The sequence below is a fragment of the Tachypleus tridentatus genome, chromosome 1, assembly GCF_004210375.1.
Source record: "Tachypleus tridentatus isolate NWPU-2018 chromosome 1, ASM421037v1, whole genome shotgun sequence".
NCBI lineage: Eukaryota > Metazoa > Arthropoda > Merostomata > Xiphosura > Limulidae > Tachypleus > Tachypleus tridentatus.
Window position 1 is genome coordinate 175,944,992 of NC_134825.1, and position 72,089 is coordinate 176,017,080.

Consider the following 72,089-nt stretch of genomic DNA (forward strand, 5'->3'; position numbering starts at 1 on the left):
TCATCTCTTTCTTTTCGAGCTGATTTTCTCGATGACTGTAATCATCCCTTTACATTGTTGGAACTCAAACTGGCCCTTCATCAATTTGGCAGTATGTCGGTCAGACATGATAATGTACACTATGAAATGCTGTGCCATGTATCTCCTGCTTTTCTTGCTATTCTTCTGAATATATATTTGTAAAACTTTATTAAAAAAAAGATCTGTGGTGGAAAATACCTGGCTTTAATTTTTTGATCAGTCTGTTTCAGATGTAGAAATTAATTTTTTATTTTTTGTTATGAAGTATTACAAATGTTATATATGTAAAGTTTATATTATTAATATCCAAATAGCTGTATTAAAATACATATCAGTATGTATCATTATGTTCTTTCTATGTGCATTGATCATATTCTAATTAGTATTGTAATATATAACACTGCCAAGTACAATTGACAAAATAGTAGCTGCTGTTACTTGTAATGTTTGTACTGACAGAATTAATTATTTTTTGTTATATTAGAACACAGTTGTCAAAGTTAAACCTGATCCAAGTGATGATTCAACAAAGGATAACATTATTTCCAAGTTCAGTGAGAGTGATGATGAAACTGATTGTTCACAACATGATGTTATGAGTTTGAAAAGTGAACCAAAAGAGGAGTTTCAACAAATTAACTGTCAGTTAGAAGGTTTATCAAGTAAGTATAAACATTAATAATGATGTTCATTAGCCATATAACATAGCATAACATTTTGGGACAATATGGAACTTATTGGTCCATCTGACTGTTCCATCCTTTAAACTAAATTAAAATAAATAAATGAGAAAACAAAATCTTAAAGTCAGTTCTTATCATTTATATACTTATAACACTTTTTCTTAAATTCACTTAAATTTACTGCCTCAATGAAATCCAATGACAATCCACACCCAGATGTTCCCCAATATTTGCTCTCTTGATTATTTTATTAAATGAAGTTAACAGTAAATCTAAAATAGCTTTGTTTCTATTAGGTTTCTTGACTAATTAATAAAAAACCATCTTAAACAGTTTCCAGAAACCTTTCTCTCACATGTATCTCAGATTCAAAGATGTTAACCTGAAGATGATCTAGGAATGTCGAAACACTGTTCTCTGCTTATCAGCAAAAGTGTTAAAAACCCACACCATCCATTCTGAGATACATTTTTATTTCAAATGGGTTTCTCGTCATGAAGAATTACTTTCTCCATCATGGTTTGACTCTAGCATTTCACAATCAGTATGTCTGAAATTAAAATCACCCATAATTATGACTTTATTGACAGCTGAAATCTGAATGTCATTGTAATGTTTCTCACTAATTTCATCAGTATCATTTGGTGATCTCTAAAGGTTCTCACTGAAAGCTTTTTTCCTTTAAATCCATCAGTAGAAACCCAAATGGATCCAATATTCTTACTGTTATCTGTAATATCCTCAATTTCAACAGAATGTAACTCACGTTTTATATATAAAGCCACTCCTTCCCCTTTTGATACTTGATCTCTATTAAATAGTGTCCAATTCTATATTAAAAAACTTCTCTCATCAAAATCATATATGTTTAACCATGTTTATTTCCATTACATCAAAATCATATATGTTTAACCATGTTTCAGTTATTTCCATTACATCAAAATCATATATGTTTAACCATGTTTCAGTTATTTCCATTACATCAGAATCTTTTCTTCCCACCAGTGCTCTGAAGTCATCTATTTTATTTCTTATACTTCTAACATTACAACAATAACAAATAAACGTCTGTCCTTATAACTACTTCTACATTCATTTCTTATGTTAAATATTTCTCTGCCTCATATCCTTTTTGTATTTAGTTTATTCTGGCCTTCACCACTGTCTGTTCCTAGTTTTAAAATTTCCTTATAGTTGAGTTAATAAACATAGCAAACAAGTCAGCCCCTGTCTTATTTAAATGTAAACCATCCATTCCAAAAAATCTCCCTTCTTCCATTTAACGGAAATTAAAAGTCCATGAAAACCAATCTGCTGATCTTTACATACCAGCTTAAGCCAAGCATTTATCCCTAGTGATCAACTTACAACTTCATCCCTGACAATATTCTTATGGTCATTTTTTTAAGTGCTTTTATCAACCCCTTCCACTTATTAACTCCTTTGACCTACTTTTCCTGACATCATTAGCCCCTACATGTATCCTAAGAACTCTGATAGTCCCCTTTATTATATCTCCTGTCAGTGATATTTTCAACCTGTACACCTGGATAACATAATCTTTACCCTCAGACTATTCCATCCACTCTGATAGTCCCCTTTATTATATCTCCTGTTAGTGATATTTTCAACCTGTACACCTGGATAACCTAATCTTTACCCTCAGACTATTCCATCCACTCTGATAGTCCCCTTTATTATATCTCCTGTCAGTGATATTTTCAACCTGTACACCTGGATAACATAATCTTTACCCTCAGACTATTCCATCCACATGTAATCACCTGTGGCATCCTTATCATCTACATCCTTCTATAACCCTTTTGTTTTCCTTCCCTCCAGTAGTTTCTCATCTGCAGAAGCCATGAGCTGAAATTTGTTATTTAACACAATAGACTCATTGAAGTTAAATTTACTACTTTTAGCCCTAATGGCTCTCTTTTTAACTACCTGAAAGTCATTGTTAACTGATGTATCCCTTACACATAAAATCTTAAGCTACAACTAAAATCCTGCTGCCAGTTATTACAGTCGAGACTTTTCTTTATCTAGTGTACATAAAAATTACACATTTTCATTACTGACTTTCTTAAAATTACATACCAATTCACAAATAAAATCCATTCATTGCAGCCAGTAGACTTAACAAACTGTGTATATTTACACTTATAGCCTGAAAATAATTACCATAATACCAGAAACCTGTTGTTGACACCACTATTGTTAAGCCTAATGTTTAAGAACCAGTTTTTTTTTATCACAACTAGTACTTTGTCTTTACACAAACATAGTAAAGTTTGCCTTTAATTATATAGAACGTAGAAAAATAACTCTATTAGAAGTGACAGTGTAAGTAATATTAATAAAAAATATATATTTAGCCTGATTTATATTATACTTGTATCTGTAGGTTCAATTTAAAATAATGAATCTAAGCTTAAATAAGTGGGTTAAACCTTAGCCCTTGAACAGTGAGAAAGTTGTAGGTAGCGGTATCAATTGATGTGGTTGCTGTTCAAGGGTTAAAACAATGAGAAACAGTAAACTAGTTTTAAGATTGTTCTTATTTAATAAAACTATGTATTTATACTATTTTATGATTTTCCATTATGTTGAAATATGTTTAGTCCTAAAATACTGTTATACAGGGTGGTCCATAAGTCTCTACCCATCCATATATCTTATGTATCCAGTGTATCTGTGTGTTGTCCCTCATTCTTGCTGCATAATACTTGTCACAATACGCTCTTCAAGTGTAAATGGGCTTACATTGGCTATATTTCTCTGAAAAAAAAGGAAACAAATTTATAATACATGTGTAATTGAATATAACATAATAACATATGGATGGGTAGGGACTTACGGGCCACCCTGTATGTACTAAGCCTATTTTACCTTTGTAGTAAAATTTACACCACTAAACTCTAAGCTAAACTTTTGACTGTATTACTTTTGTTTTCCAGCCTTACTTTATTTATTGTGTTATTTAATTGAAATTACTATAAATTATACTAATAATATTATATAACTTTAAGAGCTTAACTTTTCAACATCCTGCCTCTTCGGTTGGGTCTTTTACCTCAATGTTGGTAGATATGCTAGTTGAAAATTACTGATGTTGAATAATACAAATAATTTACAGTTTTTGTAGAATAATTTTTATGACACAAAAGTTGTCTTTAGGTTTTAATTGGGGTGATATTACATTTGTTTGACAATACCCCTGGGAGTACAGTCACCATAAAACCTAAATTTTCAACCATGACATCAAAACATAGAACTGAGGAGTATTCCACATGTCACTGAATACAAAACGTGCTAAAATAAAAGCTAAGGATTATATGTGGATACGTCTTGCTGTGCAGCAAAGTGAGGCAGGCTCGTTTAAATTTTATATCTTATTGACTTTAGTATTATCATTACATATTTATCTTTTGTTTTTGATTTGGTTCTGGTTCAGTAATTACCTTTATTTCCATTTTTTTATATTTTGTCTTACATTGTTATAAAGCCATTCTTTTTCCTGTTTTTGTCGTCTTTGTTACATGTCTTTGTTTATTTTACATTCTCTTGATGACTTCCTGTATGACAAGTTTCTTTTCATTATGCTATTCAAATTTTATTTCTGTGAACACTGTCTGCATGATATCTGGAATGAAGTTTATACAGTCATATTTAAATTTGTTTTTACAAAAATATTTAATTTATGCACTTGTAAATGAAAAACATAATTCTGCAGAAGAAGGATTACTGTTTTCCATCTCTCATTTTAAACTAGTCAAGGAAGAGCAATATGAATTAACAGATGAATCTGAGGTAATTAATAGATTAAAACTTTTTGTATAAACTACTTATAGGTACTTTTAAGAGAACATTTATTCAGTACTGAAGTTGTATAATTTCTTCACCCTTTGTCAATAGCTGGGTGAAAGTGTACGTGTCGCAGCCTTTTACAGAGTTACATTTAAAATTTGGTTAAATTTGTTATCAGTGTACTTTAGCAAACTTGGAATAAAAATGTAGTTTTCTTTATTCATGCCACAACTTTCTTCTCCCCCATATTGGAACCACATGGTTACAACTTGTCTCTCATGTAATTTATCATGTATTACTTCTCCATGGTGCATGTGACTTCCTCTGTGTGATTTTACCAAACTATCGTGTGACTTCCTCTGTGTGATTTTACCAAACTATCGTGTGACTTCCTCTGTGTGATTTTACCAAACTATCGTGTGACTTCCTCTGTGTGATTTTACCAAACTATCACTTTTCATTTGGCAGCTCTTGTTCTTGGACGTTCCTTCATTTTACATCGTGCTTTAATATACTCAGGAAGTGGCTTTCATTTAAATTACTTCTGAGTTTATTCTGGCTGTTTCTTCACTTTAGTTTAATCCCAGTTTATTACAATCACATTATTATTTATAATTTCAAATTTGGTTGACTCTTCTGATGTTCATGTTACCACTTCAGGGGTCACACCTGCAGTTAGTGCCAAGTCATGTCTGGGGTGCGGGTGACCTGGCAGGAGATTTATTATTGTTTATTTGCAGAGAGTTTGAACATTATTTAGGCCAACCTTTTATTTTCAGAACTTGCCTCACTTCCTTCCAAACTTGCTGAACCTGTTCAAGCTGAAGAGGACTTAGATTTCCCCATGTCCACTTCCTGAATTTGCTTTTCCTTCCAATGTTTCTTTTGAGTATTCAGTTAGGCCAACTTTGGGCTTTATGGATTTTGTTCCTCAGATATGTGATGTTTTATCCCTTGCCTCTATTTTTTATGTACCACATTCTTCTTGATTGTATGACCTAATTTTTTGTCCCTATTTGTTTTTCCCTTTTCCCCAGCATATATGCTGACCAATTTGCCTCACAATTAAGTAAAGGGGTTAGCCTGACTTGCCCTCCACAGGTTTTGGATCAGTTTGCTCTTGTATATCATCATGTGGACTATATTTTTCTAGGCCAACAATTGTTAGGTTCTGTTTTACCTTTTTGAGGAGGGAGGGGAGCAGTCCCTGAATCCTGTTACACTGACCCATACCCAGTTTTCTTGTACCTTTACAGTTCTTTTACATTATTTCTCTACCATCTCTTTCTTGTCTGAGGCTCTTTACTAAAGTTCTGATGGGTTTTCTGGCAACATCCTCTCTTCCACATTGACTCGTTTATTGTCTCCAGCACTGGCCTTGCATACATGGTTCCTCTGTTGCTAGGATCTTCTAGTTTGGAATGCAGCTTTAATGTGCATCCATTTACTGGTATATTATCTTTGTAATTTACATATGGCTCCACTGTAATACTGATTGATAAGCCTAAGTACATGAGTCAAAAACTAATCAGATAGCCATTATAAAATTGCAGTTGAAATATGTCATTAATCATACATTGATTTCAATATATGAATTATTTTCTGCCCATCAACAGTTGAAAATAATCCATTATACTGTAGCACACTCTTGTGGTCACATGTAAAACTGAGATTTTCATGTCAAAAATAAACTATTATGATTATTTGAATTTGTAAGAAAATTTTGTCAAAGCCAGTTTAATGAAAAGAAGCAAAAAAAGTAGGTAAACCTTGATTTTGTTTGTAGTTCTAAAGATTATTGATACTGTTAGGAATTTAGAAGCATGCAAAATCACATTTTCCATGTAAGCTAGCAAACTGCTTGCCTCCCAATCTTTAAGAACGTTTTCTCAAACAAATTTTATTAGCAGGTATCATCACATCATTATCCCTTCTTCTAGTTTTGTTTTGCTTCAGATATGAGTGTTTGTATGTATGTATATGTGCCATTCTGTGTTTGCAATGTTCCCTTTGTTAGTAATGTTCATATTGGTTCTGTAGTTTAGTCTTAAGGAGAACTGTTACCTGTGTTTTGAATGTTTGTAGCATTGTCCACCCTAAGAAAAAAAAACGTTTACTTTTCTTATTGGTAGGTTTTACATTCAAATCCCAGTTAAGTCAGAATTTTCTCTTAACTTTCCTTTACTGATAAATGATAAATAAATACTTAGTAGGAAATATTCAACTTCCAAAAGTGGTTAACCCTACATTAGTTTAAACCTATTTTTAATGTTTACATTGGTTGTAATTTTATAACTGTTTTCTATGTTCTGAAAGTTTATAGCATTGTCAAGCTTACAGAAAGAAAATAAATTTGCTTACATTTTTTGTTAGTAGGTTTTAAAACAAAATTTACTTGTTAGGAACTAGAAATTTACATAATATTTACTTTGGTGTGAACATCTTTTACAAACTGGTAAAGATACCATTCATAAGACCTTAGTATTACACAACACAATGGATGTAATGAATTATGTTTCATTTCTCAGAGAACCTTTAGAATAGTTTATGAAATATATTTACATATCAAATTCCATTTGAGTGAGGATTTCTTTAATCATAACTGATGATGTTAAGAGAAAGCTTTTTGAATATTTGAAAAAACAAACAACCTAAAACACATAATAATTAAAATTAGTGAGTTAAATTATTTACTAAAGCTGTCAAGTTGGCTAGGTAGTTACAATGATTGATTCTCTTGTAGAAGTCTTGATTCCCAGTTAAATTACAATTTTCTCTTAATTTCCTTTTATTGCTAAAGTGATTTTCAGCCAGCTGTTTGAATATCTGAAAAAAAATCCAAAGACTGTTATACATTACATCAGAAAGTTGAGATATTGGGTGAAGAGTTTGGTTAAAAAATGACATGCTTATTGAATCAAACCACAAAAAGTCACTCAACTTTTGATTTCCATTGAACACTTTTAATATATTCTGTGGTATAAATTCTGAAATAAAATTCTGATTAAAACTAGAAAAAAGTTCAGAATTTCTTTCATACAAGGTGCTAGATGTGTTAAAAAAAACAAAAGGTAACTGACAACTGTAACTTATATCAAGTGATATTACCTGTTAATATGCAGATTAAATGCATTCTCTTTGTGAATAATTGAGGTAATTTACATAAAAAAGTCAACACAATTACTTTTTGAGTAAATGTTTACATAGTGAAATTGAACAAATATTTTAACAAAAAATGAAATCCATATAGTTGATTTTGTTAATTTATTTTTTCTTTGATTAAAAAGGTTTGTTTTATCATTTTTTCATGACGTTATTGTATTCAATATAATATATTACTTATAAAAAAACAGAAACAGTGAAACATTTCAAGAAAGAAAAAATCAATGGATGGCACGACAAAAGTCAAGACAGCTTAGCAAAAATTAGGATACCTGAAGCAGAGGAAGTAACATTGAAATGGTCAATAGAAACTCCTGGAGAAACATCATAAAGTACAAAAATTGATGTTAAAGACCTGTACAAACTGTACATGGATCATAAAATGTATCATTTGATATCTTGAGGAAGGGTTTAGTAGAACAGTGCAGTTGTAGTTCATATTTATATTCTAATTTATAATTCTTTTTATCAGTTTTAGTGTATTTTAGAGTTTGTTAAGAGGTTACTATAATTTATTAAGTTAATATACAGAATATTACTTAATTACTATGTTATTTAAATCAAGTACATTTTTTTATAATAGATCCAAATACATGCATGAAAATTAATGTGGAAAGACATACCCAATTCCAAGCAATGTGAAGGTGTTCAATTACTTGTTGTCAAGAATAAATGATCTAAAAACATGAATTTTCCCCAGTAGAGGTAAACCTTACAGAAATGTTATGTCAGGCAAAGAATTGGAAAGAAACCATACAGATGTATAGTGTGTGGTAAAGAATTTCGAAACAAGAGTAATCTGAAAACTCACCATGGAATAGAAAGAAATAGTACAATTGTGAAGTGTGTGGTAAAGAATTTCAAACTAATGGTTATCTTAAAACTTGTCTTAGAATACAAGCTGGGGAGAAACCATACAGTTGTCTAGTATGTAGTAGAAACTTTGCAAGAAATGATGAACTAAAAATTCATCAAAGGACACACACTGGGGAGAAATCACACAGTTGGTGTGGTGTGTGGCAAAAAATTCAAAAGCAATGGTGAATTTAAAGTACATCACAGGATACACACTGGAGAGAAATCATACAGATGTGTAAAGTGTGGCAAAGAATTTGGAAGAAACAGTTATCTCAAAACTCATGAAACAGGATACACACTGGGGAGAAATCATACAGTTGTGTAGTGTGTAACAAAAAATTTGTAAGAAATAGTGACTTGAGAAAACATGGGAAAACTCATAATGGAGAGAAACCTTACCGATGTGTAGTTTGTGGCAAAGAATTTCTATGTCATTATGACCTTAAAATTCATAAATATGTACACTCTTGGAGGAAAACTGTAAATGCCTGAAATCAAGCATGGTGACAAATGGGTGAGGATCTCTTGATACCTTTTTCTTTTGTTGCCATGAAAAATAGTGCATACAATTATGTCTTCCTTCTTTTAAATGGTTTTCATATTGAAGATAGATAAACAAAGTTCTATATCAAATAGTTCCTTCTCCTTTATGAGCAGTGGTGAAGTTTTAGTGAAGATGGTTTTATTATAATTTGCTGTTTAAGCTATAATCTAATGAAAATATCCTTGTTTATTTATATTTTTCAACAAATGTTCAAAGAGAAAAATTCTGATAACAGAGATAAAAGTTTTCAGATTTGTAGCAGGTAAATGAAATACGTGACATATATACATTAATGTAGTATGTAAAAAGGATTTGGAATACACAATGAGGACATAGTTTACAGATGCACACAGACGTAACACTGTTGTACAACACCAATCTTTGAGTTAAAAACAAGAGTTACAGGTTGATGAGGAGATAATTGTAAATTTGTTATAGGCTGTGTAAATAATATTAAAAAACAAGTCTGTATAGATAGGAGTTACATGATGCTGTACTCAGTATCAGAATTTTCACAAGTAATTTCTAGAAATGTATTTAATATAGCATTTTTTACTTAGTTCTAAGTTTAACTCATTCTGGCATTTTTATCTTTGCATTAATAATAATAACACTTGTTCTAAAATTAAGAAAAAATAAAAATAAAGACAAAAATGTTGACAATAAAAAGTCAAGAATATATTGATTTTTTTTTAAAAACATCTAACACTTGTAAGATTTTAAAAATATGGGATCAAAGTTAACATTTGATACTAACCATAACTAACACAAAATAAGCTGAAGAACAGAGCAGTTTTTATTTATTAATATATGGTGTGAACATCTAACATTTTCCATAACTTTGCTTTTTTTGTTCAGTTCATAGGCCCAAAGTTATCATATTATAAAAAAATGCATTATATTAAATTCTAAATGAATTCTGTTAAATCAGTTTAATTACGACAGGTTAAAAATAAAAATATGTATTTGTAAATATTTTTGATGCTGTAATGAGTTATGGTACACATTAATGTTCAATACTGATAAAGTGTAGAAAAAATAAAACTACTGTTTGTTTATCTGTGTAATCCAGTCAGTTTCCTAATTTACAGAAATATTCCTTACAAAGAAAGTGTAGAAAAATACAACTACTGTTTGTTTTTGAATCTTATATGTGTGATCTAATCAACTTGCTAATCTGCAGACATTCCTCTCAAGTAAGTTCTTTATTAATTTCTCAAACAGACAGTTCTTGTACAAAATGTTTAACTAAAATTATCAAAAGGAGACATCAACTTTTTTTTACTTGCACAATAATTTATTTGTAAATTTTAAAAATATTAGTTTATAAAAACTTGTACTATATCTGGTTTGTGTGTATGTGTGTTTTTCCTAGAATCTGTTAAAACAAAATTTCAGTTTATTTTCATAATAAGTTAATATATATAATATTACTTAATGTATTGTTTGAATACAAATACATGTTTTGATTAGACGTAAAGACCTATATGGCATGGCCAGGTGGTTAGGGCACTCAACTTGTTATCTGAGGATTGTGGGTTTGAATCTCCATCACACAAAACGTGCTCACCCTTTCAGCCTTGGGGGGGTGTTATTATGTTATGGTTAATTGCACTATTCATTGGTAAAAGAGTGTGGTGAATGGTAATGTATAGCTGCCTTCCCTTGATTCCTACCCTACCCTGCTAAATTAGGTCACCTGGTGCAGGTAGCTCTTGTGTAGCTTCCTACCCTGCTAAATTAGGTCACCTGATGCAGGTAGCTCTTGTGTAGCTTCCTACCCTGCTAAATTAGGTCACCTGGTGCAGGTAGCTCTTGTGTAGCTTCCTACCCTGCTAAATTAGGTCACCTGATGCAGGTAGCTCTTGTGTAGCTTCCTACCCTGCTAAATTAGGTCACCTGATGCAGGTAGCTCTTGTGTAGCTTCCTATGAAGGTATTTAATCTAACAAAATTGAAAATAAAGCTACAAAACGAAATTCTAGGCATAAGAAACATGGAATAAAGGACAAGCCAGAGATTATACTGGATTATCTAAAGATTTAATTACACATTATCAGGTTTATTTTAGACAAATCACTGGGCTAAAGATGATAAAATACAATACCACATGTTCTTTTGGTGTTGTTTTGGAAACTAAATGCTGGAAAAAAATATAAGCAAATAGCAGGTAAAATAATTTTGAAGATAACAGCATCAGGATTCCACAGAAACATAACCAAAACCATTTATCATTCTTTGGTATAGAAGAAATGTATAATTCCTCATGGAAGTTTACAGAATTATTGTGGAATCTAATGAAGAAATGTTATGTAGGTAACATTACTGTATTTTCCAGTCTTAGAAATATCAAAACTTACTAAGTATCTAAAGTATACAATGATTGATATATTTTGAACACAAGTTGTCAATAACCCAAACTGAAAATGTTCTTTGAAAAGCATTGTCACATCCTTGTGATTTTATGACATGGATACTATCAGGACAGAGGAGAGTTAGGTCTTGATTTGGTATACAAAAACATTCTCCTCATTCCTACTAATGTTAATACCATTGGATATAATGCTCCCAGAATACAATTCATGCAACAAAGGCTATAATGTTGAGATTATTGGTGAGGCTAATGCAATATCGTTTGAATTTTAACAAAACTTTTACACAGTTTTGATTATTCTTTTCATAATGGGCTTATCTTCACATAGAAAGATTCCCCAGTACCCTTTTAATGACATTCAGTGAAGACTGTCACTTACCTACATTATCCATTACATACCAACTGACTTTCATTTTACTTTTGCTACAACTCCTCCAATCAATGACAATTCAGTGTTCTCATTTCCTAAAACTATGTACATTTTGCAGTGGACAAAGTGATTGTGAGCCAAACTGTAAAAGAATGAAAGACTTGTTTATCAATTGCTCATCCCCCAAACCGTAGAAAAAAGTGCCGAAAGCACCAATTATGGAACCAAGAAATATATCCCAGAAACTAAACCTAAGTCGACAATCTCTCAAATCCCACTGAAACTGACCAGACCATCAAATAAAGCTTCAGTGTCCTAACTGATGACCTAAGAACATTCAAAATATCTAAAGTTTCAAGCATGATAACATTATTAACAACATTTTGGTCCACAGCATCATCAAGAAACCAACACTCGGTACATCTTGTTGTTACAGAAAAAATTGTGTTAACACCACAACAAATATGTATGGTCATGATGGAAATTTCCAAAACCACGATTGTTCAAATGCATTACGGAAACGCCTGACACATCGTGTGATCGATCTGTAAAAGGTTTGGCATGCTATACAATGGTCAAACAGGATGCCAATATTGTTTATATGGCAGACAATAAACCTAATTTACACTGCATTTCTGATTTTTTTATACTTGGATGCAAATTTGTTCCCTTTACTGCAAAAGAAAGAAAATGATTGAAAAATATTTTTATATTTAAACACGGAACTCTTAACCCCATTAGTATGAATGAGTAGTTTTCTTTCTATTAACTTTTCCCTTTTTGGCACGGCGTAGCCAGGTGGTTAGGGCACTAGACTCGCAATCTGTGGGTCGCAGCTTTGAATCCCCGTCACAACAAATATGCCCTTTCAGTCGTGGGGTGTCTTAATGTTATGGTCAATAACACTATTCGTTGGCAAAAGAGTAACCCAAGATTTGGTGATGACTAGATGCCTTCCCTCTAATCTTACACTGCTAAATTAGGGATGGCTAGGCAGGTAGCCCTTGTGTATCTTTGTGCAAAATTCAATAAACAAAGAATCCTCACCTTACACTTACAAGAAGCTTGTCAGTTTTATTTGATATTTTTTTATTTCTTTTTCAATAGCCTGATCACTTACGTTCCCATATGTCTTTATATTTATTTCTGTCGTTTTTTTTACATAATTCTATATCCTATTTCCTCACATTAATTGATATATCTCACCGAGTGATATTATTTGATGCAAGGGTTCATATCCTCTTTGTTTGTATAGTTTTATTTCATGCATTACTTTCAAGCTTTTAACCCACAAGGTTTTTGTTTTCTTATAACATTATTCTTATATAAAAAGTTGTCTCCTTGCTGTAAACGTGATGAAAGACTGTTGCTTTTGTATTCATTACTAGATTTATTTTCATTTGTCAAGTGCATCTCCTTGTTAGTTCTCTTCTACATTCTTTAATTTCCTTGGCCACACAACATATTTGTTAACAAAAGGTTAATACGTCATAGATACATTTTGGTAAAATCTGACAATGCCCTTCAAACATCACTGGAGCAAGTCATTTTATATCATACTATGGCTAATAGATATCTGGTTTAATAAAGGTCATCATTTATCGTGGAATCCCCTCCTCTTTAAATTTTGGTCCTCTCCAGTGAACAACTAGATAACAGTCATTGAATGCACTGTTGCAATTGGCAGTGACTTCCTCGGTACAACTGTTCCAGGTTAATGACTGGAACACCTGAATTTTTATTCAGCCATCTAAATATTTAAAAGAAGTTCAACCAGAGAATCAAATGCCCTCTTGTACTTCTGATTTGGTACATTATCTCTATTCATATGTAGAGCCATTCTCTATGTGTATATTTTTTCACATACCATAAGTCTTGAATTCCCATGTACCCCAGATCAATGTTGTTCAACTAAGTCTCCCATGCAGACCAGAATTAACCATTAAGCAAAATAAGCACGTGCTTAGGGCACGAAGGGAAGGGAGAAACCACAGTTCTTCCCCTAGCTATCATGCCCTTAACTCTTTCATTGGCACATTTCAACATTAGTCGATTTTTTTTGCAATTGTCCTTATCTGCTGTGTGCGACTTTACTCTGCATTGTTAAAAAAAACGTTTTGTTTGGCTCGGTGAGTGACTTAAGTTTCGAGAAACTACAAAACTATGTACTGAAGTGAGAAGTCATTGATTTACTAAAGATTACTGTAAAGAGCAGTACAAAATGTTGATAAGACTTCAGGTAAAACATGATCATATGTTATGATGTCTGACCTTAAAGATGAAATATTTTTCTCAATCATTCCCTCTGTTGTGGCTATTTATAAGAAATTATAGTCAGTGGAACTGTTTTGTTTTACTGCTTTATTCAGTCACATATACAGAAAAATAAAAATATACCACATAAACACAAGTCAAATGAAATAGTGACAGATGTGTACACAGACGTGGCTGCTTGAGCTCGTCAGTATGATCCATTTTTAGCAGGGTACATTTCGAAATATTGAAATTCTGGAAAAGGAAATCCTTCTTACTTGTCCAAAACCACCTGTGAAGAACTCATTGAACCAATGGTATAGAAGGTCCATGTGCTCATTGTTGATGAAGTAAATTATTCTGGTTATTTTAACTTGTCAGTTGACTCAGTGCTGGATCTATCACATATAGATCAGTTAAGTATTGTACTTTGATATTTTAAAGATGAGAAGCCTACTGAACGATTTTTAACCTTTCTGTAACTGAAAAGCCATACCGGTGACAAAATGGCAAACTAGGTATTGCAGTACTTATGTGCAGTTTGCAAACTTTAATTTTTGAAAATGTAGGAGTCAGTCTTACGGCAATGCTGCTAACATGTCTGGGCATTATAAGGGGATGTAGCAATCTGGGCATTATGAGGGGATGCAGCAAATGATTTTAGGAGTAAATAAGTTTGTCATATATGTGCCCTGTGCAGCCCATTCACTACATCTGGTAGGCCAAAGTGCTGTTAACTGCTGTCAAGTGGCAGTTTTTCTCTAGTATGCAATTGCTCTATATGTTTTCTTTCAGCCTCAATGAGCTGGTGGAAAATTCTTAAAGCTCGTCTTGGAAATAAAAGTGTGTTAAAATCCTTCTTTGATACCAGACAAGAGGCACACGCTATTGCAACAACAGCAATTTTGAAGTCTTTCTTTAATATTTTGGAAGCTTTAGAATGTCTAGTTGAAGACTAGTCACAAAAGGGAAACACTAAAAGAGAAGCAGACAATATTACAAATAAGATGAAAGAGCTAGAATTGATTTTTATGTTGATCATGTGGACAAGATTTTGCAAAAGTTTCATAAAGCAAGTCAAGTTCTGCAAAATGAGGATGTGAACTTAAAAATGTGCAGATCTGTATAGGTCATTAGCTGACCAACTATGCACTTTAAGGAATGACTTTGAAAGATTTGAAGCAGTTGCAAACGAAATACTACCAGATGTTGATTACAATGCAGCTCAAACTTGCAAACGTATCAGAAAGAAGATATTTAATGATGGAATCATGCATGAACTCAGTCAATATTCGACCCTTTTCTTACTCATATTCTCACTCTAATGTCATCTCTCCCATAACTGTTTCTTATTCTGCACCCTCCTATCCTTACTTGTTCCAACTACTAGGGGTTTAAAATTTAGCCACATATCTCAAAATGAGGTTCATTGTCAGCAACAGTTTCAGTGACTTTCAGCTAGCTTTTGATTAGATGGGGGTATGTTTGACTAATTTGATTCTCCTGTGTGGCTATTCATTACTCGTTCTTGGGTGATCCATGTTTGGTCAGAATAAAATTTCATACTTTTCCTTCCCCACCTTTGTTTCCTCTACCAATTTCCTTTCTATTAACTCAAGATCTATCTACCTGTCTTAAGTCTATTCAAGGTTGTGCTGACTCTTCTTTCCCAGAGAGCTACCACACCCATCAGGTGGCTTTCTCTAGGCTTTTGTTCCAAGTTTTTGTCCTGAGGCCAATCTATCCTGTCTCAACCAATGTTTGATTCTCTCCCAATTTTCCATGGGGTCTTTTATCATACTCAAGTTTTTTTTCTCCAGAACTATAGGTAACCAAGGTAGACATCTTAAATACCTATCTATATATATATATATATTCATATTTCTCATCAATTTGCAGTTTGTCCTCTATATGATTATGTGTCAGTTTTGCAATTAGCCTTTTAGGCGTACCTCAACAGTGTATGCATTTTACTGGATTATCACAACTTTTGCTCAGCTTCTGTATGCTCTAATGTTGTGTTTACACCTCTACATGGACAAGTGGCTCCTGTTAACTCATTTTGGACTAGAGGCCTTCTCAACATGCACATTTGTTGTTGACAGTAGCTGTTAGTGTTGGTTGGATTCTTGGCTTTGTAAAGTTTACTTTTACCTACCCATTATCGTATCTACTTGGATGTATTTTTCCACACACTCTCATTTGGGCCCCCCATTCTCCACTTCTCTGATTAACAGTTTTCAGTTCTCTATGCATTTTCTTCTTGTCCTTCAGCAAGAGGATTCTGTGCAATGGCCTCATATTGTAATGTCTTATCATATCAATATTTTGGATATTCTGGCATCACAAGGTGCTTTGGTTCATTTTTTCCACTGCTCCATTCTAATGATTCCACCATTGTGACTTGTTTCAGTCACTATAGGGGTACCTGTTCCTTTTGATGTCAAACACTGGATCTCCTTTACTGGGTCCTTATGCTACAGATAAATATTTTTGTGTATGTTATATTCGGAGTGCTTTTCACCTTGTAGTGGATCATTTTTCAAGTCCTGACCAGGTCTGTCCCACAGAGTGATTTTTCAACACTCGGGTTTTCAGGTGGCTGTGCAATCTATGAAGGACTTTTCATCTGGATTCTTTTGCCACTTTACTCCAACACCAAGTTAGCTCATTTTTGGTCTCTAGTTTATCATCTTGAAATCCTGGCAGTGAATTTTCCCAGTCAAAACAGGATGAGCAAGTTCCATTTACATTCCTTCCAGATTTGTTTACTTCCTTATTGTGTGGTGATTTTTTTACCCAAAACTTTGGCAGCTCTTGAGGGTCATTCTTTCTTCTCACCGTTTTCTCTTTCATCTGTTTACTACCTTTATTCCTAGTCTGCTTCAGACAGATTACTATGTCCAGTAAGTATTTTTTATCTATTTCAGTGGTTCTTGTTTCCACCTTTCATCTGTGTGTGACATTTTTTCTTCTACCCTTATAATTTGGGATCATCAACTACTTTGACATATTTCTCTCTCTATTTTTCTTCCCAAATTATAACTATACTAGTCAATGAAATAGTTGCCCATCACTGCCATCTCTTTGACTGAATAAATCTGGAGTGGTCTAATTTTCAATATAATTTTTATGGTAATCCACTGCACTCTCCCCCATGTTGGCATTCCTTTGGACTCTTCACTGCATTTTATCCCCTTGTTCTCGTAGTGAACTATGGGTGTCCTCAAAATTTTCCAGTTATGAGCTGCTGTGGTGGTGAACCTTGGAGAGTTTCTTATGAATGTGTTTGCTTCCATTAACTATAGAACAGGACAGTGGTGTTCCACCTCCATGTAGTGAGTTCCAGAGGTTGATGTTACGTGCACCTTCTGTGTAGTTCTGGTCAGAAGATGAGGAATTGTACTCACTTTATGGCTTCTTAGATGTAATTTTTAGTTTTTGTTGAACTCTTTACAACATACTACATAATGTAATATTATCTCACCAGAAGATGGTCTGATGTTAAACTGACTGTGTAAATCACCATCACAAACACTACACTTGTAATGGTGTTTCCCCTGTGCAAGTCAAACATTCAGATTGTTAGTTGCCATAGTTTCCAATCTATATTACATTTTTTGCATATTTTATTCTAACTAAAGTTTCTACAATCATACAATACATATTACAAGCATTATTTCTAATTGTTAACCTGTGATTCTCCTTTTGTAATGTCTCAATATAATATACTTCATTACAGAAAACTTACCTACACCATGGAAAATTATATTACTTTTTAAAAGGTTAAATCCCTACCACAATGTTTTTTTAATTTTGCACGAGCTGTTCCTAATTTAGCAGTGCAAAACTAGAGAAAATGCAGCTAGTCTTCACCACTCGCTGCCAATTCTTGGAATATTCTTTTACCAACAAATAGTAGGACTGACCACCATTTTATAGTGCCCCCATGCCTGAAAGAGTGAGCATGTTTGGTGCGATTGGGATTCGAACCCCGACCGTCAGATTACAAGTTGAGCACACTAGCCACGACAGGTCCACCTTACCACAGTCGTTATGATTGTATGATTTCTAATCTACCTATGTCTGGTTTAAATATCAATTGTTTATGTCATACAACAAAATTTTAGGGTTTATCTCCAGTATATAACTGTATAGCTACTTCCCCCTTTGATGTATTTTAAACAGCTTTCTTCCTAAACCTCTACCACATGTAACAAACTTATATATATATATATTTTAATATATATATTCAAATTTTATGTGGCAAACCATAAATAGACGTGCCACCTAACAAAAGACATATGATGCTCTAGCAAGCCTGAAATGGATAAACCACCCAGTGATGAACAAATGAAAGGTTGTGTCCTGTCTACTGTGGTATGGGAATAGGGAAATAAACATTCAAGATGTTTATCTTGGTTATTCATAAACTAGGAGAAAAGGCCCACTTGAAAGTGAGAAATTATTCCACAGTAAAATGAAATAGCATTAAGAAGTGATTAAGGTGTGACAGATCAATCACAAGCAGTCAGTTGCTAGTTTCCTTGGAGAAAACAAACAGCCTGAAAAAAAACCCAAAGAAGAGTAAGCCACAGATTCAATGGTAATCTAAGAGAGAAGATAATGTACTACCTCAGACAGATCCTGACGTAACAGAAGATAATGTACTACCTCAGACAGATCCTGAGGTAACAGAAAGGAAATGGATGACAAATCCCTTGGATAAAACCTGAAGGACCCACAGATTGCTGGCAAAGTCTTCCCCTGGATGAAAAAACAAACTGAGGCAAACAAGCCCCTGCAAGATTGGAGCCTATAGGGTAATCACTGATATAGTTAGTGGCATAACACTAAGCATCAAATAAAACAATAAAAATATCCCATAGTGGAAGGGATAGGTAAAGTTTTAAAATTGAAATAAGGGATGGTTGAAGCTTTTTACAAAACAAGTGATCAATCAGAAAGGGAGAAATTGACTGTTGTCTCACAGATTACACTCGAGATTCCAAAGTTGCTGGAAGATCTCCAAACACCAAGAGATTCCAAAAATGGGCCAGGTGTAAGGAGATGGTAAATGAACATGAAACAAAACCATATTTCTCCACAAAAGAGCCAGTGTTCACAAATATACCAACAAGGATGTCATTACACAAATACAGCCTCAGAAAAAATATAAGAGTCCTAGTGAACTGTTTCAGAGACAAGGCATATGGAAGACAAGTACCATAAAATAAACATGAGGGTAAATCAAAGACAATAAAATTGGGCAGAGGAAAGCAGAATAAGAGAATTAAGATATACCCAGAACCACCAAATTGGGTAAAATGAATCCTAGTTACTGAGGATTAAGGAATGGGAAATTGGTCTGATGGTTAGTTAAAGCCCACAAAGGGTGAGGCATATCCACACCATTATGTAACTGAGGTACAAAATAACCACCATGAACCCCAATATCAGGCAATGGCAGAAACAAAATACTCAAGGGAAGGAGTATCACCTAACAATGAAGGTAGAAAAATACAGGAAATCAAAAGGGATAAATCAGAACAGACAAAGAAGCCACATTAGACCTAACGGAATACACTGTAAGAACTTAAGACGAAAACAGCAAATTCAGGTAGAAGAAAAAACTGTCAAATGCTTCATCATCCTGAACAGGTTCAACTAGATTAATTGTATACAAATTTCACGAGAGCCATCCATGCAAACAGTCCCTAATTCAGCAGCATGAGACGAGAGAGAAGGTTGTTCAGAAGTTGGACAACATAAAGAGAAAAAGGTTGGCTTGAAAAAGACCAGTATCTTGATGAATAATTACAGATAATTTCAAAGTCCAGAAGCCCAAGTAAATGTGCTAGTAGTGAATACAACTTCCCACGTGCTAACTTGCACTTCAGAATTTATAATGCAACTGAAAACCAATCTCTGTTGGTGAAGAAAGAAAAGCATTGAAAAATGTTTAAGTTCCATAACTGGCAGAAAATTAAATACTGCAATTAAATGAGGTACAAATAACAACCGTAAAATAAGTAGGAAACTGAAAAACAGATATGAAAATACAAAATTTGAAGAGAGCACTAAATAAAATCTGAACATTGTACTGCCAAACAAGTAAGAATTAATTAAAATAAAGAGTAGAGGGAGTTGCATCACGTGTATGTGTTGGGGACAAGTTTATTAGTGAAGGTTTGTTGCATGATAACAAGTAAGAATTAATTAAAATAAAGAGTAGAGGGAGTTGCATCACGTGTATGTGTTGGGGACAAGTTTATTAGTGAAGGTTTGTTGCATGATAATTTGCATAAGGGGTATGTGGAAGTCTAAGCTTGTGTCATGCATAAAAAATTGCGAATAGAGGGCAGCACTGAACAATAATAGTTATGTATACAAGAGAGGTAAGGTACCTTGTCAGAATTGTTTTTTTTATTATTATTTTCACTTGTGTTTCACAAAACAGGGCACTACTTTTTTATTTCAGAAATTTGTAGTTTTCTGCCACTTGTATAGACTTTTATTATTTTAATATGATAATTATATACCCGCTACTTATATGCCCATCATAAGACTATAAATGCAGATTAATTTTCCTGTGGAATATTAACTCTAATTAAATGTTTTAAGAATGTAGTTTAGGGTTTGAGATTAAATGTGGAAATATAGTTTAAACAATTGCATGGCTGTTCCTATCAGATCCACAAACAACCAATAAAAAGCAAACAAATTATCATTCTGTTGTAAAAATTAATGTGGAGCTAGACTAAAATTAGCATAATTTTTATACATCATAAAAATAGGCAGTTGAACCCACGAGTAGTTGTTCTTGATTAGAATTTTGACTTGTATATATTATGTTCAAATGTACTTCTTAATAAAGTTTTAAACCAGGCAAAAATCAAAACAAATTTTTATAAAAATTGTGAATAAATTTTAAAAATCTCTTCCCTAACTTAAAAAACATCAATAATGTGTTGTGGCCATATCTATCAGACTGTAAGCTTTGCTTTCACAAAGACAGACAACGATATGAACCTTGATTTATCTAAAATAATATTCACATTTTCTTAATATTTAAAGAACTTGCTCTGAATATGATAATAAATATATTTATATAAATATAATAAAAACATCATTCCAACTTGACTGGGATTGTAACATGATTTCCACATGATAATTGAGTACAATAACCACTATAACGTCTAGTCTTTGTATTTAAATCTTAAGAAATAATCCAAAACCCTAAATGAAACTGTCATGGTATTCTGATTTATCCTAATTTTGTAACAGTATGATGACTTAATATCTTACAAAAAATAAAAATCCAGATTTCACTGGGATTTGAACAAAAGAAGTGTGCTTCAGACTAGCCATTGAGTTGCTTTGAATATTACCAACAAAAGAAGTGTTATGAACAAAGAGTGGCTTTTAAATATAGATTCCTCTCACACAACAAAGCATTTTTACATCTTCTTTGGTCATTATTTGTTGCAAGTTCTTTACCACACATTACACAAGTGTAAAGTTTCTTTACAATGTATCATCATATCTTCTTGGTCATTACTTATTCCAAATTATTTACCACACACTAAATATACCTCTACAGTTTCCACTCTGTATGTGTTAACATGTTTTCTTTGGCTATTTTTTCCAAATTCATTAATATACATAAATCTACAGTTTGTTCCCACTGTGTACTCTACTGGATTTTAATGTTATCGTTACTTCAAAACTCTTTACCACAAACTAGGCAGCAGTGTGGCTTTAACCAGTGTGTATTCCTTTGTGAATTTTTAGATGATATCTACTTTGAAACGGTGTGCCACACACTATACATCTGTATGGTTTCTCACCAGTATGTGTCCATCTATGTGCTTTAAGTTGGTTACTTCTTGCATACTTTTTGCCACAATCTGCACAATTGTATGGTTTCTCCCCAGTGTGTATCCTTTTATGTGCTTTAAGTTTGTCATTACTTCCAAATTTCTTACCACATTCTACACAACTGTATGGTTTCTCTCCGGTGTGTATCCTTTGGTGAACCCTTAGATAATTATTTCTTGCAAATGTTTTCCCACACACTAAACAATTATATGGTTTCTCTCCAGTATGTGTCCTTTGATGAGTTTTAAGTTGACTACTTCTTCCATATTCTTTACCACACTCTAAACAACTGTAAGGTTTCTCTCCAGTGTGTACTCTTTCATGTCTTTTAAGTTCATTATTACTCCTAAATTCTTTACTACACTCTAAACAATTGTACGGTTTCTCTCCAGTGTGAACCTTCTCATGTCCATTAAGTTGACTTTTATTCCTAAATTTTTTATCACAAACTACACAAGTATATGGTTTTTCCCCAGTATGTACACTTTCATGTTTCTTTAACTGATTATTGCTTCGAAATCCTTTATTACACGATACACAAGTGTAAGGTTTTTCTCCAGTGTGTATCCTCACATGGTCTTGTAAACATGTACTTGATACAAATTTTTTTCCACACTCTACACAAGTGTAAGGTTTCTCCCCAGTGTGTATCCTTTCATGTCTTTTAAGTTCATTATTACTTCCAAATAATTTACCACACACTAAACAACTGTACGGTTTCTCTCCAGTGTGCACCTTCTCATGTGTGCTAAGCTGACTTTTACTCCTAAATTTTTTATCACAAACTAAACAAGCATACGGTTTTTCCCCTGTATGTACCTTCTCATGTTGTTTTAATTGACTATTGCTTCGAAATCCTTTATTACACAGCACACAACTATATGGTTTCTCTCCAGTGTGTATCCTCACATGTATTTGTAAGCAGGTATTTGTTAAAAATTTCTTTCCACATACAACACAATTATATGGTTTGTCACCAGAGTGTGCCCTCTTATGTCTTTTAAACTGACTGCTACTTCGAAATCTTTTACTACACATTACACAACTGTAAGGTTTCTCTCCAGTGTGTATTCTCAGATGCATTTTTAAGTGACTCTTTGTTAAAAAGTGTTTTCCACACGCTAAACAACTGTATGGTTTCTCTCCAGTGTGTACCTTCTCATGTTCATTAAGCTGACTTTACTTCTAAATGTTTTATTACACAATGTACAACTGTATGGTTTTTCTCCAGTGTGTATCCTCTGATGTATTTTCAAGTTACCTTGTGTTACAAATTGTTTACCACAAACTAAACACTCATATGGTTTCTCTCCAGTATGCACCTTCCCATGTCCATTAAATGCACTCTTACATCTATACTTTTTTATCACAAACTAAACAAGTGTATGGTTTTTCCTCAGTGTGTACTCTCTCATGTTGTTTTAACTGGCTATTGCTTCGAAATCCTTTATTACACGCTACACAGCTGTATGGTTTCTCTCCAGTGTGTATCCTCAGATGTATTTTTAAATTACCCTGTGTTACAAATTGTTTGCCACAAACTAAACACTCATATGGTTTCTCTCCAGTATGCACCTTCTCATGTCCATTAAGTGCACTCTTACATCTAAATTTTATCACAAACTACACAAGTGTAACGGTTTCTCCTCAGTGTGTACTCTCTCATGTTGTTTTAACTGACTATTGCTTGAAATCCTTTATTACACACCACACAGTTGTAAGGTTTCTCTCCAGTGTGTATCCTCAGATGTATTTTTAAGTTGGCCTGTGTTACAAATTGTTTGCCACAAACTAAACACTCATATGGTTTTTCTCCAGTATGCACCTTATTATGTCCATTAAGTGCACTCTTACATCTAAATTTTTTATCACAAACTACACAAGTGTATGGTTTCTCCTCAGTATGTACTCTCTCATGTTTTTTTAACTGACTGTTGCTTCGAAATCCTTTATTACATACTACACAGCTGTATGGTTTCTCTCCACTGTGTATCCTCAGATGTATTTCTAAGTTGCTCTGTGTTACAAACTGTTTTCCACACACCACACAATTGTGTTCTTTCTTTCCAGTATATGTTTCCATGTGATGATTTCTTTCCACTTCTTTGTCACACTCAATACTACAGTACAATTCAACTTCATTAAGGGAAACATTATGCCTTTTTTGGTTATTTACAACTGACTGCTTTCCACAATAGTTGTTCAAGAAGGTCTTTGTATCTAGAATTAAAAGATAAATTTAAAGAAACAAATGAATTACTAACAATATTATATATATATAGCAATTTAGTAACTAATAATTTTAATTAAAGATTAACTAACAGTTAGCTTTAGAGAAATATCCAAATCATCTTTGAAAAGTTATACATACATCACAAACCAAACCAAATCTAGAAATAATGGTACAGTTACGTCATAATCCTTGTAAAAATGTCTATTCAATATTACAAAATGACCTGGATAACACATTATTAAACAATCAATGGCTACAATACTTAAAGACAACTTTTGTCAAAAATTCTTACAGTGGCAGAAACATGAAAATGGTTGTTAGTATAACAGAGGGAGCAAAACACATGTAGAATAAGTACCGATAAGGTGAAACGTACATTCTTATTAATAATGAAGAGAAACTTGTGGTTGAGTGACCAATTCTATAACACACACAAAGAGAACATTCAAAACACTGTAGAGTGAAGAACAAACACTATAATAAGAAGTATTAGCATTTCATAAAATAAAGAGAAATATTAAATTTCTTGTAGAGAATGTAGGTATTCAGTGTTTATTGGCACAAAGCTACAAGGCTATCTGTGTGACAGACAAGATGTGGTACAGTATAGGTATAGGGCAGTTAAGGTAAAAAGTAAATTATGTAAAATTAGGAACTGCCAGGAAGACTGAAGCAAGAAGTACACCCTTGCTGTCAATCACCTGAAGGGCCTTTCTAGTCCTGGGTTCAAGTCAAAATAAAAATTGAAATGTGTAAAAGAAATTATGCTAAAACACTATATAGTCTGATAAAAAACCTTAAATTAAGAGTGAAAGACCAATGGCTCTTAAAGATGAAACAAAAATGAGTGAGATGGGCAGTGCCACCTATAACATGGGCCAAATTCAACGGCATACCCACCTTATACATATCTTTAAAATGGTGTCGTCGTTCCAGGTCGTAACGACGGTATGATAATAAAATGTGGATGATTGTCATCTGAGTGCCACATAGACCACACATTGGTGCAGCAGTTCCAGATAAAAGGAAGTGGTGGGTTGAAAACTGTGACCAATGTTAGCCTTGCCAAAACAACCTCCTCTCTTTGATCCTTACAGAAGCAAGAGAGCCAAAGACCTAGAGGTTTGATTTGAAAAAGCTTGTTATTGTGTTGCTCATTCCAGGTTGCCTGCCATCTGGTGTACAGTCTGGATTTGATAACTGGACCATAGTCCATGTAAGGAATGGGTACTGGGATGATAGATCCAGAACAGACAGACTTTGCTCCTCTGTCAGCCAGCTCATTACCACAAATACCAACATGACCTGGTATCAAAAAGAATTGGATGGAGACAGATGAGAGAGAAAGATGGGCCAGTTTGTTTTCAATATTGATGAGAAGAGGGTGGTGACTATCAGGGAATAATTCCAGGGCCAATAGACAGCTGAGTGAGTCCGTATATATTGTACAATTTGTATATTGCATTATTTCAATATGATTTAAGGCAAGAGAGATGACATACAATTCTGCAGTGAAAACAGAAAATGTAGGGAGGAGTCTGTGTGCCACAATCGAACTGTCACAAACCATGGCTGAGCCCACTGAGTCACCCAATTTGGAACCATCTATATATATAGGAATGGATGGAACATATGAAAGATGTTCAGCAAAGAAAGAATGATATTTCCAAGTGCGTGTATCTGCTTTCCTCAGATGACTCAAAGATAGGTTACAACTGGGGACAGTTATTTGTCATGGTGGAATAGGCTGATTTGAAGAAACTGCAATGTTATTCAAGGATAAATCCAAATCTTCTAATTGTGCCTGGATATGGAGATTAAAAGGAACAATGGCAGATCTTCTGTTATTAAAAAGTGTGGTCCATTGTGGTTAGAAAACACAACTCCATCTAGGATGCTTTGGTAAGGATTGAAGTTTAGAAGCATACAAATGGTGAATATACAGAGGGGGGTTCATGAGATTCCACATACAGACTTTGCATGGGAGAAGTATGAAAGGCTCTGGTGATGGACAGGATCCAACATTTTCAGTACTGTGGTTCTGGAAGAACCATAAACCACAGACCCATAGTCAAGTTTGGATCGGACGAGGGTAAGATAAATTTTGAGCATGGAGTATCAATCTGCTCCCCCAAGAAGTAGAAGAGAGGACATGGAGAATGTTAAAAATTTTAGACATTTGATATGAAGTTGCTTGATGTGTGATATAAAATTTAATTTACAATCAAATATAAGACCTAAGAACTTTGCCTCAGGGATGACAGGAAGTACAACATCATCAAGATGAAGTTCTGGATCTGGGTGGATTCTCTGTTTGTGACAGAAATGTATACAAATGGTTTTAGAGAGTGAAAGTTTAAAACCATTTGCCATGGTCCACTTCACTATCAAATTGATTGCAGTTCGATAAACCTCATGTTTGATGACTGACATGAGATGTGAAAGTCATCAACAAAAAGACCGTTTGCAACTGTAGGGGGTAGCTGTTCACTGATGGCATTGAACTTTATAATGAAAAGTGTGACACTCAGAATACAGCCCTGAGGGACTCCAAATTCCTGTGGGAAAAAATGAGAATGTGTTGAGCCCACACGGACTTGGAATCGCCACTTCATTAAGAATTGCTGGATAAAAAAGGGTAAGTTTCCTCGCAATCCATACGAGTGAAGATCTCATAAGATGCCATATCTCCATGTTGTATTGCAAGTTTTTCTAAATAAAAAAAAAAGTAACAAGATGTTGTCACCTTAAAAAGGCTTCTCTGATTGATGTTTCAAGGTGAATTAAGTGGTCTATGGTCGAGCGTTGTCTTCAGAACCCACACTGAGTAGGTGAGAGGAGGTTGTTTGATTCAAGAAACCAAACAAGGTGGTCATTGATTATCCTCTCTAAGATCTTACTGAGACAACTTGTCAAAGCAATGGGACGGTAATTCAAGGGAATTGTTGGATCAGTCCCAGGTTTCAGAATAGGGAGTATGATAGCCAAGCATCAGGATAGACATTTTTCTGCCATATCCAATTAAAGACAGTTAGGAGAATACTCAGGGAGTTCTGGGAAAAGTGGCATAACATCTCATAGTGTATATTATCAGGTCCAACTGATGTATTGCCAGACCAATGAGTAGCAAGTTTGAGTTCCATCAGTGTAAGGGAGTGATTGTAGTCATAGGAATGGTCAGATGAAAAGGAAAGAGGCAGATGCTCTGCCTGTGTTTTAATGGCTAAAAAGGAAAGGGATAAGTTTGAAGAGCTAGATACTCGAGAGAAGAAGTCCCCAAGAGTATTGGCAATACTCTGTGCATCTGCAACTTCATGGCCATCAGATATTAAGATAGAGAGGGGGGCGGAAATTTATCTTCCACTCACCCTCCGGATCTTATCCCATATAACTTTTGTGCTGGTGGTTGAAGAAATGCTGGAGGTGTAATCCAAGATTCCTTCTGGCTTTGATAGCTAACTTGCCGAGCATGTGCACGGGCTTGCTGATATGCAATGCGGTTTGAGAGCGTGGGGCATCTTTGAAATTTATCACAAGCACACTTCCGAGTTTTCCGTGTTATAGAACAGGCAGCATTCCACCAAGGACAGAACATGTTGAGGTTTTAGGGATGCATCGAGAAGCAGCTTGTATAATACTGTTGGTTATTGCTGCTATACAATCATATATGGATGATTTACATAAGATGACAGGATCCAATTCCAAGAGAGTAGTGAAAGAAGGCAGTTGGCCTGGACCAACTTCCACCAAGGTACATGGGTCGAGTAGAACTAATCATGGCCAATCTCTCGTAAGATGATGGGAAAATGATCACTACCTTGTGGATTAATGTCAACCTCCCAGGAAAAGTGAGTGAGTAGCGAAGGGGAACAGACAGAAAGATCTATAGCTGTAAATGACTGACTAGGTGCATGAAAATATGTCTAAGAGCCAGTATTGAATAGAGCAAAGTTGTGGTTCAGGAGCATATGCTCTATGGCACACCATCTCATATCAATATGGGAGCCATCCCAGTGGGGATTACGCCCATTGAAATCTCCCCAGATTAAAATGGGGGTAGGCAGTTGCTCAATGAGGGTATCAAGGTCTGATTGATTATAATGCATTTCAGGTGTAAGGTATAGAGAGCAAATAGTGATGGTACAACCCAAGGAGACACAGATGGCTACAGCCTCCAAGGGTGTGGTCAATGATAGGGACCAGGTGGGCACATGTTGATCAACCAGCAATGCAACTTCCCCAAGTCCCCATCCTACACACAGCCTGTCATTCCGGTATAATGAACAGTGTTGAATAGTAACTGTATTTGTAAGCTGTAGAAATGTTTCCTGCAAACTAAAGACATATATATGGGATGATAAAAGGCAATCAGATCTTTGATGTCAGTCACATTTGATTGTAAACCTCAACAATTCCACTGAATTAGTGTGGCCATGTGCAATTATTTCAGAGAAAATGGTAGAGAGTCCTTCTGCTTATGACCTCATTTTATTTTCTTTATTGGATGCGGGTCTATCACCCTCTATGGATCCTGCTCTAGCTCGAATGGTCGGGTCTGAATTTATCAGTACACGTACTAATGATTGAGGGCACGGACGAATGGTTTATTTAATTTTGGGGTATCAAGATAGGGAGACCCCACGGAAACATCTTTACTTGAAGAATGTTAAGTTGGGAAATGACTGGAAGGTGTGGTCAGGACAGAGATGGAAGGAGACACTGGTTTGTGAACTGTGTTGATTTTGGAAAGTGTTTCATTAAGATTTGCTGGTGAAGATTGTGTTGGGGATAGGGTAAGGGACTCCCATTATAATAATAGAACAGGTTACAGCAGCACAAGTTCTGGTCGGAATAGGTGATGATAATTTTCGAGCCTCTGTGTAAGTGAGATTGTTATGATAATTTTCAAGCCTCTGTGTAAGTGAGATTGCTATGATAATTTTCAAGCCTCTGTGTAAGTGAGATTGTTATGATAATTTTCAAGCCTCTGTGTAAGTGAGATTGCTATGATAATTTTCAAGCCTCTGTGTAAGTGAGATTGTTATGATAATTTTCAAGCCTCTGTGTAAGTGAGATTGTTATGATAATTTTCAAGCCTCTGTGTAAGTGAGATTGTTATGATAATTTCCAAGCCTCTGTGTAAGTGAGATTGTTACGATAATTTTCGACCCTCTGTGTAAGTGAGATTGTTATGATAATTTTCAAGCCTCTGTGTAAGTGAGATTGTTAACGATAATTTTTAGACCCTCTGTGTAAGTGAGATTGTTACGATAATTTTCGACCCTCTGTGTAAGTGAGATTGTTACGATAATTTTCGACCCTCTGTGTAAGTGAGATTGTTATGATAATTTTCAAGCCTCTGTGTAAGTGAGATTGTTATGATAATTTTCAAGCCTCTGTGTAAGTGAGATTGTTATGATAATTTTCAAGCCTCTGTGTAAGTGAGATTGTTATGATAATTTTCAAGCCTCTGTGTAAGTGAGATTGTTATGATAATTTTCAAGCCTCTGTGTAAGTGAGATTGTTATGATAATTTTCAAGCCTCTGTGTAAGTGAGATTGTTATGATAATTTTCGACCCTCTGTGTAAGTGAGATTGTTATGATAATTTTCGACCCTCTGTGTAAGTGAGATTGTTATGATAATTTTCGACCCTCTGTGTAAGTGAGATTGTTATGATAATTTTCGACCCTCTGTGTAAGTGAGATTGTTATGATAATTTTCAAGCCTCTGTGTAAGTGAGATTGTTATGATAATTTTCAAGCCTCTGTGTAAGTGAGATTGTTATGATAATTTTCAAGCCTCTGTGTAAGTGAGATTGTTATGATAATTTTCAAGCCTCTGTGTAAGTGAGATTGTTAACTGTCTTGAGTCGTTGTATTTCTTTTTCTTCTACCCATTTAGGGCAAGAGGTAAAATAAGAAGGATGTGTACCATTACAGTTTACACAATGTGGTTCGAGTTGGCATTCGGTGGCATTATGGTCTTTACCACCACAACGGGCACAGGTAAAGGAACCATGGCAAGATTGTTTTGAATGATCAAATCGTTGACAATGGAAACATTGTACAGGATTTGGAATATAAGCTTGCACCTTAAAATTCAGATATCCTGCTTTTATTGTGGTGGGAGGATGTGGTACAGTAAATGTGAGCATTAGAACATTTGTTAGTTCCAGAATTCTATCTTTTCGAGTGAAGATTCGGCGTACTGCTGTGACACCTTGGCTGGTGAAACCTGCGAGGATCTCCGATTCGGGGACAGTCCTTAAATCTCTTTCAACTGTGACTCCTCTGGAAGTATTCAAAGTGGAATGAGGAGTAACTTCAATGGCTATGTCCCCCAAGGCCTTTGATGTCAGGAGGAGTTTGGAATGCTGTGATGAAGATGTTTCCACTAAGATGTCTCCCGAACATGGCTTTTTTACTGATTTAGAGGAGTCAGTAAGCCCTTCTGAATAAAAAATGGGGACATCTGCCCCAGAGGTTTGTTACTTAAGGGATGCAAAATTAAAAATCGCAGGACAGATTCAAGTGGTGAGATAGGCTGTACAGATTCACCAATGCGTGATCATTTTCCAGCAGTTGGGTTTTTCTTGATGGTTTCAAGTTCAGTTATTTTTTTGTTTTAGGAGTATCCATAATAAATACAAAATTTTTCGGTGCCAACTTACCCCACCCACCATGGAGCCCTACAAGGGGATACACTACAGTGCCTTAAGGGCACTGCAGCAATGCCAGGGTTTCGTGAGCACTATACCCGAACACCAGTGTCAGACACAATGTCCACAACCCTTCTGTTGATGTCCTATGCTGGTACTCAGTTGACCCTGGCCCAAATGGACTAGCCGATTGATCCTGGGGGGCCAACCCCAAGACTGCCCATTTACAGGAATTCAAGGCCAAAGTGGTATGTTGGAGTTAGATCCCTCAACCACCAAGATTCTCTCCTCCCCTTCATGGGTTACCACACACAGCAAACATGCAGGTGGATGTTTAGATCCTAGAGGAGGTAAACTGTAAGAACAGAACCTTCTCTAGGAGGTCCCTTGCCACGTACAGGAATCCACATCGAAAGGCTTTTAGAGAATATTACAATATATTTCCTTCTCTGTTAATATGTATACAAATTGAAATTTCTTTAGTTTTGACCTGGAAAGTTCATTCACCAAACAGAAACTTTGCTTGCTGCTGGTTAGAACAACAATGCCACTCACTAGTTGGCAAATTATTGTATTTTCTTACAGGAAGAAGGGCTTGTAACACCTGGAATAGAAAGCTGTCACTTCAGTTGGCAAACAGGTTCAACACTTGACCACTCAGAAATGGAGCATGAATGTACAGAGTTCACATTATTGTACTTTCTGGTATTGCATGTCAGGTCATCTTATGACAGATAAATTAAAAGTTTTGAAATCTGAACTCTCACTTTTGCACAAGATTTTATCCTTACTTTTAACACTGAATACATAATGAGAATTTGACAAGTTTTGACTTTTTATTGTATTTCAGGTTTAAATTTAAAAATTACAGAAAAGGTGAAATGGTTTGCGAAATTTTTGAAGCTAAGTACTTATTAGGTTATATAAAATTAAATTAGGTTAGATAATGAAAAAACAGTCATTCACAAGGAGTACTTGTGAACAACACCTGAAATACGTAATTAAACAGTATCATGAACTGCACATTCACTAAGTCACTTGGTGCATTCCAAAATGCACATGCACAAAATTTCAATCTCATATTTTGTAAGCTGAATTTAAATAGCTAAAACTGCTTATTACTCATTGTGATAAGACAAATACTTTAAATGATGTAAACAGTATTATCCATAACTTAATGAATACTTGAATGGTATCTGTTAAAATGAAGTTGGCCTGAATTATACACTACTCAGGATCTGTCCTGTCACATGCCCTATGATAAATTATGATAATTTATTTACTCTCACACATTGAAACAAATGTGATCTTTTGCTAACTTTATTTCAGTTCAAGTTGTATGTAGTCTTACACACTGTTTGTGCTTTTTGTTTTGGACATGTTTGCATACATGTTTCAAGCACCCATTTACTGGTGATGAGTATTCTAGATGGCATTGAAAACAAATATAGTTTATGTAGCTCCTCAGGAAAAAAAATATATGCCTAATTAAAATGTAAATTTGACTTTTGTAATGTTTGATTTAAAACTGGCAAAATGACTACTTTTATAAAACTTACACTGACAGTTTTGTTCATCAATTTTGATTGGTTGATTGATTTAGTGTTTTACAACACAAAGCTGCTAGACTATCTTCACCAAACATCCGGTAAAAAGTTAAAAGGAAATTAAAGTAAAACAAAACAAAATTTAAAAAACACATAAATAGCATTAAACCAATGTTTACATCAAGTCTACAATGAGAAAAACCACAGTAATGTCACACAGTGAAACATACCACAGAGAATCAAGTCACCTTCTCTGTTGTAGCCAAAGAATTACAAAGGAGAACACAATAATCAAAACCTTCTTCTAAAGAAAGATATGAGATGAACATTTTCTAAAACAAAGAGATGCCAGATTTTTAAAATGAGTATCCAAGCTAATAAAGTGCATGTTTACAAAAATCTCAATGGCAGTATTAAAGTAGTTGGTTGGTTGGTTGATTCATTCAGTGTTTTGTGGTACAAAGCAGTTAGGCTATCTGTGCCAAACATCTGGTAAAAAGGTAAAAGTACAGTAAATGTAGTAAGATTCATAAAAGGAAATGAAGGTGAAATAAAAAAAGAGTTTAAAAACATTAATAACATAAAACCAATGTTAATATCTAGTCTACAACGTTATGAGAGAAACTACAGTAAGGGAAGTTGTAAAGGACTTACTGTAGGATATTGGTAATTATCATAACCTGCCAGGAAGACTAACAGGTAAGTACAAGAACCACCGTCAGTCACCTGAAGTTGGCCTTTCCAGGCCTGGTTCCAAGTTATGTGTCATTATGGTCATTTTCAAAAAGGAAAGTAATAAAGAGGTTTTAAAAGACATGTAGCAAAATTATAATAATAACTCGCCAGGACGACTAACAGGTAGTTCAAACAGCAGCGTTAATCACCTGAAGTTGGCCTTTCCAGTCCTGGTGTCGAGTTATTTAATGTTAAGGCCATTTTTAATTTCAAATCGAACAAGATGAACTGTGATTTTTAAAAGGGAGCCACATTAAAAAGGTGTAATGCATAAATTAAAAAACTTAAATGACATTAAAAAGATTAATGGCCTTTAAAAAACTAAAAACTTTATCAAGGTGGACAGTGTCACCATCACCAATAACACTGTCTAATGTCATGGACAAAACATGGTGCAGTTGTTGAGAATTGTAACGACGACAAGAAAGTAAAATGTGGCTTATTGTGACACGAGTGTTACACAAACTACACACTGGTGCATCAGTTCCAGATAAAATAAAATGATGAGTTAAAAAACTGTGACCAATACACAGGCTATTAAGAACAACTTCCTCCTTCCGAACTTTACGGAAGCTAGATGGCCAAAGTCCAATTTTGGGTTTGATTCAGAAAAGCTTGTTTTCGCGTTGCTCACTCCAGGTCAACTGCCAGCTGACACAGAGCCGAGCCTTGAATAAAGGACCATAGTTCATGTATGGAACAGGCACAGCAGTGATAGTGCCAGAGCAGATAGAATTAGCTGCAGTATCGGCGAGCTCATTCCCAGGAATACCAATGTGGCCTGGTATTTAGAAAAACTGGATAGAAGTAGATGTTAAAGAGAAATGGACCAGTCGGTTTTAAATATCAGTGAGAACAGGGTGTAAACCAACATGAAGTGATTCCAAGAGCCTGAAGAGAACTAAGCGAGTCAGTATAAATAGTGCAATTTGGGTACGGCTTAGCTTCTACATGATCCAGGGCAAGAACACAAAAGCTGATTTTGAACCATTTGTTTAAATAAGAATGGAAGGATGGTTTGGAAGATGTTCAGCAAATAAAAGATGGTACTTCCAATTTCTGCTTTTCTCAGATGATTTAAAGATAGGTCACAACTGAGGACTGTAAGAAGCCATGGTGGGATGGTCTGACCAGTGGATACAGCAATTTTATCCAAGGATAGACCCAATTCATCCAAATGCACCTGGATACAAAGGCTAAAAGCAGCAATGGCAGACCATCTGTTCTGAAAAAGTATGGCTCACTGAGGAAGGAAAACACAACCCCAGGTGAGATGCTTTGGTGAAGAATGAAGTTTTGATGCATAGAGTAAAGACAGTTGCAAATGGCAGAGGTGCAAAGAAGGTTCATGAGACTATGTATAAGCTCTGAACTGGGGAAGTATGGAAAGCCCCAGTGCAGAGCCAAAGTCCTAGATGATGAATAGGGTCTAGCATCTTTAAGGCTGAGGGTCTGGCAGAACCATAGACCAGTGATCCATAGTTGAGTTTTGATTAAATAAGAGCACGATATATCTTTAGCATAGAACATCGATCCGTTTCCCAAGTGGTGGTAGAGAGGACACAGAGGATGTTCAGTGCTCTTTTACATTTGACCCATAGCTGCTTAATGTGTGGTATAAAGGTCAGCTTACGGTTAAAGATAAGTCCCAAGAACTTGGTCTCAGGGACAACAGGCAGCACAACTTCACCAATATGGAGTTCAAGATTGGGGTGAATACCCTGTGGGCAGCAAAAGTGCATGCAAACAGTTTTAGAGAGAGAGAAGTTAAAGATGTAAACGATTGAGGGCAGTCTGTAGCTGCCGCTCAATATACCTCATGTTTGATAACTAACATGAGATGTAAAAATCGTCAACACAGAGCCTATTTGCAACAGCGAGAGGGAGTTGTTCAGTGATGGCATTAATCTTTATACTGAAAAGTGTGACACTCAGAATACAGCCCTGAGGGACTCAAAGTTCTTGTAGAAAAGAACGGGAAAGTGTCAAACCCACACGAACTTGGAATCTCCTGTCCATAAAAAATTTATAATAAAAATGGGCATATGGCCACATAACCCATATATATGGAGGTCTTGCAAAATGCCATAACTCTATGTTGTATCATAAGCCTTCTCAATGTCAAAGAATACTGATACAAGATGTTGTCATTTGAGAAAGGCTTCTCTGATTGACATTTTAAGTCGAACCAGGTGGTCCATGGTGGAGGTCTGTCATTGGAACCCACACTGGGTGGGTGAGAGGCAGTTATTTGATTTTAGGAACCAAACAAGATGAGCATTAACCATCCTCTCTAAGGTCTTACAGAGACAGCTCGTCAAAGCAATTTGACGGTAGTGTGAAGGTATCTTGGGATCCTTCCCAGGCTTAGAGAAAGGTAGGACAATAACCTGGTGCCAGGCATCAGGAAAACATTTCCTGCCACATCCAGTTACAAACAATCAAAGAATAGGAAGATAAACAGGAAATAGATGATGCAGCATGTCATAGTGTATATCATCAGGTCTAACTGATATACTGCCAGAGTGATGAAGGGCCAGTTTGAGTTCCACCAGTGTAAAGGGACGATTATAGTCATAGAGACAATCGGCTCGAAGGAAAGAGGTGATTGCTCTGCCCGAGTGTTGATGGTTAAGAAGGTGGAAGAAGAATCAGAAGTGCTAGATACCCGGCAAAAGCTTTCACCTAGAGTATCGGTGATGCTCCAGGTATCAGCTACTTCCTGGTCATCAGAGAGTAAGATCAAGAAGGGGACAGAATTATACTGCCCACTGACCTTTCAAATCTTGTCCCATATGACTTTGGAACTGGTGGCAGAAGATATGCCAGTTGTGAACTTAATCCAAGATTCCTTCTGGCTTTGACGTCTTACCCACCGAGCATGTGCATGGGCCCGCTGGAAAGCGATGCAGTTCAAGAGTGTGGTATATCTAAGGAAAGTATCCCAGGCCCGTTTTTTAACCTTCCGTGCCATGTAGCAGGCAGGATTCCACCATGGATGAGGATATAGTGGAAAACGTGTTGAAGTTTTAGGAATACAATGAGCAGCTGCTTGTATAATACAGTCTGTTACTGCTGCCACACAGTTGTCTATTGATGGCAGGATCAAGTTTGGTGAGAGCAGTGAAAGAGGGCCAATTTGCCTGATCCAGCTTCCACGGGGGCATGCAGGTTTGGTGGCAACGACCCCGATCAGTCTCTCTCAAGATTATAAGAAAATGATCACTGCCTCATAGATTATTATCAACCCTCCATGAATAATGAAGGGAAGCAAACTGAGAGATCAATAGCAGTAAAGGACTGACTAGGTGCATGGAAATAAGTTGCAGAACCAGTATAGGAAAGAAAAAGGTTGTGATCAGAGAGCAAATGCTCTACAGAGCGACCCCTCCTATCAATATCAGCACTTCCCCAGAGGGGATGACATATATTAAAGTCCCCCAGGATGAAAAAGGGAGACTGCAACTGTTCAACGAGAGTACCAAGGTCTGATTGATCACAGGTCTCTCCAGGTGACAGGTAAAGAGAACAAACAGTGATGGTACAACACAAGGAAACACTGATGGCTATGGCCTCCAAGGGTGTGTCAAGTTGGCAAATACAGGGTGGGTACATGCTGATCAACCAACAGTGCCACACAGCATATTATTTCTGCACAAAGAAAATTGCCAAAATGTGACTGTATCAGCAGGTTTCAGAAATGTTTCCTGCTAGGAAAGACATACAGGATGGTAGGAAGCAATCAGTGTTTTGATGTCACCTAGATTAGAACACAAACCTCGAAAGTTCCATTGTATCAAGATTGCCATTTTTATTTATGTGCAGGCGAATTGGGTGGAGAACCCTTCTGTTTATGACCATGCCTTTTTATCCTTACTGTCTTTATTTGAGTGAAGTCTATCGACCTCCATGGATCCTGCCGATCTTTGCTGTTGGAAGGGGATTCCAGTGACTGAGGATGTGAATGAATGATTGTTTTGCATTTTGGAGTGGGAGAAGAAGATGTATCTGAAGAAATGCTTATACCTGGAACCAAATGATGTGGATCTTGGAATTTGTTGGAATGTATGTAAGGGACAGAGATGGGTGTTGAAGTTGATTCATCAACTTTTTTAACCATAGAGGTCAAAAGACCTTTCATTTGTTTGGAGAACGATTCTTTTGGAGGCACAGAGAGATGTCTGCACTCCCATTGTAGTTGTGGAACGAAGTGCAGCAGCATTCATCCAAGATAAGGTGGCGGACAGCAACTTCAAGTCTCAGGATAAGTAATGTTATGGGTCGTTTTCAAATGCTGCACCTCTTTTTTCTCCAACCATTTTGGGCAAGAACGAAAGTAGGAAGGGTGGGAACCATTGCAGTTGACACAGTGTGGGTCCATTTCACACCAGGCATCCTGGTCCTTGCCACTGCAACGAGCACGTCAAGGAACCACGACATGACGTCTTCGAGTGATTGACCCGTTGACACTGGAAACATCGGAGAGGGTTTGGAATGTATGGCCATACTCTGCAATTAAGATAACCTACCTTGATGGTAGCAGGTGGACGTGGTGAAGTAAATGTCAGAACGAGGAAATTAGTCGGCACCATAATTCCATCTTTGCGAGTGGAGATACACCTCACTGCAGAAACTTCTTGGGTGGAGAGACAAGTGAAAATCTATGACTCAGGGATGTTCTTCAAATCCCTCTGAACAATAACTCCTTGTGATTAATTCAAAGTAGCATGATTTATAATCTCAATAGGTATATCCCCAATTGCCTTTGAATGCAAGAGTTCACTGTGTTGAGATGTGGATGTTTCCACCAATATGTCACCAGATCGAAGCTTCTTTACTGACTCTGGAGGGACTGCAAGTCCCTCTAGTCCCTTCTGAATGAAAAGGGAGGCATTTGCCCTAAAGGTTTGTCTGAAAGTGAATGCAATATTAGAAAATGAGGAACAACAGGTGAGGATTGCTGCTCATAATCTTCAAGATGTGGTCATTTACCTGTAGACTGTTTTTCACTATTTTATTAAGATTTGTAATTGGAGTATCCATACTAAGAAAGGGAAATTTCAGTGTCCACTGATCCCACCCACCATGGATCCCTACAATGGGATGCAATACAATGTCAAACATGGACACTGCAGCAATGCCAGGGTTTCATGAGCAGTATACCCAAACACCAGCATCAGCTATAATGTCCACAACACCTGTTGAGAACATCCAACACTGATACTTGGTTGACCCTAGCCAAAGTGAACCAGCTGATGGACCCCAAGGCTGCCTGTCCACAGGAATTCAAGGCCAAAGTGGTGTGTTAGGGTTGGACCCCTCAACCACCAGGATCCTCTCCTACCCTTCACTGGCTGCCATGCATGGCAAACACATGGGTGGATCTATAGATCCCAGAGGAGGTAAATTGAAAATATGGAACCTTCCCTAGAAGGTCCCCTCACCACATACAGGAATCCAGACCAAGGGGTACCGATTTTGAAAACGCTTTTTTTAACAAGTTGAAGTTAGTTTACATGAAGTTTAATTCATAAAAGTTATTGAACTGCTTTAAATAAATATTTCTCATTTCTTCATAGTTAAGATTCATTTTTAGATATGATTCCGATTTCAGTCAAACAATTATTGAACAGTAAGCTTTGCATTGTTTCAGTTGCAGAAGTTGTTGTGTGGTAAAGGGAAAATAAATTTCTTAAAACTGTATGGCACACTATGGCAATAAGAAAAGTGGTTTGTAAACTGAATTCTGAAATAATTCAATTAGAGAAAGTGTACTTTTGACAAGGAGAACAGAATATTGTTTGAGATACACCTATGATCTTTTGTAATGTAAAGAATTTCTGTATATATTTGACTTGTTTCAAATACAGCTAATTATTAAAACAAAAAAAACAAGTGCATGCTGTTCATTTACTCTCAAATTTATCACTAAAAAGTCACAGACACCTGCTGTCGAAGAATCTTTAGCCCCACACATCAATATATTGTGTGTGTGTGTGTAAAGTTCCCAACAAACTGATATAGCTGTTTCTGTTGAAAATGAATGGGTTAACTGTACTATGAATATGGTTTCTGAATGTCTACTATACTGAATTCAATGTTATGAAAGCATTTTAGTTTTTCCTACAACTGTTTTAGTACAAATATTCAAATGACTAGAACCTTTAGTGTTGTTACGTTACATCACATATCAAATATACCAAACCATGCTATACCAAATCTACAACACACAAAATCACTGGAATTTAACCTTTCCATGAGGGGTTGGTTGTAACCATGAAAGTTTGTCACAGGTTGCTAGCCCTATAGAACTTCATATTTGGAAAATGCAAAATGAGATAATTTTCAGGTTTTATTTATACATTTAAAATAATAAAAAAAAATCACAATTTTATTTCGATACCAAAGAATTCCACTATAATTTATCAAGCTTAGTAACTATGCTATAATTTCAGTCTGAAAGAATATATAATTTTCGAACAGACTAAAGACAGAACTTATCAATTTCAAGATTTGTATCTAAAGAATAATACATCATCATAATACTTGAAAATGGCTGAAAAAGCCACTATGGGGTCATTCTGAGCTTTCAAAAATGGAAAGAGGTGAGCAGGTCCAGCATGTCTGATTCAGTACATGAGTGATATTTCAACAAACACAAAAGATAGGAGGTTCTTATTTGATATTCTAACTTATCAAGATTGGTAATTTGAGTTCCTAATTCATAAGAAACCACAGACTTAGAATCTGGACATTATAAACAACTAATGTGAACCATTGCAGCAATCAACATACCAATTCCACAAACAAAAATCATTATTTAAGATTTATTTAATATTTACCTTTAAATTAAGAAATAAACTAATGGATCATACTAAAATTTCAATTATAATCTATAATATGATACCAAATTTACTGACCTACATTTTTAAAATAGTAGATCAAAAGAATTTTAAATTCAAGTCAACAAATATGATATGACGTGGCCTTTGACTGGTGACCTGTTGCAATAGGTTTAAAGGCTCTTGAATACAAAGATGTAACATTTAATTGAATATTGGAATGTTTAGTGTCAATAAACTGTCTGACAAGCCACTATCTCTTGCATTATTTAAACTTGTGTAGAAATGTAAGCTTGAATATTTTTTTCTTTACAAATTACATCATATAAATATTCTGAAATGACAAAATATTAATTTTAAGATAATTCTGAGTTATAAACATCATAATTAAATTTTGAAATACAGTATGTAAGTGTGGACATCACACCTGAAAAGAACTTACTGGACTGAAAAGGGTTAAACTGGTTGTAATATAATTTCTTTGGACAATTCAAATAAGGGAGTTGGATTTCCTTTCTTTCCAACAGTTTTATAAACCAGAAAAAAAAGAAAAATAGTATCATATAAATGTTTAATTACTTTAAGCATACGTCTCTCTTTCTTTCTATTTAAAGTTACTTTGAAATGATTACTTTAAATCACATATAAATAACTTTATGCACACTATAAACTACAACATAACATTTCTATAATTAAAGCGAATTTCAACTAGTAAATATGCCTGTTCTGAAATGAAATATTTTCCTGGCTATTATTTCAGGCTTTTTCATTCACCATTTCTACTTGACACAACTGAAGTGCTGTTATTATTGAAGTGAAACTATACAAGTAAGAATGAATCAAACAGCAAAACTACCTAGATATCAGTATCTGGGCTTCCACTAGAAAAAATAACTCTCTTAGCCACTGTAGCTAAACAAAGTAATTTTCTTTTAGCCACAGTGACAGTTGTTTAGCCATAATTTTAAGTTACCAAAAACTGTGTGGTGCATGACTTTAATATGCATCAATTCCATCCAGTAAAAAATAGTTGTAATTATATGAAAATCTACAAGACATTAAGTTTTGTACTATTTTTTATTCCTCAGCAATTTTCCCCCACAAAAAAAAAAAAAAAGATAAAGTGGAAAATAAAGAGATACATTTCTCAAAATAACACAGAAACAAAGAAAAGTCTTAAAACTAGAATACGGTAGCATGACTAGTAAGTAGATAAATCCAATGGCAGCTCTTCAGCCAAATCATTCTCAACAGATGATGTGGTAGAAGTTGACACGTGAGGTGCTGAAGCACATTTATTTAACAGGGAATGGTACCCACGTCTGTCTTTGTGAGGGACCCAGTATCTGAATGTAGAGTTGAAGTTAAAATGATCTAAAGGTTTGGACTCCATGGATAAGTTCAATAACATTTCTGTCTTGGCCACAGACAGACTGCTCCTGGCATCTGTTTTGATGCTGTTATACGTGCTAATTCCCTGCTCACAGTCAACAGATGTAACTGGAATTATTAATCCAGTTGCTGCAAGCTGAGACAGATTTGGAAACGTTTGATAAGTCTGGTGGATGTATTCCTTGTAGAAGCTCTTCATGTTTCTGTTTTTGTGAGCATCCTGTTCCATTATGTTCCTTAATAGCAGCCATTCAGTCAGTGCCTCATCCTCATTGACGAAAGGAGAGAAGTGCTGGATGAGTTTCTTCAGATCATCCTCATCAGATACTGCTCTGCTGTGACATGGGCTAAATATTGAAAAAAATGACATGATGTTAGTGTCTGGGAATGCTACTTGTAGTCTTGTGACCACCTCTTCAATAAATGACTCAGCAGGTGATCTGTACTTTTCATGTTGTTTATCAATATCTTTGATGTCATGGGCTCTGTAAAAAGTGAAACCACTGGCATCAGGAGCTTGTGGGAGTTCCTTCAGTGCAGTCTGTGTGTAAGAACCAGGGATGTGTACCAGCAACTGAATTGACCCATCAATAATTGCTTTAGCCTGATCATAAGATAAATCAGCTCTCTGTAGAGATCTTGACAAAAGTCCAAGAATACCAACAGCATCTATCAAAAAATGTGACGTCACGACAAAGCTGTAACATGACATTTGCTGGACTAGACCATGTAGCAAGGCTTGGCCTGGAGTACCACGTTCCATTGCTACAACCTGCAGGCAGCTTATCACAGATGCAACACAGTTGACTAGTGCTTGGACGGAATCATTAAAAGAGAGCCGTGTGAAGAATTGATTGATTAATTTTGTTGCTTTTCTCTCCATGCAATGCTTTGCTCTCTTCCAGAACCTGACACAACTTGGGAAAATATTTCAGACTTTTTGCAAACTGGTTCAAAACTGAAATGTACTTCAGAAAGAATGGCACCTGGTTTGCTGCCTTTTCAGCTGCCAACTGTAATCTGTGTGCCAAACAATGACTTGTTATTATCCAGGGGCATTGCTCCTTAAATTTTGTAACAACATCTGTTTTTATTCCCACCATGACATTTACACCATCAGTTGCAAGTCCATCCAAGTCAACATCAAACAATCCTTGATCTGCCATGACTAAGCACATTGTGTTATAGATAAAATCAGCCCCAGTGTTGGTCAGCTCACGCACAGCAAGGAATCAACTTGTAACCTCACCTAATGATGAAAGATACCTGATATAAATTATCAGTATAGAGGTGTTTCCTGCATCAGTTGCTTCATCTGCTTCAAAAGCAAAAAATGGGAAAGGTGATGCCCAAAAGTCTGCCTGCATTTCATCCTGAACTACATGATTTAGGGCACTGTACATATCATCCAGAAACTGGCTGTGGGTGTATATGAAGCTCTCTGTTCCACTTTGTGACTGAGTCTGTAGTTTCTTTAGAGAGGTCACTCCCTGTTAAAAAATATATAAGAACTTGTGTTTTGAAATAAGACCACCAATTAAAGTCATAAACAAAGATATTTGGAAGAGTTGGCTAGCTACTTAATTTTTGATAGATATTTTCAAAATGTTTCACATTTAGAAAATTGTCAAATTGACTTTTGTTTTAAGAAATACTGTAGAAAACAAAGTATCTTATTAATACTAGAATGAAGAATATTCTTACATTGAATACTTGTAGTGAAAGGAGGGAATGAAACTTCACAGTTGGGATGGCTTCCTTTGTTTGTACAAGTAATGTGGTCATCTGTGTCTGAATGTCACCTTTACACCCCAGATTCAGAGCAGCAGTTGACATGTCCTTCTTCAAAACTTGTGATGCTACTGCACTGCAATGATCTTCTGACCATGCATGCTTCACCAAGTTGTCTGTTTTAGGCTTAGTAGCAGTTTTCCCAGTGGTAGCATAAATATTTGTCTTGTTGTTTTCCCTGCATAATTTGCAATGAAATGTATTTTGTTGGGAAACATGTTCCAGCCAAGGACACTGTGAAAACCAAGTTTATTTAACAACTCTGTGAAAATCGTGGGTATATATCTTTTTCACACTGACAATCTAATCACTGCTGCAAGCTTCAATTTCTTCAGAGCTGTCTTTTTCTTTTGAAGTGGATTTCCCACCATCAGTTGATGTTGTTGCTTCAACCTTCTTTTAAAAAAAAACTTGATATATTTAACTGTTTAGATGTCTTTTTATCTGATCTAGAAGTTGTCATGATCTCAATTCAAACTCATGTCAAACGAAACTTGGGATTTCCACTTTGATACAGACCATATGTTGGTTTGATGAAAGTCAGGTTTTCTCTGATTACTGTTTGTGTACCATGGGCAGAGTCAAACATGTAGCATAAGAAATGAAAATGAAAGAAATCATTAGCACAGCTGAGTAATAATTTAATAAAAAAATTTAATTTGTTAGTTGTCATATCCCCGAAATCATAAAAATACACATATAGAAAACATAGATTACAGTCAGTGGTAGTTTTTAAAGACGTTTCTTGTTTCTTCAACTCGCTGGGGGGCACCTCTGGTCATTTGTCATCATTAATGGCATGAATGGCGATAAAAAACACAAAAGCTGTTAAGACCGAAACTTGAGCAGAATAAATAAAGGAAAACTATCCAAGACCAAAAAATTATCATCTTTCGCCACTGTGGCAAACCCAACACTAGATTTTTTAGCCACAGGCTGTTTCTTTTTGCCATTGGTGATGTGGCTAATGGCTAGCAGAAGCCTAGAGTATTTTACTTACACTAAAAATGCTATAATAAATTTCTAGTAGAAATGTATTCCATGATATTAACATAATTTATTTCATAGAATACCTTTTGTTTGTTTTTTTAATCACACATTATTAACATTGTTTCACACAGTGCAGTAATACCACTTTTATACTATGGTTAATGAATATAGTTATTAACATTTGCACTCACCTGATAAACTTTTAACTCGCAGTTAATTTGTTGAAACTCCTCTTTTGGTTCACTTTTCAAACTCATAACATCATGTTGTGAACAATCAGTTTCATCATCACTCTCACTGAACTTGGAAATAATGTTATCCTTTGTTGAATCACCACTTGGTTCAGTTTTGACAACTGTGTTCTAGAACAAACAATATGATTAATAATATCTAAGTTATATATATAAAACATGTTAGAATAATGCAGTAATGGAAAAAGTTGTAAAAGAAGCACATTAATATCATGTTAGAATAATATAGTACTGGAGAAAGTTGTGAAGGAATCACATTAATATCAGAATAATATAGTAATGGAGAAAGTTGTGAAGGAATCACATTAATATCAGAATAATATAGTAATGGAGAAAGTTGTGAAGGAATCACATTAATATCAGAATAATATAGTAATGGAGAAAGTTGTGAAGGAATCACATTAATATCAGAATAATATAGTAATGGAGAAAGTTGTGAAGGAATCACATTAATATCAGAATAATATAGTAATGGAGAAAGTTGTGAAGGAATCACATTAATATCAGAATAATATAGTAATGGAGAAAGTTGTAAAAGAAGCACATTAATATCATGTTAGAATAATGTAGTAATGGAGAAAGTTGTGAAGGAATCACATTAATATCATGTTAGAATAATGTAGTAATGAAGAAGGTTGTGAAGGGATCACCAGAGATGTCAACCATTACGATTTGAGCGTAATCATTATGATTTTGGTGTATACATTATGATTATACGCTCATACAGACAAATATTACGACTTGTTGCAACTCCCAAATTATTATATATTATATAGGCCTATACAATAAAGTGATAAATTGTTCCCCCAGGGCTTGAAAGGGGTGAAAAGAAAATTTCTAGTGAGATACAAATAAATTTTGATAATAAATAAAACACATAGTCCAAATGGCTACTTGTGATAATCATGTTTATGCTTGGAATAATAAAAAATATTTGTATCTTCGACGTCTACCAATAGTTTGAGTGCAGTGCTTCTCCATACTGGGTACATGGAAGTATCTACAGTTACTTCATCAGTGCTTGTCAGCCAATCAGCGCTCGCGTAGATGGGTATTTCTTGTTTTCTAAGCTGCATAGAAACACCAACGCGATTGTTCACAAGATGGGAAAAAAAAGAGGCCTCGTTCACCAGATTGTCTTGTTTCTGGCAAATCTAAAAGGACTAAAACTGAATCAAAATTTAGGAAAGAGTATAGTGCAAAATATCCGGTCATTGCATCACAAGTCAGTGACAGTCATGCTTTGTACAGTTTGTCACATCAATTTTTCTGTAGCGCATGGCGGGATAAACGATTGTTACAGACATACAAAATTGGCATCTCACCAACAAAAGGCTGAGGCAGAGACAAAAGTGATGCAGATAACAACATTTATGAGTAAGAATTCAGAATATGAAACCATAAATGCAGAAGTTATGTTCATGCAATTGTCATTGCTCATAATTTACCCCTAGCTGTAGCCAATCATGCAGGACATCTATTCAGAAAAATGTTCCCAGACTCTGATATAGTGAAAAAATATGGCTGTGCTAGAACCAAAACTACAGCCATTGTACAAATGTTGGGTTGTGAAGATGACAAAATGATTTCAAGCATACTTACTAACAGTGTTTACAGTTTAGCCATAGATGGATCCACAGACATGGATGACTCAAAACTGTATCCAGTGGTTGTATGATATCTGTACGGGCTCAGCCTACAATCATTACGCTCAGTCATTTGAAATAGTTGGTATCTCTGAATCACAATGCTAAATTTCTTTCTGTTTATGGGAAGGGGGAACACATGCTAATGGATTATTCAAATGTAATTGATTTATGGGTTCATTAGTGAAGTGATCAGTAATTAACACTAATCTCTCAGCTCTAAATGTAGCACCAGCTTCTTTCTTGGCAGGTTCAGGTCTGAGATAAAATTTCTATTATATTCTCTAACAACCACAGCTGGACAATTCACTCAATTTATGGATTTAACCAAATCACATACAAGCATCAATTAGATTGATTAGTGTTACAAAAATAATTAACTAATCTTAAAATATTGACATCAAAACTTATAATTATTGATTAATTAATTAAATGTTGTTCAGCTTATTCAACTAGTGAAACAAATCATAAATATAAAACAACCAATTAAAATTAATGATTTCATATATATTATCATTCCAATTATCAAAATTTCAGGATAGTAACCAATTATGTATTAACTACTGTAACTACTATTTCCTGAAATGTACAATAAGAAATTACCAACCAGAGTTCAAAGGTGATATTTGTATTAACCACCAATTAATAAGATTGTGAAAAAAGTACTTGCTAAAGGCAAAAAACACTATGAGACAGTTGTTTGATGTACTTAAATGTCTTTTAGTTCTTGTGTTACCATTTATAGATTCACTGAGTTTGAAAATAAAGACAACTTTTTGAACATTATAAAATCATTATATTCTCAAATATTTTAAATCTCAAGAACTTATAAAGGATTTGTTTAAGGTTAAAGATATAATTCCAATGCTATGATATTTATACGTTAGCATGTGCCTTTTGTAAACAGCTATGCATTAGTTCCACAATATGTCACTCTGACTTAATTAGAAAAGGATCATAAACCAAATGAAGGAAATCTGTCCAGCATTAACTAGTGTGCAACAAATGTGTAACGAGGGTAGCTGAGGATATAACATTAACCAGAACCAGCATTAGCCAGAACTAAATAACATTTTCCTACCATTTGTTTATGTAGGATCAATAAACATCATTACATCAAAAAATAGATAACAAACTAGAAAGTAAATTTGTAAAAAATGTGAAGACAACTGTGAGAGTGTGAAATAAGACAAGTGACATATGACAATAAGCTACACACTATTTATATGATTATTGCAATGACACGAGTTTCTTGAAACAAATAAAGTTTTAACATACAATGATATTCATAATAAGGTTCAGCTTATTATAACCTTACAAATGATACAAGACAAAGTAGTTTTGACAGCACAATTACAAAATCAATAACATTAATAAATAAATATTACGTGTTGTCCAGGTATTAAAATGTCAGAAATCATCACATATATACACATATTAAATTAACTATTTTTAAAACAATATTCATCCACATCAAATGATTCCATGATATAGTACAGAAAAACAAAGCCAATGTTATATCTTCTTGTTCACAGCTTAAGATATATTTGAATGTTACTTATTCAAAAACACCAATTCTGGAAATAATGAACAACTACATTGTATTTAATATTACATAAATGTTCTCTAAACTATTTCTAGCTATTTATCATACAAGGATAATTAAGTTTTTTATATATAAATTACCTCAGTTTCTTTTTGTAATTCATCATACTTTTCTTCTTTTATTTTAAAATCTGAGACTGTTACTGAAGATCCTTCTTCTGGAGAAACAGCTTCTCTTGTCACTATATCAGTAAAATAAATATTCTTATGATCACAAATCTGAACATGACTTCTATGTATCATAAAACTGTAACACATTCTCACTGTGTAATGACACCTTTTTGTTTAAAACCAGTCCAATTCCAAGTGTATATACTTAACCATAGCATAAATATACTGTCATATAATTATTATAAAACCTAGAGAAAAATGATAAAGAATAATTTTAGCATATTCTTCCTCCAAGTGTTGTTAACTTATTCTTAAGTTAAACATTTGTGGCATCTGGGTGAATATTGTTTCAAGTTTCTTTACTACTACTAAAGATACAGGTTACATGAAGAATACTGTCCAGAAAGTACTAAACATGAGATTGGTGAGTACACAAATAACCAATACAAATGTGATAATTAACACATTGCACCACAAACCATAAGTTCTCAATCTATTTAATTAAACAAGGTGTTTAAGGTTAAAGTTATCAACATACAGTATAACTTACCATTCTTCAAACAATACATATTAAACTTGTGTCTTGGAATTAACTTCCAGTACAAATTTCTCTCACATCGCCAAAAATGGAATTGAAAATTTTCAAAATTCAATATCAATTTTCAAACTTACACAAAACTCTTAATAAAGCAAAGTATCATACTGACAACAAATACTAATGTACTTACTGAAATTCTACCTACTTCTATGTATAACAGAGACAATTATAGGAATATTTGGAATACAACAATCATCTCTAGGGTTGTTTTCTTAAAAGAAAACAAAAACAATAAACCTTAAGTTATCTTCACAAGGTAATCCTTTCATCCTTGTTACTGTGGTCCTTCTCTGATCCTTTTTCAACAAGTTAATGCCTCTTATTTGATAAATAGACTGACACTGTATACAATATTCCAAGAGGATCATAACTGGTAATTTGTACACAAAAATAATCTATACTCTTATCTAATAACCAACATACATCCTAAAAATATTTTGTTTTATATATGTATGTATACTATTTGCAACAAAGCCCTGCCTCGATGGGTGATTAGACATCTGCACCATATGACAAGATCCTGTCCCTCAGGTACACTGTTCACTGGGTTCCTGTCTGAATCACTCATGTGATCATCCATATTATAAAAACCAAAAGGTATTGTATTACATTGCATTAACAAAAGAATACATTAGCACACACTATGTGAGGATGGCATGGTTGCCCGTGTTAAAACAATCCAAAAGTGAACTGGATTTTCTTTCAAACAGGTCATCAGAAGATAGATATGAAGAACTACCTAGCACAGGTGCTCTATCTCTAGAGCATGTGCCACTTTTCAGCCATCTAGAGCATCCCAAAGTCAAAAATTGGCAAACAGACAAATCTGAGATTTCTTATTTTCATTCCTTATTTTTTTTATTTAACAAGTCTATCACCTACCTAATTCTAGCAGTAAATATAATTTTATCATCATTTGATAGAACTAAATAGTCTTCACAATCTTTGACTATCTATTTTATTATTTTTCTATGAAAAATTTACAATACTTTACTATACACCGTAGAACCTAGTAGTCCACATGTATTGTCTTATTAAAACATAAACAAAGAGATATTGTAAAAAAAATATTTATCACTTTAGAAAATGAACCAAACACTATCCATTTTTCATGGTACAAGTTATCAACTGTTTGTCACCAAGTACTCTACAATAATTATTAAACAATTGTAAAGCACTAGCTGCATCTTTTCTTTATGTTTAAAATGGCTAGCTTTGTACAATGTGCTTGTTTCAATTATGCACATTGTTCATGTTAAGTCCAGTGGTTTTACACTCTTCATTAAAATATGTTTTGTGTTCTATGACTTAGTTTTCACTATGAAATAAAATACAACACAATGATAGTCAAAGTTTGCAAATTAATAAAAAACAAATATCATAACTCTGAGAATTAAACCAATTTATATGCATATAAAGTATGCCAAGTATACATTATATGGATAAGAACTGCATTGGCCTACTATGACTTGAGCCATTTTATTTTATCATGTACTATGTTGCACTACTTGCTGTGATATGGATTGATGTAGTTCATACATATAGTTGTCAAAATTAATTAACAAACAAGAATTATATCTAGCTATACAAATCATAATCCAACTTGAAATAATTTAATTTTAATTATTTCATTTATTACTCCACTTTGTTGGTCAAGATGATATATTCTACCAGTTATTTTAATTATGTATCTTGGTCCAATTGACAGGTGTTGAAAAACGCACAATTAAACATTCTACATTAGAACAATAAATGAACTATAAATAAGTATAAATATGACAACAGTTCTTTGTTAATATTAATCATTTATCCTGTGCCACAGGTTCATTGCATTAATAATGCAAAAGACTGGCATGACTAAATTGTCTATTATTGCAATACAGGAAAAACTTGCAGAGAATTTTCCCTTGTTACGAAGTTTCATAACGAATTTAAACTCTATGTATTTAAACTTACTATTGAATGATGTTTTCATGGCTTCATTTTTCAAAAACTCGACTTCCACCAAAGTAATCTCCTCATCAGATATTGGTTCAGTTTTCACATTCAGAATATTCGAAACTTCCATGTTATCGTCAGCGTATCACCCTTTACATCTTACCTGAAGCTATCACCAAGAAACAAGTGAATAAAAACTTTAAATCTTTTTAACTATTCTTACACACCTATTTTCAAACAGATATCTTAAAATTTCATATTGCATTGGTCATTATGCGACATCTTTCGAGGATCAAAATTTCAATGAAGCTTCAGTACTTATTACGCTATGTAGAAACTTTACATATCAACTATCGTATAGCTCGTCAAAAACAATAGGATAAGTACTGCTAATCCAACCTTATAGTATACCCTAACTTCACATTTCATACCTGACTGAAATAAATAAACTTTGAAAAATCAAGCTCGACCAACAATTTCGCATAAAAGCGCAATTGAGATAATCAAACATCGGTAAATTTCCTTGCGAGCCAATCAAAATTAAGGTCATCCACGAAATAAAAACATGCCGTATTCATAGAATAATTATCGGTAAAAATCAGTTAAAGTACCAATTTTTATCATTTACAGAAGCCAGGGCGTTTTGCTGACACTACAATCCAACAATATAAATAGTTTTTATGTAACGTTGTTTAACAACAAAAGTATAGCTTAATATTGTTAGTTTGCGTACTGAGAGAAAAAATATAAAACGAAAAGTGTAAGCAATAAAATTGATTTTTTTTTGCTTGCTTTGCGTCTCAGTTGAGGCCGGAATGGCCAAGAGGTTAGGGTGCTCTAAACGCAACCTAAAGTCGCGGATTCGATTCCTCGTAACACCAAACCATCCCACTATTCTTTGGTAAAAGAGTAGCCCAATAGTTGACGGTGGTTTGTGATGACAAGTTGACTTCCCTCTTGTCTTACACTGATTGAATTAGGGATGGCTAACGGAGATAGTTCTCATGTAGATTTGCATGAAATTAGAACGAAACCAAACATCTCTGTTGATCAATAAGGTTTGTCTTTTAATAGAAACATTGGTGATGTTTCTTGCTGTAAGTTTAAAATTAAATCGATATTTTTATTATCATGACAGATTTTATGCACTTGGGTCTAGGCCAGGTGATCTTACAGCCCATCCTCTCATGGCCCCTTCCACCCGTCACTAAAATTGTAATGGTCAGATAGTAATTGAAATATTCTATCTCAATAAATGCATTTTGTCTTTTATGAGTCCTTGTATTTTGATAAATCAAGCATAACGTGCCATGACTCACACTGGCTTTTATACAGGTGAGAACTTAATTAAATATTTTAATCAATTCGAAATATTATATTTTAATATATTTTGAATCAATTCATTAATAGTTGTAGCTAACAAAGGAAACAGTCATCTACATATATAATTCTAATAGCCAATGTCTCCTGTTCGACCCACTCTGTATTTTCTGACCGATTAAACGTTGATACCGTGTTTCTCCGATAATAAGACCTACCCATAAAATAAGACCTAGTGTGATTTTTGGGGATAGTTTTAATATAAGCCCTACCCTTAAAATAAGCCCTAGTTAAGAGTGGCAGGAAGAGGAAAGAAATAAAAAAAAATTAATTTATTAATTAGTTTAATAGTTAGTTAATTAGTTTGTTTAAGTATTAATCAGTTAGTTTAATAGTTTAATAATAGTTTATTTTAAATGGTTAGTTTAATAGTTTTACTTTGTAACTTCATTTTTTTAATATATCAAAATAAGACATCCCCCGAAAATAAGCCCTAGTGTCATATTTTGGAGTGAAAATTAATATAAGCCCTATCTTATTTTCGGAGAAACACGGTATATATGTAACACAAAATGCTTCTTTCCAAAAGCATATTGCAGAAAACTAACTTTTTACAGTTCATAAAATTTCCTATCAATTCACATATTTTATATGGTCAGTCTTAGAAAACTTGTACTCAGAAAAAAATGCTTATTTTGTGAGAAAATTTTACAAAACAACGAGTCTTAGTCGGTTGACTGAGTGAAATAATTATTTCGAAGTTAGGAGCTGAAAATGAAAAACAACTAAAGAAAGGAAAGTTTTAATATACATTTGTTGTTGTTCGTTTATTTATTATTATTTTTCATGTCTGTATTAGATACATGGATAACATTATTGGCTTCCCCAGTGGCACACTGGTATGTCTGCGGACTTGCACACTAACAACCGGGTGGGTAGAGCACAGATAACCCATTGTGTAGCTTTGTGCTTAATTTAAAACAAACAAACAAACATAACATTATTGTAGTCAAATAAATTGATTTGAATTTACTTATATATTTCCCTTTTGACACTTCTTATAGAAATAAAAATGTCAAAAAGCACTCACCTTAGTAACGGTCTTTTCTTGCGTTTAATTAAATGACACTATAAACGATGACAACCGGTATAAAATATCTCCCTGGCTACTTGCAAATCTGAACCAAACGAGATGTAATTTTATTTACTGAAATTACACATGGAATGTCGAAATACACATCAATATCAGGGCCTCAATTATAGATGAGCAGGGTCGACAGATGCCTCAGGCAACAAATGTGAAAGACATAGAAGGAAAGCGGTAACAATATTTTAATGAATTATGATTTCATTTTGATTCTTTAATACAGTTGCTTCGCAACTGCTTCATCAGATTAAAAAAGCAATCAATATCGCTGAGCGATCATGTAACTGATACGTGATAATAGATGTAATTATTACAAAGGCTTCCTATCTCTACGATCATGTTTAGGTGGAGACGATAAAAATATCACCCAAGGTCGGCATTATACCTTAATTCATGCGATACTGATCACATTGTATATATGCTATGATCAAATACATTGAGTTAACTGCATATTTTAATTTAATAATTTGTTTGGATTATTACTAAGTTATTTTAGTTTTTTTAATATACAATCTTTCGACTCAATTTTCTAAGCCTTCTACCCGTACGAGACGTTTAGTAAACATCAGGATCTGCGGAACAATTCGAAACTCAAGTTGCTTAGCAACAACCTGAAACAAAAACGTGCAGAGAAACCAATGTGTGAAAAAGTCTCAGTCTTTAATTTTCAAGCTATGTGGTACAACTCATGCACTACACAGTGTGGTCGCTACTTGTTTAGTTTACAGTTTAGGGGGTGGTGCTATTGTTGTAATGCCACAGTATGGTCGCCACTTGATTAGTTTACAATTTAGAGGACTGGTGCTATTGTTGTCATGCCACTTGATTAGTTTACAGTTTAGGGGACTGGTGCTATTGTTGCAATGCCTAGAACATAAAGACTTTGCACAATAAGTATTTAAAATTTCTTGGGCAACATCAATAATTAAAAATAAGTATAAATGTTGCTTGGCTATTTTTCTTTTAGCAAACTTGCCTATCCTATGTTATTCAGTTTTATTCATAGAGCTGCTGCTATTACTCAGTTATATAGATAATAATAACAAGATATGATGACATCAGGTTAAATAAATACCAAACATCACTGAACATCTTATTCTTTTAGCTGTTCTCCTTTTAATTAATCCTTCTAATTTTAGATTAAGCAAGGAAGTGTGTAATAACAGTGTTCCAACCATATCATAATAATTATATCAGATATATAAATAATGTTTCACCACTATTGTGTTTGCTGTAACCCAACCAGCTTGAAAAGCTCTGGATTGAGTGAAGCATCTCATCAGCAATATGACATTACAAAGGACTAGGTAAAGAATGTGGTGTTTAAAAGTGTAATGTAACCAATATGTATGACAAATATAACCAACTTGTAACTGGTGTACACACCATGAAAACCATAACTGAACTACTACCATGATGTTTGTTGAATGCACTACACAAGTCTATCTGGACTCTAACCCACTGTGCATATCGAAACCCAATTTTAAATGTTACTTGTTCCTTCCTTTCAATTCAAGTTCATTCAATGTGTTGATTATGGAGGTTACCTTGTGCTTTGAGGGTCTGGCATAGGTTCAGTTCTTTGCCCCAATAACATACTCTCTCTTTAAGCCATTAGAGCATTATAATTATTTCATGGCTTTGAGTTATAGAAAAGTTGCAAAGGTTAAGCCATAATAACTATACAGGAAGATTTTAACAACCGTAAGTCAACGATAAAAAGAAACAAAGAACCTTTAGTCATGAAACACTTTAACATGCCTGGAAACTCTCTTGAAGATATTAATCTTATGATATAATTTTATTTCTATTGCTTATTTTGATTTTATCTTTATATAAATTAGTTAACAATTCTTATAACTATTATGAACTTTACACACACCTCTGACACAAAACTAAACCTGACACAAACAGCTCTAGGTTATGATTGGCTAGTTCTTTAAGGCCAACTCATATTGAACATCTGGTTTATGTGACATCGACATCTGAGCTTATATATTTCATCATACTCAATAAAAAATAACTGTCTATTATCCTGAAAAAGAATAGTCAATCATTCGAGAGCACTCAAATTTTGGGTCTCGTTTTGAAAATATTAAGAGTCATTATCCAATATGTGGTCATACTTTCTGGGCTTTCAAAGTTCATCAGCTGTTTCAATGATGCATGGTTCATCTAACTTGTAAGATCCCCATCATACAGGTAGTGGTACTGATGGTTGTCAAGTACTAAAACTGCATGTCTTCACTTAATTATTAAACAGTTTTAGTATTCTGGAGTACCATAACAAACCTCCAATCACATAAGTGATATCAGAAGATGGATTTTATGAAGTTTTTGGTTTATAATCTCACACTTACTTCTTCCTATTAACTACCACACACAAAATTTCCTGTTAATGTAACAAACACTGATACTTGAGCTTAGAAGCCACTTAAGACAAAGGAAAGCATTTCAATACCATTGTTTTCAATAAGCCTTACTTAACACAGAGAGTGGTACAGCTCTTTCCGTAAACTGGTCAAAATCTATCCAAAATAAGACAGAAGCCTTTCTGATACTTATTTCTGGCCATTAATCCTGATTGTTTTGGGTTATCTTGAATATTCAAATGTTACCATACAGCTCAAACATACAATTACTTTATCCATACCACACCGATTGATCGATGAACCTCATCCAATTCCACAATCAGTGACATATCTCAGTGATGTCGAGAAATTTTTGGTGAGATTGTTTTGTTGAAATAAACATTCTGAAATGCCTTTCTGTATTACTGAGAGTTAATGTAGTTAAAACAGCCATGTTCTATTAAAAATACACTGAGTAGTAGTATTTGCTAATCAAATAGTCAAAGGAATCATTAGTTGATCACATTAAGTTAATCAATTAGTACATGCATGAGAAAAGGTATTAAAAATGCAATAACTTTAATTTCATGTATTATGATAATGTACTACTAAATTTACTATTTTTGTTCACAATGTTTATGTAAAGTAGTTTTTGAGTTACACTTTGCTTCATGGGATAAACATCTTCTGGAGGTTATCTTTTACACTTTGTAGTTTTTGAGTTACACTTGGCTTCATGTGATAAACATCTTCTGGAGGTTATCTTTTACACTTTGTAGTTTTTGAATTACACTTTGCTTCATGGGATAAACATCTTCTGGAGGTTATCTTTTACACTTTGTAGTTTTTGAGTTACACTTTGCTTCATGGGATAAACATCTTCTGGAGGTTATCTTTTACACTTTGTAGTTTTTGAGTTACACTTGGCTTCATGGGATAAACATCTTCTGGAGGTTATCTTTTACACTTTGTAGTTTTTGAGTTACACTTTGCTTCATGTGATAAACATCTTCTGGAGGTTACCTTTTACACTTTGTAGCCTTTGAGTTACACTTTGCTTCATGAGATAAACATCTTCTGGAGGTTACCTTTTACACTTTGTAGCCTTTGAGTTACACTTTGCTTCATGAGATAAACATCTTCTGGAGGTTATCTTTTACACTTTGTAGTTTTTGAGTTACACTTGGCTTCATGTGATAAACATCTTCTGGAGGTTATCTTTTACACTTTGTAGTTTTTGAGTTACACTTGGCTTCATGGGATAAACATCTTCTGGAGGTTATCTTTTACACTTTGTAGTTTTTGAGTTACACTTGGCTTCATGGGATAAACATCTTCTGGAGGTTATCTTTTACACTTTGTAGTTTTTGAATTACACTTTGCTTCATGGGATAAACATCTTCTGGAGGTTATCTTTTACACTTTGTAGTTTTTGAGTTACACTTTGCTTCATGGGATAAACATCTTCTGGAGGTTATCTTTTACACTTTGTAGTTTTTGAGTTACACTTGGCTTCATGGGATAAACATCTTCTGGAGGTTATCTTTTACACTTTGTAGTTTTTGAGTTACACTTTGCTTCATGTGATAAACATCTTCTGGAGGTTACCTTTTACACTTTGTAGCCTTTGAGTTACACTTTGCTTCATGAGATAAACATCTTCTGGAGGTTATCTTTTACACTTTGTAGTTTTTGAGTTACACTTTGCTTCATGGAATAAACATCTTCTGGAAGTTACCTTTTACACTTTGTGATTTTTGAACTAGAACTTGGCTTCATGTGATAAATATACTTTAATGGCTGTTATTTGGATATTGTGTGAAAAATATCTGCTATAAATATCTGGATGTTTCTTACGTGGTGAACGAATTGCTAATGTTCACTACACACTATCATAACTATGTTTGTTTTTAAAATATACAGTAATCATATACTGAACAGTGAGCTTCTGTACACTATATTAAATAAACTACTTATAGTAATGTTGACAAACCTTTCTCCAAACATTGTACATTTGTTAAATTTACAATAATTTTTACCCATCCAACCATCTATAAACAGTTTACCTTATCTCAAGATATCTCTGTAGTCCCCAGGTATAATTCAAGAGTATATACATATACTTCCATAATTCACAAGTAAAACAAACTTAAAGGAAAGTGTGAAGAAACTACAAAAGAATTCTTTACTTTATAGGTTTATTATTAAGTGATAGTCTAATTATTGTTCTATCTAAATATATTTAAACTTTCTTTATTATTAAGTGATAGTCTAATTATTGTTCTATCAAAACATATGTAAACTTTCTTTATTATTAAGTTGTCTAATTATTGTTCTATCAAAACATATGTAAACTTTCTTTATTATTAAGTTGTCTAATTATTGTTCTATCAAAACATATTTAAACTTTCTTTATTATTAAGTGATAGTCTAATTATTCTTCTATCTAAATATATTTAAACTTTCTTTATTATTAAGTGATAGTCTAATTATTGTTCTATCAAAACATATTTAAACTTTCTTTATTATTAAGTGATAGTCTAATTATTGTTCTATCTAAATATATTTAAACTTTCTTTATTATTAAGTGATAGTCTAATTATTCTTCTATCTAAATATATTTAAACTTTCTTTATTATTACGTGATAGTCTAATTATTCTTCTATCTAAATATATTTAAACTTTCTTTATTATTAAGTGATTGTCTAATTATTCTTCTATCTAAATATATTTAAACTTTCTTTATTATTAAGTGATAGTCTAATTATTGTTCTATCTAAATATATTTAAACTTTCTTTATTATTAAGTGATAGTCTAATTATTGTTCTATCTAAATATATTTAAACTTTCTTTATTATTAAGTGATAGTCTAATTATTGTTCTATCTAAATATAGTTAAACTTTCTTTATTATTAAGTGATAGTCTAATTATTCTTCTATCTAAATATATTTAAACTTTCTTTATTATTAAGTGATAGTCTAATTATTGTTCTATCAAAACATATGTAAACTTTCTTTATTATTAAGTTGTCTAATTATTGTTCTATCAAAACATATTTAAACTTTCTTTATTATTAAGTGATAGTCTAATTATTGTTCTATCTAAATATATTTAAACTTTCTTTATTATTAAGTGATAGTCCAATTATTCTTCTATCTAAATATATTTAAACTTTCTTTATTATTAAGTGATAGTCTAATTATTCTTCTATCTAAATATATTTAAACTTTATTATTAAGTGATAGTCTAATTATTCTTCTATCTAAATATATTTAAACTTTCTTTATTATTAAGTGATAGTCTAATTATTCTTCTATTTCAATATATTTAAACTTTGTAATTATTTAATTACACAATGTAACACAAATTTTGTTCCTGGATAGTATGTGTTATTTCTTAATTGCTTATGTTGTAAGAGTACAGAAAATGACCATTATTCCCTTCAAACTTTGCTTTTGTGACTTGGATAATGAAATTTAGAAATTAACCTATTTTCTATGTAAAAACGGGAAAATTTGCACATTTTCATTTACATAAGGTCTGAATAAAACAGCATATGAATCAAGATTTACATGTATTTATACTAAAGTTACACAAAAATGTTTAGAAGTGAGTAGTTTTTCATGATTTGCAACTGTAATGCAAATCACTTTGACACATCAGCCCCCGAAATATAGTCTCTCATCATGTTTTCGTTATATGCTCCCAGGTCACAAAAGCAAAGTTTCAAGAGAAAAATGGGTCTTTTACATTTACTTTAGGCATAAGCAACTAAGAAATAACACTTTCTGTCCAGGAACAAGACAAAGTAAAAATGTTGTTACATAGTGTTATGGTTCCATCCAAACATGTTGAAACTTTCTTTAGTATTAAGTATTAGTCTAATTATTGTTCCATCTAAACATATTTAAAAGTTATTATTAAGTTATAGTTTAATTATTATTTCATCTAAACATATTTAAACTTTCTTTATTATTAAGTTGTAGTCTAATTATTGTTCTATATAAGCATATTTAAACTTTCCTTATTATTAAGTGATAGTCTAATTATTGTTCCATCCAAACATATGTAAACTCTTTTTATTATTAGGTGATAGTCTAATTATTGTTCTATCTAAATATATTTAAACTTTCTTTATTATTAAGTGATAGTCTAATTATTGTTCTATCCAAACATATTTAAACTTTCTTTATTATTAAGTGATAGTCTAATTATTGTTCTATCTAAATATATTTAAACTTTCTTTATTATTAAGTGATAGTCTAATTATTCTTCTATCTAAATATATTTAAACTTTCTTTATTATTAAGTTGTCTAATTATTGTTCTATCAAAACATATGTAAACTTTCTTTATTATTAAGTGATAGTCTAATTATTGTTCTATCCAAACATATTTAAACTTTCTTTATTATTAAGTGATAGTCTAATTATTGTTCTATCAAAACATATGTAAACTTTCTTTATTATTAGATGATAGTCTAATTATTGTTCTATCAAAACATATGTAAACTTTCTTTATTATTAAGTGATAGTCTAATTATTGTTCTATCCAAACATATTTAAACTTTCTTTATTATTAAGTGATAGTCTAATTATTGTTCTATCCAAACATATGTAAACTTTCTTTATTATTAAGTGATAGTCAAATTATTGTTCTATCAAAACATATGTAAACTTTCTTTATTATTAGATGATAGTCTAATTATTGTTCTATCAAAACATATGTAAACTTTCTTTATTATTAAGTGATAGTCTAATTATTGTTCTATCCAAACATATGTAAACTTTCTTTATTATTAAGTGATAGTCTAATTATTGTTCTATCAAAACATATGTAAACTTTCTTTATTATTAGATGATAGTCTAATTATTGTTCTATCAAAACATATGTAAACTTTCTTTATTATTAAGTGATAGTCTAATTATTGTTCTATCCAAACATATGTAAACTTTCTTTATTATTAAGTTGTCTAATTATTGTTCCATCCAAACATATGTAAACTCTTTTTATTATTAGGTGATAGTCTAATTATTGTTCTATCAAAACATATGTAAACTTTCTTTATTATTAAGTGATAGCTTAATTATTGTTCCATCCAAACATATGTAAACTTTCTTTATTATTAGGTGATAGTCTAATTATTGTTCTATCAAAACATATGTAAACTTTCTTTATTATTAAGTGATAGCTTAATTATTGTTCCATCCAAACATATGTAAACTCTTTTTATTATTAAGTGATAGTCTAATTATTGTTCTATCCAAACATATGTAAACTTTCTTTATTATTAAGTGATAGTCTAATTATTGTTCTATCAAACATATGTAAACTTTCTTTATTATTAAGTGATAGCTTAATTATTGTTCCATCAAACATATGTAAACTTTCTTTATTATTAGGTGATAGTCTAATTATTGTTCTATCAAACATATGTAAACTTTCTTTATTATTAAGTGATAGTCTAATTATTGTTCTATCCAAACATATGTAAACTTTCTTTATTATTAAGTGATAGCTTAATTATTGTTCCATCCAAACATATGTAAACTCTTTTTATTATTAAGTGATAGTCTAATTATTGTTCTATCCAAACATATGTAAACTTTCTTTATTATTAAGTGATAGTCTAATTATTGTTCTATCCAAACATATGTAAACTTTCTTTATTATTAAGTGATAGTCTAATTATTGTTCCATCCAAACATATGTAAACTCTTTTTTTATTATTAAGTGATAGTCTAATTATTGTTCTATCAAACATATGTAAACTTTCTTTATTATTAAGTGATAGTCTAATTATTGTTCTATCCAAACATATGTAAACTTTCTTTATTATTAAGTGATAGTCTAATTATTGTTCTATCCAAACATATGTAAACTTTCTTTATTATTAAGTGATAGTCTAATTATTGTTCTATCCAAACATATGTAAACTTTCTTTATTATTAAGTGATAGTCTAATTATTGTTCTATCCAAACATATGTAAACTTTCTTTATTATTAAGTGATAGTCTAATTATTGTTCTATCCAAACATATGTAAACTTTCTTTATTATTAAGTGATAGTCTAATTATTGTTCTATCCAAACATATGTAAACTTTCTTTATTATTAAGTGATAGTCTAATTATTGTTCCATCCAAACATATGTAAACTTTCTTTATTATTAGGTGATAGTCTAATTATTGTTCTATCAAACATATGTAAACTTTCTTTATTATTAAGTGATAGCTTAATTATTGTTCCATCCAAACATATGTAAACTCTTTTTATTATTAAGTGATAGTCTAATTATTGTTCTATCCAAACATATGTAAACTTTCTTTATTATTAAGTGATAGTCTAATTATTGTTCTATCAAAACATATGTAAACTTTCTTTATTATTAGATGATAGTCTAATTATTGTTCTATCAAAACATATGTAAACTTTCTTTATTATTAAGTGATAGTCTAATTATTGTTCTATCAAAACATATGTAAACTTTCTTTATTATTAGATGATAGTCTAATTATTGTTCTATCAAAACATATGTAAACTTTCTTTATTATTAAGTGATAGTCTAATTATTGTTCTATCCAAACATATGTAAACTTTCTTTATTATTAAGTTGTCTAATTATTGTTCCATCCAAACATATGTAAACTCTTTTTATTATTAGGTGATAGTCTAATTATTGTTCTATCAAAACATATGTAAACTTTCTTTATTATTAAGTGATAGCTTAATTATTGTTCCATCCAAACATATGTAAACTTTCTTTATTATTAGGTGATAGTCTAATTATTGTTCTATCAAAACATATGTAAACTTTCTTTATTATTAAGTGATAGCTTAATTATTGTTCCATCCAAACATATGTAAACTCTTTTTATTATTAAGTGATAGTCTAATTATTGTTCTATCCAAACATATGTAAACTTTCTTTATTATTAAGTGATAGTCTAATTATTGTTCTATCCAAACATATGTAAACTTTCTTTATTATTAAGTGATAGCTTAATTATTGTTCCATCCAAACATATGTAAACTTTCTTTATTATTAGGTGATAGTCTAATTATTGTTCTATCCAAACATATGTAAACTTTCTTTATTATTAAGTGATAGCTTAATTATTGTTCCATCAAACATATGTAAACTCTTTTTTATTATTAAGTGATAGTCTAATTATTGTTCTATCCAAACATATGTAAACTTTCTTTATTATTAAGTGATAGTCTAATTATTGTTCTATCCAAACATATGTAAACTTTCTTTATTATTAAGTGATAGTCTAATTATTGTTCCATCCAAACATATGTAAACTCTTTTTATTATTAAGTGATAGTCTAATTATTGTTCTATCCAAACATATGTAAACTTTCTTTATTATTAAGTGATAGTCTAATTATTGTTCTATCCAAACATATGTAAACTTTCTTTATTATTAAGTGATAGTCTAATTATTGTTCTATCCAAACATATGTAAACTTTCTTTATTATTAAGTGATAGTCTAATTATTGTTCTATCCAAACATATGTAAACTTTCTTTATTATTAAGTGATAGTCTAATTATTGTTCCATCCAAACATATGTAAACTTTCTTTATTATTAGGTGATAGTCTAATTATTGTTCTATCCAAACATATGTAAACTTTCTTTATTATTAAGTGATAGCTTAATTATTGTTCCATCAAACATATGTAAACTCTTTTATTATTAAGTGATAGTCTAATTATTGTTCTATCCAAACATATGTAAACTTTCTTTATTATTAAGTGATAGTCTAATTATTGTTCTATCCAAACATATGTAAACTTTCTTTATTATTAAGTGATAGTCTAATTATTGTTCCATCCAAACATATGTAAACTCTTTTTTATTATTAAGTGATAGTCTAATTATTGTTCTATCCAAACATATGTAAACTTTCTTTATTATTAAGTGATAGTCTAATTATTGTTCTATCCAAACATATGTAAACTTTCTTTATTATTAAGTGATAGTCTAATTATTGTTCTATCCAAACATATGTAAACTTTCTTTATTATTAAGTGATAGTCTAATTATTGTTCTATCCAAACATATGTAAACTTTCTTTATTATTAAGTGATAGTCTAATTATTGTTCTATCCAAACATATGTAAACTTTCTTTATTATTAAGTGATAGTCTAATTATTGTTCTATCCAAACATATGTAAACTTTCTTTATTATTAAGTGATAGTCTAATTATTGTTCCATCCAAACATATGTAAACTTTCTTTATTATTAGGTGATAGTCTAATTATTGTTCTATCCAAACATATGTAAACTTTCTTTATTATTAAGTGATAGCTTAATTATTGTTCCATCCAAACATATGTAAACTCTTTTTATTATTAAGTGATAGTCTAATTATTGTTCTATCCAAACATATGTAAACTTTCTTTATTATTAAGTGATAGTCTAATTATTGTTCTATCCAAACATATGTAAACTTTCTTTATTATTAAGTGATAGTCTAATTATTGTTCCATCCAAACATATGTAAACTCTTTTTATTATTAAGTGATAGTCTAATTATTGTTCTATCCAAACATATGTAAACTTTCTTTATTATTAAGTGATAGTCTAATTATTGTTCTATCCAAACATATGTAAACTTTCTTTATTATTAAGTGATAGTCTAATTATTGTTCTATCCAAACATATGTAAACTTTCTTTATTATTAAGTGATAGTCTAATTATTGTTCTATCCAAACATATGTAAACTTTCTTTATTATTAAGTGATAGTCTAATTATTGTTCTATCCAAACATATGTAAACTTTCTTTATTATTAAGTGATAGTCTAATTATTGTTCTAACAATTTTTTTACATCATTATTAAAAAGTCTTACAACTTGCATTTTCACTTACCTCAGACATCAATACAAAAAACACCTTTCTCAAAAATATTCTCTTTAGTTTTGTTTGTTGTTAAACATGAAACTAAATAATGGGCTACATTTGCTCTGCTCTCCATAAGTACTGTAACCTGATTTTTTGCATTGTAAACCTGCAGAATCACAGCTGATTCACTGAGGAACACACGAGAATTCTTACTTGAAAACAATGAGAAACTGATTATGAAACAAGTATATACTACGAGAGATGTGGGTTGTCATAAAAATATAAATTTTGATTAAAACACTTCTCCACAATTTTGACACATTCTTGATGTGACTTAAAAACCATAACATGACAATTTACAAATGCAACATCTAACTGAAATTCATATTATTGTTTTAGTTTAAAAACAAACAAAACATTATGACAATACATTAATTACTTGGATATTTGAAATAATCAAAAACACTAATTTCAATTGGTTGATTACTGTTGACAGTGAATGACATTGGGATTTTGATTAAATGATTATTGAAATAATCAAAAAGAGTAACAACAGAAAGCACTAATTTGGATTGTTCAGTTTACAAGATAATCTATGTAACTGCTGTTCATAGGCAATTGATTATATCATGACTCTCTGGTCTCAAAAAACTGATCCTTCTAAACAGTGTGCCAAATTTTGAAATATTATGTCCCACAAGGTGGTAATTGTTATTCAGAATCTTTTTCAGATTTGAAATCCATGAAGTATGAACAAAGGTATAGTTGTATATAGCAGTAATGGTTAAAAGGTATAGTTGTATATAGCAGTAATGGTTAAAAGGTATAGTTGTATATAGCAGTAATGGTTAAAAGGTATAGTTGTATATAGCAGTAATGGTTAAAAGGTATAGTTGTATATAGCAGTAATGGTTAAAAGGTATAGTTGTATATAGCAGTAATGGTTTTAGAGGTTTCTATGTTCTCCAAAATAAATATCGAACACATTGCTATCTTCTGATATAATTCTGTTTTGACCTCTCAGGTCACTTGTCCTTCTTACTACTCTTCTCCACTTTCAGCACCATTTATTAGCTTCCAATTAATGTGATCTGTTTAATTTTAGCAGGAATCCAAAGGTAAGCACCATCTACAAATGCCACAGGTGAAGCAGTTTCCTTTCTTCCTTTGTTAATATTCCTGCCAAGACATTTAACTTGAGAGTATGTATTTTCAATTAAAATAAGGTTTTTTTAGATTGTATTACTGGATTGTGATTACATAGTCTGGTGCTTGCAATCTGTTTTTCAGCTCTGATGTTTTTTCCCATAAATTTAGGTTGGTTTTCAGGACTGGAGTTCTAAGTAAATTGCTTAGCTGCACCAGTGACTGTTACAGCACATGAAGTTTTATTTTTGAAATACTGGTACACCTAAACTATATTTGTCTGAAACACCACTTCATTTATCATACATCAACTGAATAAAACTCAAGTTAAATGTGTAAAAATAATCATTATATGGTACACAGTAAATAATTTTCCAAAACCACTGTACATTTCCTTTATTTCCAGGTTTTCTAACACAAATGCACAGGTTTGAGAAATGTCATATCTGTATCATAAAACATTTCCACAACACTTCACCTATTTTTCAATAATAAAATAAGAGAGATACACCTACTGTGAAATTTATATGTAACCATTTATTCATGCTTTAAAAAGGTGCATTTCTTCACAAAAAGAAAGTGTGTCCATGGATAGGATCAAACCTGCAATGTTTCTTATATTACACAATGACTTCAACCATGAGGCTATACTCCAGGTTGCATACAATGCATGAGTTTATAAATATGAAACACACGGAAATAAGCCAAAAATCATCCTCTTCCCCAAAAGTGACATTAAGAGTTACAAACAAAATATATTTACTAAATCATTCAGAGTCAAAACCAATTATACTGAATGCATAGTTCAATTAACATGGTTTTGTATGTGGTAAAACTATATTATAAATTGAAATGAACCTTATAGAGGAGAGTTATCAAACACAAATTACAAGTTAGAATATATGATTATAGCTACCTTGTAATCTATTACTTGTATTACTAGTAAATATTATATAAAACAGATAACAAACACCTTTGATTATGTTATGTAACATATAATATTACAATTAAAACTTCTTCAAATAAACTCAATAAACATAACACTACAGGAACAAATGTATAATCAGAAACAATATATATATATATATATACATAACAATTTAAAACATGATACACATATTGTAACTTTTAATTACAATGTATAAGCTTTCTTAAGTATGAACAAAAAGTACATTACGTTATTAAAAAACGGTTGAGACACTGAAATAATATACACAGTAAAATTTTAAAACTTCAACAACAATTACATTTTTTGACTAATCAGTCTAAACACAAAAATAAAATTTACATTTGTATGAAATAGATTATTTACAAAATAAACAACACCTTTTATCAAAGGAAAAGAAATTCTCTTAATGACATACTAAAAGAATTCACTATTTATCTTCAGGCTAGAGCTGGGAGTTTAGTGCTAGTTGCTAATTGTTAACCACATTCCACTTTCCTTCTAGTTAGCAGTTAAAAAATAAAAGACAATTTGAGAGCCAATGCTGCCAAGTAGCCATCTCGTCAGCAGTTCAAAATTAGATATAATGTGGATGAAAAGTCCCACCATAAAAACCAGAGCATATTTGGGTAATAACGTTTTGATTACATATATGGAGTAATGAAAAACAGTAATAACTGAAAATACTAATTTTGTTTCAAACATCTGCAGTTTGTGTGCACTTTTAATAAGACAATTATGTACAAATTTCTTGCTACACACTAAGTAATGAATGCTTATGATTACTCCATGGTGCGTGCACTCGCAGGTCACTATTCACCACACACTAAACAACTCTATAGATGTTCTCCAGGAAGTGTTCTCTGATGACCTGGGTACTACTTTCATATTATTTACGACACATTATACAACCCTGGATGTATTCTCTCATGTTTCTTAAGTTCATTGTCACTCATGAATATTTTATTACACACAAAACAGTTGTTCAGTTTTTCTCCAGTGTGCACCTTTTCATGTCTGTTAAGATTACTTTTACTTTTAAATTCTTTACCACACACCACACAACTGTATGGTTTCTCCTCGGTATGTATTCTCTCATGTCTTTTAAGTTCAATTTCACTCTCAAATGTTTTATTACACACTAAACAGTTGAATGGTTTATCTCCAGTGTGCAGTTTTTCATGTCTGTTAAGATTACTTTTGCTTCTAAATTCTTTACAACAAACTACACAACTGTATGGTTTCTCCCCAGTATGTATCCTCTCATGTTCTTTTAACTGAGTATTGTTTCGGAATCCATTACCACACACCACACAACTGTATGGTTTCTCCCCAGTATGTGTTCTCTCATGTCTTTTAAGTTCATTTTCACTCTCAAATGTTTTATTACACACTAAACAATTGTACGGTTTTACTCCAGTGTGCACCTTTTCGTGTCTGTTAAGATTACTTTTATTTCTAAATTCTTTGCTACACACTGCACAACTGAATGGTTTTTCTCCAGTGTGTACTTTCTCATGTTCTTTTAACTGACTATTGCTTCGGCATCCCTTACTACACACCACACAGATGTATGGTTTCTCTCCAGTGTGTACTCTCTCATGTTCTTTTAACTGACTACTGCTTCGGCATCCCTTACTACACACCACACAGATGTATGGTTTCTCCCCAGTATGTACTCTCTCATGGTCGTTTAACTGAATATTGTTTCGAAATCCCTTAGCACACACCACACAACTGTATGGTTTCTCTCCAGTGTGTATTCTCACATGTTCTTGTAGCCAGGTATTTGTTACAAATCTTTTTCCACACACTAAACAACTGTATAGTTTCTCTCCAGTGTGTACCTTCTCATGTGTGTTGAGTTGGCTTTTACTTTTAAATCTTTTACCACACACTAAACAATTGTAAGGTTTCTCTCCAGTGTGCACCTTCTCATGTGTATTAAGTTGACTTTTACTTCTAAATTTTTTATCACAAATTACACATGTGTATGGTTTTTCACCAGTGTGTACTCTCTCGTGCCTTTTTAACTGACTATTGATTAGAAATCCTTTTGTACACACTACACATTTGTACGGTTTCTCTCCAGTGTGTAGCCTCTCATGGCTGTTGAGATGACTTTTATTCACAAATGTTTTGTCACAAACCACACAATTGTAAGGTTTCTCTCCAGTGTGTTCTTTCTCATGTTTTTTTAACTGACTATTGCTGCGACATCCTTTATTACACAGCACACAAGTGTATGGTTTCTCTCCAGTGTGTATTCTCACATGTTCTTGTAGACAGGTATTTGTTACAAATTTTCTTCCACACACGAAACAACTGTATGGTTTCTCTCCAGTGTGCACCTTGTTATGTCTGTTGAGTTGACTTTTACTTCTAAATTTTTTATTACACACCACACAAGCATATGGTTTCTCCCCAGTGTGTATCCTTTGATGTACTTTCAGTTGACTCCTGCTTCGACATTTTTTAGTACACAAAATACAGCTGTATGGTTTGTCTCCAGTGTGTATCCTCACATGTTCCTGTAGATAGGAACTCATTGCAAATGATTTACTACAAACTAAACAGCTGTATGGTTTCTCTCCAGTATGTATTCTCTTGTGTATTTTTAACTGACTGCTTGTTTGATATCGTTTTGTACACACCTCACAACTGTATGGTTTCTCTCCAGTGTGTATTCTCAGATGCATTTTTAAATTATTCTGTGTCACAAACTGTTTACCACACACTACACACATGTGTTGTTTTTTCTCAGTGTGTGTCCTTACATTTAATTTTGGGTCTCGATTTATTTCCAACTCTTCTTCACAAACAGTTTTATTGCATGAGTTAGTTTCACTGTAGAAAACTTTATGTTTTTCTTTGTCATTTAACCACAACAGTGTTTTATCAAATATATTAACAATATTTGGATTTACAGATTTCTCACTCTTTGATTCGGAAAAGAGAAATTTTTTTTTTATGGTATGATATTTAGTCGACTGCTTTCCACAACTGTTGTTCAAATATGACTTTGGATCTATAATAAAAAAAATGGATTTAAAAATATATGGTAATTAATAACAAAACACAATGTTGATTTAATATTTTAAAAGATAAATCTAATTATAGTTGAACACTTTAAACTAAAACAACAACACATTAAGACCAACTTTGAATATATATAAACACACACACACACACACACACACACACACCAGGAATCAAAGCAGTACTGAATTGAATGGTGTAGTTATCATGTCATAATACTTGAATAGTATAATTATGTCTTAATCCTTAAATTGTACAGTTATAATGTTATAATATTTAAATGGTACATTTACGTCATAACCCTTAAATGGTATAATTACCATCTCATAATCTTTAAATGATACAATTATCATGTTATAATCCTTAAGCAATACAGTCATGCCAATTTTAAATTGAAATTTATTTTAAAGCAATTTTTCTCTAGATTATATGACAGCCTGAGTGATACATAGCATAACACAGTCTGAAACAAACAATGACAACAACATTTGAAAAACTTCAGGATCATTACATTAGTGGAAACACAAAGTCAACAGTTTGATAGAATAAAGACAACAAAATATATGCAACAGGAGATAAAATGTAAAGTTTAAGAAACACATAAATTAAAAGTGTGTTTAATGGCTCATTTTAAAGTCTATGTAGAGTATATTTAAAAGATGGTTGAATAAAAACCAAGTATTGTATTAAGAAGTGAATAGAAAGAATACTGTCTTATTTAATGATCTATTCAATTCAGAGAGAGAAAATTAGTTTGTAAAACTTCATTAAAAGATAGTGATTATACTAGCCTTTTTATCCATGTATTCCTGACCACATGTAGCAAACATTTATAGGGTATTTCATGAGGTGTGTTCAAACATGTAACAAACCTTTGTTTGTACACAACAAATGGAATCTTGTCATTTTGCCTAGACAGACAATTTCTATCATACAAACACTATTTTATGTAACACTATTACTTGTCGTCTTAAATCCGTAAAAATAAAGTTATTCCAAACTATATAAACCAGTGAAGATTTATTGTTTGTTGTGTCTCCTATTTTTAACAAGATCATGATTCATCTTGTTTACATGTTTTTAGACAATAAAAAGTCAATACATATGACTTTTCACTAATTTGAACTTAAGAAACTCAGATATTGTTCACAAATTTAAAAAAAAAATTCTGCCTCATAACTTGGATTGCTTGCATATGAACTTGTTGGACTCTGTGATGCTTATGGAAGACCATTTTGAATTATTACTTGAGTGTAAATGACCTCTAATATGCAGTAAGTACTACAATTTCTTACTTTTATGTATATATTTCATTTATTGTTAAAGATATCAGCAAGACACACAGTTAAAAACTACAAAGTAGATACTTGATTCTGACTGAAGGAACCAAAGTCAAGAACTTGGGATAAAAATTTTAATAATGTTTTCTCGTTTCTAAAATATCAGCAACTATCTAAAGTAAACAGTATGAGGGTCAACAAAATACAAGTTATGTCAGGAAAGCATATCTTACATATATCCTGTTCAAGTAACGCAGAAGATAAGAGAGTAGAGAACTATGGGTACATTGAAGCACCCTCTACAATGTGTCAAGTTCGTTCTGAACTTTTATCTGTAGCACAAGTAGACAGTTTTTGTATTTTAGGTGAAAGACTGCCTGTTGTGAAATTAACAATTTTGATCTTTTCATTGTTTTTCCCTCACAACATCAGAGGAAGTGCTAGCACTACAAATTTGAAGCTAAGGATGTCATAATGAATCAAATATTAAAATTTTCTAAGTATCTGTTGTTTTTGTTTTACATTACAAATATTGTATCCACTAAGTTGCTAATACTTTCCATGTAGAAATACAAGAAATTAATATATGTGATTATATAAAACAGAACATTTGAATAATGTGGGTTAACAGAAGGAACTTATCTTAAGTGTATGCTTGATTACTTCACCACATTACACACTAAATCTGTATATACTAAGATATTGAATATGCTATTGTGTATACTACACTAACTTCACTACAGCACCACAAAGTTTTATCTTTTACAACTTCAAGCTACATGTCTTACTCTGTATATGTTGAAAATCCCTATTCCTCCTTCTAAAATTAAAAAAAAATTTGAATAATCTTGTATTAAATAAATCTGAGTTCTTCTGAACACCTAACCATCTATCTTTTTTATAATAATGTAAGAACAAATTAAAAAATAATAATAAATCATACAGTTTCACCAATCTATCTGCTCATATATCTCTTTATTAAACACATAAATCTAATAACTTTTTAAGATCAAGTGTTTCATCCAAAACTATATTTGTGAATAACTTCAATATCAAAACTAGCACAATAAACTCTATTTCCAATATTTCTTTTAAAAACTGTCTTAAACAGTAAGTTGATAAGTTCTATCCACAGTCTGTAAGGCTACAAATAGTAGTGTTTACGATACTTCTGTATTTATTAAGTGTACCTTCAAGAAACTTGTCAAACATTAGAAATGGGTTGCATAAAAAAAAATTGTTTTTCTTTATAAACTAATTTGCTGAAGATGTGTCTGAGAACTCATAAAACCACTACTAACTGTAGCAAAATTATCAATGTCGAAAAACATGAAATAAAACTTATAATACCTTTTTCTTTTTGTTCAAATGCATTCTTTATTGCCAGATTTTAACTATTTTACAATTTCAGCTCTTAAACCTTTTTATGTACATTTAATTTACATTTATTATTTCATTGAAAGGAAAGAAATCACAGATAAAGTATATAAATCAATCAAGTTTTACATGGATTTCAGCTCCTAGCAAACAAGGTTTAGTATCTTAGCCTATAAAAGTTTGAAAAATCATACTTATTACTTAAACTTCAAAGTTACTTATTTTTACATTCTAATTATATTCATTCTTTAAAAGTGATAAAGAATACACATAAAAAACAAGAAATTTAGCACTTATATATATAAGTTGCGACCTTTTTGAGCTTACAC

General features: G+C 32.7%; 4 protein-coding genes and 1 long non-coding RNA gene across 12 annotated transcripts in view; 1 reads left to right on the forward strand and 4 right to left on the reverse strand.

Annotated features, from left to right (window-relative positions):
- The first annotated feature begins 289 nt into the window (after positions 1–289).
- On the forward strand, positions 290–10,136 carry LOC143230890 (uncharacterized). Its single transcript, XR_013016667.1, has 2 exons — positions 290–683; positions 7,871–10,136. It is a non-coding gene; the product is annotated as an uncharacterized LOC143230890 (long non-coding RNA).
- Positions 10,137–14,170: 4,034 nt separating this feature from the next.
- On the reverse strand, positions 14,171–33,196 carry LOC143233693 (uncharacterized). Its single transcript, XM_076470202.1, has 3 exons — positions 33,053–33,196; positions 23,640–24,178; positions 14,171–23,131 (listed from the first exon to the last, which is right to left on the reverse strand). Exons 2-3 carry the CDS (start codon positions 24,039–24,041, stop codon positions 21,839–21,841), a joined length of 1,695 nt encoding a protein of 564 aa, XP_076326317.1. The 5' UTR covers positions 24,042–24,178; positions 33,053–33,196; the 3' UTR covers positions 14,171–21,838.
- A 7,842-nt stretch (positions 33,197–41,038) lies between these two features.
- On the reverse strand, positions 41,039–43,716 carry LOC143230801 (uncharacterized). Its single transcript, XM_076464962.1, has 2 exons — positions 43,072–43,716; positions 41,039–42,857 (listed from the first exon to the last, which is right to left on the reverse strand). Exon 2 carries the CDS (start codon positions 42,248–42,250, stop codon positions 41,177–41,179), a length of 1,074 nt encoding a protein of 357 aa, XP_076321077.1. The 5' UTR covers positions 42,251–42,857; positions 43,072–43,716; the 3' UTR covers positions 41,039–41,176.
- Positions 43,445–51,068, reverse strand: LOC143230874 (uncharacterized). Its single transcript, XM_076465161.1, has 3 exons — positions 50,316–51,068; positions 47,732–47,832; positions 43,445–44,510 (listed from the first exon to the last, which is right to left on the reverse strand). The coding sequence occupies exons 1-3, from the start codon at positions 50,425–50,427 to the stop codon at positions 44,307–44,309; spliced, it is 417 nt and encodes a 138-aa protein (XP_076321276.1). The 5' UTR covers positions 50,428–51,068; the 3' UTR covers positions 43,445–44,306.
- Positions 51,069–65,488: 14,420 nt separating this feature from the next.
- Positions 65,489–72,089, reverse strand: part of LOC143230641 (uncharacterized) — a 24,877-nt gene continuing 18,276 nt past the window's right edge. For all 8 annotated transcript variants that reach the window (XM_076464552.1, XM_076464525.1, XM_076464534.1 and 5 more), the window contains one exon: positions 65,489–69,092. In XM_076464552.1, coding sequence (XP_076320667.1) covers positions 66,958–69,092 — 2,135 coding nt within the window. In that variant the 3' untranslated portion in view covers positions 65,489–66,957. The remainder of the gene's footprint in view (positions 69,093–72,089) is intronic.

What these genes read in the sequence shown, in the direction of transcription:
- LOC143233693 (XM_076470202.1), bottom strand. Translation starts at nt 24,041, where the DNA reads ATGGAAACATATACTGGAAAGAAAGAACACAATTGTGTGGTGTGTGGA. An exon ending in ATAAAGGATTTCAAGCAATA is followed by an intron (nt 23,132 to 23,639) that starts GTCAGTTAAAAC and finishes AAGTAAAGTCAG; the next exon opens with CTTAATGAACATGAGAAGGT.
- LOC143230801 (XM_076464962.1), bottom strand. Translation starts at nt 42,250, where the DNA reads ATGGAGAGAAAAGCAACAAAATTAATCAATCAATTCTTCACACGGCTC.
- LOC143230874 (XM_076465161.1), bottom strand. Translation starts at nt 50,427, where the DNA reads ATGGAAGTTTCGAATATTCTGAATGTGAAAACTGAACCAATATCTGAT. An exon ending in CATGAAAACATCATTCAATA is followed by an intron (nt 47,833 to 50,315) that starts GTAAGTTTAAAT and finishes TTACTGATATAG; the next exon opens with TGACAAGAGAAGCTGTTTCT. An exon ending in AATTACAAAAAGAAACTGAG is followed by an intron (nt 44,511 to 47,731) that starts GTAATTTATATA and finishes TGTTTGTTCTAG; the next exon opens with AACACAGTTGTCAAAACTGA.